This window comes from Chroicocephalus ridibundus, unplaced genomic scaffold, assembly GCF_963924245.1.
Source record: "Chroicocephalus ridibundus unplaced genomic scaffold, bChrRid1.1 SCAFFOLD_92, whole genome shotgun sequence".
NCBI classification, from domain to species: Eukaryota; Metazoa; Chordata; class Aves; order Charadriiformes; family Laridae; genus Chroicocephalus; species Chroicocephalus ridibundus.
Window position 1 is genome coordinate 652,636 of NW_026961708.1, and position 70,030 is coordinate 722,665.

General features: G+C 51.8%; 5 protein-coding genes across 5 annotated transcripts in view; 2 read left to right on the forward strand and 3 right to left on the reverse strand.

The window, feature by feature from the left end:
- Window positions 1-16,500: 16,500 nt before the first annotated feature.
- LOC134509582 (olfactory receptor 14J1-like) lies at window positions 16,501-17,415 on the forward strand (the record flags this gene model as incomplete). Its single annotated transcript, XM_063322141.1, has 1 exon — window positions 16,501-17,415. A coding segment is annotated over one exon (915 nt), but the record flags the coding sequence as incomplete, so codon positions are not given.
- Window positions 17,416-33,078: 15,663 nt separating this feature from the next.
- On the reverse strand, window positions 33,079-34,201 carry LOC134509583 (olfactory receptor 14A16-like; the record flags this gene model as incomplete). The annotated part of the gene is made up of 2 exons (XM_063322142.1): window positions 33,079-33,096; window positions 33,740-34,201. Coding segments are annotated over 2 exons (480 nt in total), but the record flags the coding sequence as incomplete, so codon positions are not given.
- A 7,835-nt stretch (window positions 34,202-42,036) lies between these two features.
- LOC134509584 (olfactory receptor 10AG1-like) lies at window positions 42,037-43,044 on the reverse strand. The gene has a single exon (XM_063322143.1). The coding sequence runs from the start codon at window positions 43,042-43,044 to the stop codon at window positions 42,037-42,039; it is 1,008 nt and encodes a 335-aa protein (XP_063178213.1).
- Window positions 43,045-49,149: 6,105 nt separating this feature from the next.
- Window positions 49,150-50,109, forward strand: LOC134509585 (olfactory receptor 14A16-like). Its single transcript, XM_063322144.1, has one exon. The coding sequence runs from the start codon at window positions 49,150-49,152 to the stop codon at window positions 50,107-50,109; it is 960 nt and encodes a 319-aa protein (XP_063178214.1).
- A 19,104-nt stretch (window positions 50,110-69,213) lies between these two features.
- Window positions 69,214-70,030, reverse strand: part of LOC134509609 (olfactory receptor 14C36-like) — an 891-nt gene continuing 74 nt past the window's right edge. The window contains exon 1 of the mRNA XM_063322180.1: window positions 69,214-70,030. This exon is cut by the window's right edge and continues 74 nt beyond it. Within this exon, the coding sequence (XP_063178250.1) occupies window positions 69,214-69,981 (768 nt within the window). The 5' untranslated portion in view covers window positions 69,982-70,030.

Below are 70,030 nucleotides of genomic sequence, written 5' to 3' on the forward strand. Positions count from 1 at the left end.
GATGAAGCATGGGCATTGTCTTTTATTCCAGTTGCTGTTACTCTTGTGCATCTCTTGCTTGCCTACGAGGAGCATGTGTATCATAGTAAACCCATTTTAACAACACGCCGGCAGAACAGATTTGTTGTATCACATGCCAGAGAAAGCACTTTAACTTGATAGAGCCTTTTTTCAGTGTCCAAAATAGGGTGTTATTAGTTCCTGGCAGTGTAAGCCAAATCAAACTTAGATTAGCTGAACAAGATTTCTAACTATTAAAATGAATAAATGCACTTCTAATATTTACAATAGTATTGTGGAGCATGCGGACTTTGAATTTATACATACTGCAGTATAAAGAAAAAGGCTTGGGTCCATTTTCTCATTGGACGTTGCTCTTCTACAGCACGCCCTTGTCCACAGTGCCTCTTGGACATAGTCTCTGACTCACACCAGACCCAAAAGCGTGGTGCTTGGTGTGTACGACAGCACAAAGTACCAGGCGCCGATGCTCTGGGGGTGGGAACTGCACTACAAGCAGTACGGACACTCACAGGAAGGGCACTCAAGCTCTTGCCTTGGTCCTCTGTGATTAGTTCGGCTCAACATGCCCAGATACGACAGGCTACCTTATCCTGGGGGAATTTCAGGAACGCAAGGTGTTTGCTTCTGACTAGTGGTCTTTCTGGGCTTCTCTTACAACATCTGTCTACAGCTCTGGAGATAAGGCCCAGGAACAGCTCTGGTTTAGTCCACTTGTTCATGCGTCTATGACAAGTCATGCTGACTTGCTCTCACTCTGGCTTCCGCCCGATTTCTGACATGTGTCTTGGTTCCCTGCCCTGGACTCTTACCCTGTCCCAGGTCGGACTCTTGGTAAACAAGAGCTCCTCTTAGAAAGGACTGAGGAAAAAAACCCAATTTGTAACATGGTGGGTTTTTCCATAAATACTCTGATTTTCAGATATCGTACTGCCTTGTACGCTGTTACTCTACTTAATAGCTTGCATCCAATGTTCTAGCCTGAAAACTGTATTCAAAACGATGAACTGGAAATACACCTGCACACACAGCACTGTAATCTGATGTTTCCTACACAAGGGGGGGTCTCATCCACCTAACATGTTGTGCTCTATCAACAATATCTGTTGATAGAGCCCTACCAACCTCCTCCCCGCTCCACACACGCTACTTTTCATTTCTCTGAAATGGTTACCTGCCTGCTCACCACTTTTGACTACTGGAGAGATGTAATCTAGCAAATACCCAGGTAAAGCACCACTTTTGCTCTGCGGATCTTAGCAACCTAAATTGCCATTTGTGACTTTATCTTTCATGTCACTGATAGTAAAGATGATCTGTAACATGAACGCTAAAAAAAATTCATATGGCAACCCTATTCAAATGCCAGTACAGTTCCTTTCTTTGCCTTCAACTTGCTGGGATAGCAGATCATACCTGGTGGATTTGCCATGCTACATTTCTTGACCTTGATGCATACGAGGTAAGCGTGGGCAGTAAGCATCAGAAGGACATTTTCCTGTATTTACTTACTCTCACGAACAACTTGTTGAGAAAATATTTTTACTCACTGTTACTAGGTGGCAAAAAAAGTCCATTAATATAACAAGGATTGTTATGATGGAAGGCACAACTGATCCTCACGCAGCCTAAAGGTTGTCTCTCCCAGAAACAGGAGATGTTGCTATACTTTTACTGCAGGAGAAAACAGTTTTCAGATATTGCAAGTACAACAATAAAAACAGACTAAATGGTGACATGGACAGGGGGACTGAGTGCACCCTCAGCCAATTGGTCGATGACACCAAGCTGTGTGGCACGGTTAACATGCTGGAGGGAAGGGACGCCATCTAGAGGGAGCTGGACAGGCTGGAGAGGTGGGCCCGTGCAAACCTCATTGAAGTTCAACCAGGCCAAGTGCAAGGTCCTGCAGCTGGGTCACAGCCATCCCAAGCACAAATCCAGACTGGGTGGAGAATGGCTGAAGAGCAGCCCTGAGGAGAAGGACTTGGGGATGCTGGTGGACAATAAGCTCAATATGAGCCAGCAATGTGAGCTCGCAGCCCAGAAAGCCAACTGCATCCTGGGCGGCATCAAAAGAAAAGTGTCCAGCGGGTTGAAGGAGGTAATTCTTCCCCTCTACTCCACTCTGCTGAGGCCCCATCTGGAGTACTGCGTCCAACTTTGGAGTCCTCAGTACAGGAAGGACAAGGACCTGTTGGAACAGGTCCAGCGGAGGGCCACCAAAATGATAAGGGGGCTGGAGCACCTCTGCTGTGAGCACAGGCTGAGAGAGTTGGGGGGGTTCAGCCTGGAGAAGAAAAGGCTCTGGGGAGACCTTATAGCAGCCTTCCAGTACCTGAAGGGGCTCCAGGAGAGATGGGGAGGGATTCTTTATGAGGGAGTGTAGCAATAGGACGAGGGGTAATGATTTTAAACTGAAAGAGGGGAAATTTAGATTAGATATTTGGAAGAAATTCCTTACTCTGAGGGCAGTGAGACACCGGCCCAGGTTGCCCAGAGAATCTGTGGCTGCCCCATCCCTGGAGGTGTTCAAAGCCAGGTTGGACGGGGCTTGGAGCAGCCTGGGCTGGTGGGAGGTGTCCCTGCCCAGGGCAGCGGGGTTGGAACTGGATGATCTTTAAGGTCCCTTCCAGTCCAAACCATTCTATGATCCTATGATTAATACATGGTGTACTGCTGTGAACACAGCCAAGAGGTTTCTTCACAGTGACAGAATCTGCACCTGGAACTCCCCTGAGGAAAATGACCTTGTGGGTTAGTCACACTAGATTCCCATGCCCTAGTGGTTGCCTTAAATGAGAATTGCCTCTTTTAAAACTTTTCGGTTTTAATTAATGGGGGAGATGATTCAGTAGTCCAGGTATAACAGTACAGCAACAAATATAAACTGGGGTTTATATCCTGGATATGAAAGACATCCCAGCTGAGAGCTGTAAATGCCAGTTTGCCGGTTATTTCTTAATGAGTTTTGGAGTAATGTTTTAGAGGAAAACAAAGTCACACTTGAAAATATTTGAATAGTTGAAGGCAAGTTTCACCCAGTTCCAGACATTATCAGACGGGTCGAGGAGCAGCATCTGAAAAACACGCTGCTTTTGGACCATACTCAGTATGACTGGGCCATCCTCTGAGACATGGTGGGGTCTGGAGCCAAAGCCCATCGCCCAGGCATTAACACCTAAATCCCTAGTGCTGAGATGGAGGCAATAACAAAAAGCCCTACACTCACCCCTGGATCTTCACCAGGTGGAATATAAATATTTCTTTGAAGAATAAACCCATTTTGAAGGGCTCTGTTTTAGATAACTGATTTTACAGAAAGTCAGGTAGTCGCTGTAAGCAGAAATTACAAACATGGTCTATTTATTCAGAATCAATATAATGTCAGTTGAATAAGAAAGTCATGAGTGATCTTTATGCACGGTTTTTAACTTGTGTGTTCCTTAATATCTGAGCCCAGTTCATGGGAGAAATTTTGCATAGTTTAGATGACTGTTAGCTCTTCTCACTGCTTCCAAAAATCAGATATTTGACCTACAGATGCTGCCATAACCAGGCAGCATGACATACCAACTTCTAACTTTATATAATAAACCTCCCTTTCAATACGGATATATCAAGTACATCAAGGATACAAACCACTCTAAAATCTACAGCACTTAGCTTTGCGTCGGGGGGATAAAAATGGAAATAGTGGTCATTCCCAGTTGCAGCCATTTTCAGCTCTTGTGCCTCACCTCTTGCTTCCAACCTCCACTCGCTTAATACCAACAGAACATACATTAGAATGTTAAAGCTATCAACATTGAGGCAAATTGTATTCTTATCCAGTAGTTTTCTTTCAAAAAGTACACCTTCAGAACCTTAGCTCTGCTTCTTTTTTCAAACAAAACTCCAACTGGCAGTGAAATACACTCAAACGAAGGAGGTGGTACCTGCTCCGGGCTTGTTGAACCGACGAGGGCAGTTGCCAGCCACTATAGGTTCCATGGTTGCCAGCCGCTCCTCCAGCTTGTGAGATCAGCGACATGGTGCTTTGGGACCTGTCCGGCTTGAATATCTTCCTTTGTCTCCATCGCTTCAGAATGTAGTACGGAAATTCTGACCTTTTCAAAGAATCTCCCATTCTGCCGCTTCCTTGATGTAAAATGGAAAAAACCAAATGGCGGGGCTTAGATAGTACCCAGCTTCTTTCCATGGGAACTGTGGTCTTTGATAACACAAAGACAGGCCTTGTTCTTTGACTGTTTTTTAACCAAAATCCTTGTGCCCAGTGTGTTTCTTACTGTACTTCTGTCTTTGGATGGAGAAACGTGCTGCTTCCTGTTAGTACACTGTTAGCTGTTAACTGCTCACATTTCCTCGTTACACGGGTTTCCTTGCTTTTTCTTGCTTCCATGATGTCCACTGCCACAGCTCAAGCAGAAAGAACAGTCTACACTTGTGTCCCTAATTAACACCTCCCTTCTCATTCAAGTCCCAGGCTGCCCTGAACAAAAATAGGGGGGAAATTAAGTTTCAGTCCTGGAAAACAGTCAAGCATACTGTTATCCCCGGGACATGGGGTCGCGGGTACAACACTGAGTGACATCAGTGACTTGGAGATGAACACTTCGGAGCACTGATAGACCAAAACCTGGGAACTTAGGAGTAAAGCAGAAAAGGAAGCACAGAAAGGAAAAGGAGAAGCGACCTTAAAATAGAAGGATGCCATCCCTCAAAGAGTACTAAGGGTACAGATGAAGCCAAAGAGAAGGGAGGCAGATACAAGGCAGAATTCAAGAGAGAGGACTAGAAGGTCATGTGACTGGTGGTTCCTTGGGGAAAAAAAAGAACAAAACCCACAACCACTGGACTGGATGGACTAATCACCTGTACTGTACGCCATGGCTCTGCCAGTGGGAAGGGTGGCAGACGTGTACATGAAAAGCAGGTGCCAGCGACTCCATGGGCACAAACAGTACGAGGCTGGCTCAGCGGTGGTGACACCCAAGCTGGGGAAGAAGTATGAAGGCATTGAAATGACTCGAAGTCTTCTCGTCTCACTAGGAGCCAATCAGCTTGCTTGTAACTCGTGTATCAGCGGATGGCCTGAAGACTAACTGCAAAGGAAAATACCGCATGCCTGACCACTTGGACTTTGGCACTCGAATAAAGTGATTTCAACAGGGATGACTTCAACTAAGTGCAGAATGAAACTGCTCACTGGGATCAAGGTGGGGAGCACTGGCAAGAGCTGTGAACAGACAAACGATGTGAAAAGGCTCCCACAGTTGCGTAAGCCCAACAACTGACTGGGGCACACAGGGGAGGGAAAGCTCAGGAAAGCGTGGGTAACGACTGCCAGTGGGCACGAGCAGCCGGAGTAGGAAAGTGCTAACACTGCCAAGAGCTATGCAAACAAGGGCTCTTTGTAGCTGTACAGCTGTGCCTAAATGAGGTAGGTATGGTCAGGAAGAATGAATTCTGTATTTGGTTTGCGTGGCAAGGTTTTGGTAGTGTGGGGGCTACAGGAGTGGCTTCTGTGAGAAGCTGCTTAAGCTTCCCCCATGTCTGATAGAGCTCCAGGACGGACCCACTGCTGGCCAAGGCTGAGCCCATCAGCAACAGTGGTAGTGCTGCTGTGACATTATATTTAAGAAGGGGAAAAAACTGTTAGGCCACAGCAGCTGGAGAGAAGATTGAGAAAACGTGAGAGAAGCAGCCCTGCAGACAGTAAGGGACCCCACGCTGGAGCAGGGGAAGGCTGTGAGGATGAAGGAGTGGCAGAGACGAGGTGTGACGAACTGCACTTTAGTGCATCAGGCTGGTTTACCCCTGCAGAGCTGCAACTGTCTGTAAGCAAGTTTGTCATTAGAGAATTTGCTGTAGGTAAAATAAAGGCTAAGGATGCTTGGAGAAAAGTAGAGATGCCCTCACTGGAGAGCTTACTTTCACTGTGGAAAAGTCATCCATTCCCTCTAATGTTCATGACTCAGTTACTGGACTGTATTAGTTTCAGTTTAGGTGGTTGTTCAGGATGGGATTATGAGATGTAAATGTATGCATGAATGCTGTTCCAACCACTTTCCCTTGACACTGTGAATTGATATTGCAGGCATCATGAGGTGGTTTGTACTCTAATGGGTAGAGAGCTGCGTTAATAAAAATACACTTAATACACAGCCTTCACGTTAGCCTTTTTCAGCTCATTTATGATTGTCTTTAGGCCATTTGATTCTCTGAAGAAGATTCCAAAACATCCATTGCCTTTTCAGCTGATGCAGGAACCTTCTATAAATCAGGTCTCTAAGAAGGAAGAACGACGCCGAGGTAATTATTTCATTCTATAGTTACCCAGCCATACCAAGCCTGTCTCTAAATTTCAGCAGACGTCGGCTGAAAGGTCAGTGCTGAAGGGACATAAACCATTAAGGCCAGTAATCTCCCCCTTCAGAAAGGAAAGGTGAGCAGCACTGATGGTGCTAAAGGATCGGGCTACAATTTACGACTCAGAATTTTTAGCTGATTCATGATGGGCTTAGTGTAGGTTTTGTGTGTGTTATTTAAGACTGGTGGTCAGAAAAACAAGAGTATGTGTGATCTCTAGAGAGCGAAAATCACAGCAATTACACGACCGGGCCGCGGCGGGAGCAGAGGCTGCAGCCCCCGACACAAGATGGCCGCCAGGAGCCCGGTGCCGGGACTACAGCTCCCAGCGTGCCCTGGGGCGCCCTTTCCCGCCCTCTGACCCCCGCAGGAACCAGGGCCGCCTCCCCGGGGCTGCCCCGGCCCAGGGCCAGGCCCCGGAGCCCCGGTGGAGCCGGGAGGAGGAGGGAGGAGAGGGAGAGAGCGGCGGAGAGGGGTGGGAAGGGACAGAGAGACTACGGGGAGAGCAGGGGGGAGCTGGGCAGGGAGTGGAGGGAGGAGAAATCCCGGTGAGGAGCAGGGGGAGAGCGGGAAAGAGATGGAGGGCAGGGGACAGGGTCAGGACGAGGAGGCGGAGAAGGACAGAACAGCGACGGCCTCCAGGGCTGAGGTGGGGGAAGAGCAAAAGGGGACAGGGAGCGGGATGGAGGCCCAGAGGGAAGAGGGTGAGCTGGTTCTCTTGGAGGCCACCACAGCAGCCTTCCTCTGTCCCTGGTTTCGGTGAGATATGGAGCAGTGCAGAGATGTTTCTCGGGCATCCAGGCCTGAGGAGGGTTTCCCAGTGCCCCCATGAGAGATCTTGCTCCCAGGAAGCACCTCGCCATAATGCCGAGGCCGTATCCGCCCCCCTGGAGCTGGGTACAGCTGCTCTGAGGGGTCTCACAGGGAGGACAGGGTCATCTGACACAGAAGTGATGAGCTGAAGCCCGGTGGCCATGGCTGGCCAGTTCAAAGTCTCCGAGAGCCTCAGCCTTTCTCCCCAGGAGTGTTTAACCCAGGTTTTACTGTTATGTACAGGGTCGGGGTGTGTTGGCCCTGGCTTCCAGGGGTTATGTTATTTTTACGTTATCTCATGTTCTGCATGGTCTTTTTTTGTGGAGAGTCCTCTTTTTCAGCTTGTTTACCATTTTAGGGCTTAGACAGGGGTCTTTGTTTTGTGTACAATGTTTTGTCTGTTGGGTTTTTTTTCCGTTTTGGTGGATTGTGTTGTGTTTTCCATCTTGAAACCATCATTTCTGGTCCAGTGTGTCCACTGCAGGTGGGGCAGTGCCACTTCTGGTGCAGTCCGACTCGTTTCTGACTTCTGGCCCATAAGCACTAGATTTTACACAGTTGATTTCCATGCTCTACAGGGTATGATTACCTCAGTAAACTGCTGATTTTATCCCCCTGGAAGCTCTGGGGCCATCCTGTCTATGGGCCAGGCTGGATTGAAAACCCAACAAACAACCTGAAAAAAAGGTTTAAACGATTCCTGTATTCACTGGAAGATTGCAAAGTTTAGTGAAGATTTCTTCCCTTCCTTTTGGCGATGTAAGTTATCCAGTTGGAAGAATGCCTCTAATCTAACACAGTATATGTCAGTGATCCTTCTCCAATTTTTTTGATGTCACTCTTAACTTTACTTTGAGAGAGCTTTAAACCAGAATCAGTGCTGGATGGGGATACCAACAGGATTGCAGTAGGTAAGCCGAGGGCTGTCAGGGATCGTGGGAGGGTGGCAGTGCTAGTGGGAACATTTATGCTGTTCCTGGGAGCACAGAGGGCTCAGGAGCGTATCTGAAATGCTTGTACACCAACGCACGCAGTATGAGAAACAAGCAGGGTGAACTGGAAGTATTTGTCGGCTCCCAGAGCTATGATATTTGTTTTAGTGAGACTTGGTGGAATGAGTTCCACAACTGGGGTGCTGCGACAGAGGGCTACAGGCTGTTCAGGAAGGCTGGAAAGGGCAGGCGAGGTGGAGGTGTGGCAGTGGACGTAAGGGAGAGGTTTGGTCGTACAGCCCTTACAGTCAGTGATGATGTAGTTGACAGCCTCTGGATAAGGATTTGAGGAATGGAAAACAAAAGAGATGTTGTAATGGGTGTCTACTACTGATCACCCAGCCAGGATGTAAGCACTGATGAGTTATTCTGTTGGCAATGAGGAGAAATTTCTGGATCAGTAGCCCTTGTCCTTACGGGAGATTTCAACTTTCCAGATATCAACTGGGAATATCATACTGCTGTGACAATCAAGTCTTGGAAATTCTTCAAGTTTGTAGGAGATACCTTGTCACAGGTACTCAGTGAGCCAACTAGGAAAGATGCCCTCCTAGACTTGCTAGTTGTGAATGGAGAAGGACTCATGGGGGATGTGGTGGTAAGTGGTTGCCTTGTCCACAGTGATCGTGAAATGGTTGAATTTAAAATTTTCAGCGTAATAAGACTGGACTTCAGGAGAGCAAACTTTAAGCTATTCAGGGAGCTGGAAATCTGCTTCTGAGGGCTTAGGAGTCCGTGAGTGTTGGTCAGTCTTTGACAGCTACCTTTTAGAAGCACAGGAACAGGCAATTCCACTGTGCCGTTAAGTCAAGCAATCGGGGCAGAAGACCAGCTCGGCTGAACAGAGAACTCATGGAGCTCAAGAAGAAAAAGAAACTTGGTCTCTGTAAGCAAGGTCAGGTCTCGTGGGAAGATTACCAAGCTGTGGTTCGTATATGCAGGGAGAAGACATGAAAAGCCAAAGCTCAATTAGAGTTGAAAGTGGCCACTGTTGTTTCAGATAACAAGGAGGTCTTTCTTAAGTATGTTAATAGCAAGAGGAGGTCTAAAGGAAATATTGGACTGATACTTGTTGAAGATGGTCTAACAGGGATGAAGAAAAAGCAGAGGCATTCAATACATTTTTTGCCTCAGTCTTTAATAGCACTTGATAGACCTCGGGCTGCCCAGTCCCGTGAGTCGGAGGGACAGGAGTTGTGGGAACAGTGACTTTCCATTTGTGGATGCTGAAATTGTCAGGGATCAGCTGTATCAGATTAATGTTCACAAGTCCATGGGGCCTGATGGGATTCATCCCAAGAGCACTGAAGGAGTTAGTGGATCTCATGGCAGGACCCCTCTCAATCATCTACCAACAGTCCGGGGAGTCTGGGGAGGTCCCCGCTGACTGGAAGCTAGCCGCTGTTATTTCGGTCTGCAAAAAGGGCATGAGAGAAGACCCAGAGAACTACGTACCTGTGAGCCTAACCTCAGTCCCTGGAAAAATTATGGAGAAGATTATACTGGATACTAGTGAAAGGCATTTAAAGAATAATGCAATCATCAGGCACAGTCAACATGGGTTCACAAAGAGAAAGTGCTGCCTAAGTAATTTGATATCCTTCTATGATAAGGTCACCCACCTCATGGATGAAGGGAAGGCGGTGGATGTAGTTTTTCTGGATTTTAGTAAGGCTTTTGGTACTGTTCCTCACAGCATCCTTCTGGACAAGTTGTCCAGCTGCAGGATGAGTGGGTTCATGGTGTGCTGGGTGAAGAACTGGCTGGGCGGCAGAGCTCAAAGGGTTGTAAAATTCGTTATATAACGAGAGATCTGCCATCCAGAGCAGAGCTCTAGCTTCCAGCGTGTTTGTTTTCAGTTCTGAAAATTCCTTAACTTTTGAACTAATTTCTGGGAACTGTTATAATTAAGTGTAGAATGTTGTCTAACACTGGCTGGTCCTAATAGCTTATCTAATTAATGCAATCAACTTTAAAAGTCCCATAGGTTGCACTTCTATAAATATGATTATTATGACACTGTTGCAGGTAGGATTCAGATTTAGGATCTAGTTGTTTCTTGACAATAAAGGACATATTTCAGGTGGGACCGGAATTGATCCTGAGATTTGATGCTTTTTTTAAAAGTTGTAACGGTTTCTTTTGGGGGAAAACTTTTCACTGTGTTAAGTGGTAAGCTGCAGCATTATCCTATTACTTGAAAACCTAATTAAGCCATATCCTACAGGTACTTCCACTATTTTGGGACAAAAAGAGTAAATAATCGAAAGTATACTAGTTCTGTTTTGGAGATCCTTCGTAATTAGAGAGAGACGTGACTCGGCTTAGTAATACCCATTTTCAGACTTCATTTCAATTAGGACACTTCATCAAGGGCATGTTAAGTAAGATGACACATAAATAATAAAGGTGAGAATGCATGATCATAGGAGTTAGCTTTATTTCATCTGTGCTATAAAAGTATACACCCAGCTATATAAAATTATACAAAATGAAAAATCATTTATCTCCAAAAATACCATTAGTTTGGCTGAAATGCTATAACTTTATTTTCATTTCTTTGTCCTTGGATTTTCTCAAATTGAGGTAAAAATAACTAGGGATGTAAGAACAGACATCCAGCACACTGGCCCCAAGCCCATAATTAAGAAGTATGATAGCACGAGATAGCAAGAACAAATTACACGTTCTTATTGATCTGGAACTTTGCATACTTAGCACATTTTAAGAGTTTCTCAACTCTTAGGATAAGTCCAAGGTTTCGACTTCACCTGACACCCGTGTATTACCTTAATTACTGTTCTGAACTAAAATATAACATTGCAAAGCAGTTGAGAGAGGTAAAACTCAATTTTATTTTGGCTGGCGTATATAAATACTGACCATAATGTGTTGACTAATCCAGTTCTGCTCTTTTAGGTATGTGCTGAACTCTTACAACTTTAGTAGACTTGTATCGTTCTGAGATAAAAACAGAAAAATAAATCAGTATTATGTAACTGCCCCAGAATTTATTTTTGTATCAATACTGACGATACTAAACACTAGCCCAATCAACAGAAATGTTGCCTGGACTGTCCACTTGAACACTAAACCTTTCAGAAAACTGCTTTAATCTCTCTTCTAAGACAGTATTTTTTTTTCACTTTTTCACTGTAATTATATTTCAGATCCTCAGTTTCTTCAAAAAAGTTTTGAAGAAAAGAAAGCAAAGTTTTCTAGTTCCCAGCTTTTTTGTTTCTTCATAATAAAAAGAATGAAGGAGTACCACCTTTATCCAGAACTTAGGAAATACACACCAACAACAGCTTTTTTTGCATTTTTCTTAAGAGGCTGAATGATGAGAGAATAAGCATGTTCTCTAGAGACACAAAAATTAAAAAATTTAGCCATGAACAGCATATTCACTAACAACAAAATAGACTTCATGAACATAATGTTTAGAAATTTACTTTGTCATTAAGTATTAGTTTAGATGTTGAAAAGCTTGCTCTAGCTAACCATAATTGTTCTCATTATCTTGCCTAGGATGATTCATGCAACTCACCTTTAATTGCTGTTTTTCCAACTCTGAGGCTTTCAGCTGTGTCTGGAGGTCAGTGACTTCTGTCATCAACTTGTCTTTTTCATCCTTTCAGTATGTCCTGCAAAAATGATGATAATTTGTTATGAAATTTAAGGTAATGAAAATCAATGATGTGAATAATCTTCTTGCAGCAAATCTGCATCTCCTGAAAGCTAGAACAGTTAAAGTGTCTAAACCCAATTGGGATCAACAACCAGCAAAAGTTCAAGTCATCTGGGCTTTTCTTTAGTTCTTGTACAAATTAGGTGGTGGTGTCTAGTTCCTGTGATTGAATGCAGTACTCCGATGGCCAGTCTGAGAAATACAACATGTACAGTTTCTCTGAATTAAACGCAGGGAATTTGGATATAACACAATACGAGGATCTTGTTAATTATATGAATAATTTCAAGAGGGTTAGTTTCTTCTCTGCCCCAGGGAGAACTGGGCAGAGAAGAACCTCATGAGGTTCAACAAGGACAAGTGTAGGGTCCTGCACCTGGGGAGGAAGAATGTCAGGCACCAGTATAGGTTAGGGGTGGACCTGCTGGAAAGCAGCTCTGAAGAAAAGGATCTGGGGGTCTTGGTAGACAGTAAATTATCCATGAGCCAGCAATGTGCCCTTGTCGCCAAGAAGGCCAGTGGAATTGTGGGCTGCACAGGGAAGAGTGTGGCCAGCAGGTCAAGGGAGGTCATTCTCCCCCTCTGCTCTGCACTGGTGAGGCCACAACTGGAATACCGTGTCCAGTTCTGGGCTCCCCAGTTCAAGAGAGACAGGGAACTACTGGAGAGAGTCCAGTGTAGGGCAACAAAGATGACTGAGGGATTGGAGCATCTCCCTTAGGAGAAAAGGCTGAGAGAGCTGGGACTCTTTAGCCTGGAGAAGAGAAGGCTGAGGGGAGACCTTATTAATGTTCACAAGTGTGTAGAGGGTGGGTTTAAGGAGGACGGAGCCAGACACTTTTCAGTGGTTCCCAGTAACAGGACGAGGGGTAACAGGCACAGGCTGGAACGTAGGAAGTTCCGATCAAATATGAGAATTCTTTACGGTGAGAGTGACAGTGCACTGGAACAGGCTGCCCAGGGAGGTTCTGGAGTCCCCTTCTCTGTAGATTTTCAAGACTTGCTTGGATGCAGTCCTGAGTAACATGCTCCAGGCAATCCTGCTTTGGCAGGATTAGTTGGCTGGACTAGATGATCTCTAGAGGTCCCTTCCGACTCTGAAAATTCCGTGATTCCGTGATTCCAAGACATTAGTGAAAAAAGACAGCCTGGCTGAACAGAGAGATACGGTTACAACTCAGGGAAAAAAGGAGAGTTTATGGTCTTTGGTAGAAGGCCACTCAGGAAGGCTACAAGGATGTTGTAAGGCTATGTAGGGAGAAAATTAGCAGGGCCAAAGCCCAACTAGAACTTAAGCTGAATTTGGATGTTAAGAACAATAAGAAAAGTTCCTATAAACACACTAGTAACAAAAGGAGGACTCGGGAGAATCTCCATCCTTTATCCGATGAAGGCAGTAACGTAGCGACAAAGGATGAGGAAAAGGCTGAGGTATTTAGTGCCTTCTTTGACTCCTCCTTTAGTAGTAGAGTGGGTTGTTCCCTGAGTACCCAGACCCCTGAGCTTGTAGATAAGGGCAGGGAGCAGAATGAAGCCCCCATAATCCAAAGGGAGATGGTGAGGGACCTGCTCCAACAGCTAGACATACACAGGTCTATGGGGCTAGGTGGCCTCCACACGAGGGTACTGAAGGAGCTGGCAGAAGTACTCACCGAGCCACTTTCCATCATTTACCAGCAGTCCTGGTGAACCGGGGAGGTCCCAGTTGACTGGAGGTTAGAAAATGTGATGCCCATCCACAAGAAAGGACGGAAGGAAGATTTGGGGAAGTACAGGCCTGTCGGTCTGACCTCAGTGCCTGGGAAGGTCATGGAACAGATCATGCTGAGTGCCATTATGTGGCACATGAAGGACAACCAGGTGATCAGGCCCAGTCAGCATGGGTTCATGAAAGGCAGGTCCTGCCTGACAAACCTGATCTCCTTCTATGTCAGGGTGACCCGCTTGGTGGATGAAGGAAAGGCTGTGGATGTTGTTTCCCTGGAGGCTAGTAAAGCCTTTGACACTGTTTCCCACAGCATTCTCCTGGAGAAACTGGCTGCCCATGGCTTGGACAGGTGTACGCTTTGCTGGGTAAAAACCAGGGCGATGGCCAGGCCCAACGAGTGGTGGTGAATGGAATTCAATCCAGTTGGCAGCTGGTCACAAGTGGTGTTCCCCAGGGCTCGGTATCGGGCCAGTTCTCTTTAATGTCTTTATCAATGATTTGGACGAGGGGATTGAGTGCACCCTCAGTAAGTGTGCAGACGACACCAGGTTGGGTGGGATTGTCGACCTGCTTGAGGGTAGGATGGCTCCAGAGGCAGATCTGGGCAGGCTGTACCGATGGGCCGAGGCCAATGGTACGAGGTTCCTCAAGGCCAAGTGCCAGGTCCCACACCTGGGTCACAACAACCCCATGCAGCGATACAGGCTGGGGGAAGAGTGTCTGGAGAGCTGCCTGGCAAAAAAGGACCTGGGGGTGTCAGTTGACAGCTGGCTGGATGTGAGCCAGCAGCATGCCCAGCGTGGCTGAGAAGGACAATAGCATCCTGGCCTGTATCAGGAATAACGTGGCCGGCAGGACTCGAGAGGCTGAGGGCCCTGGGGCTCCGTGGTGCAGAGACTGAGGACAGTACAGGAGTAGCCTGAGTGTGCTTGAGGGCTGCTGGTGGAGCCGGTGGAGCTTTCCTTTGTAGTGGAAAACAGCATGAGAAAGAAATAATGCCCCAATATACAGCTGGGGAGGTGCAGACTGGACACCAGGAGAAAGAAATGTCACTCCAAGGGCAGTGCTGTGGTGCAACACGCCACCCAGAAAGAGTCTGGATCAGCCCAAGGCTTTTTGTTTGAGGGAAGAGCCAGGGAGGATGGAGAGATCTCAGCAAAGGAAGGTGGCAGCAAGGTGGGGCAGCCGGGTGGATGACTGCAGCCTGCAGGGAAAGAGGCAGAGGTGATGGGACACCATAGGACAGCCTGTGGTGGAGATGACACAGGGATGCAGCAAAGCTGAAAGGCCCCTAACAGAGTCAACCTCTTCATGTCTTGGGCTATGGCTGTTGTCTCTGCCACTGATGCCTACGAGGAGTCAAGTTATCCTTCCAGCACTGGGGTCTCATTGCCTCCTCGTCCATACTTCAGAGCCTGGGAGGTGTCATACCATAGTGCTGGCCTTGGCATTGCACATCTCCACACCACACTGTGCCAGGAAGAGCCCTGAGGAAGGAGTGAGGGACAGGATCTCCCTTCCTGGGGGCTGGGGGTCAGGCCTTGGCCCTTTGGGTGATGGGGTCAGGCCTTTGCCCTTTGCACTAATGAAACACATCCAGGGTTACTCAGCATCAGAGCCACCTTCACCTTGCTTTTCTTGACCTGTCATCACTGCCTCCAGTTTCTGCTCTAACCGGACCCTGGGGACAACATCTCAGTGGTGTCCCTCAGTGGGACCCATTAACACTCCAAGAAACTTTGGAGTTTGAACCTGACTTTGACTTCTTGAGAGGTTTTTTCAGCTTCCTCTCAGTGTCTGAGGTTCATGGACTCAGCATCAATCCCACCAGAGGGGTCATTAAAACTCCTTGGGCTGGTGCTCTGCGTCTGAGCTGGGCTGGGCTCCTGGGATGGAGGGAGCTCATGGCAAGCGGGCAGCGCCTCAGAGAGACAGCTCTGCCCAGGAGCAGCTCCTCTGCCAAGCGCAGCAGGGCTGGGGGCAGTGCCTGGGTGTCTCAGGGAGATGAGTGAGGCAGAGAGAGAGCTTAAAGGTGTCAGGATTGGGAGGACGACTGAGAGCTCACTGGAGGAGAAATCCTTGCAGCCCTTGGCACGGTAAGCCTCTGGGTGCAGGGCACTGCAGGTGGAGTTCCTGGAGGCATCTCCTAAAGCTGGCACAGCCACAGCTTATGGGATCTGTAAGGAGGCGGAGGGGGAGGAAGGGTCTTGTTATGAAATGTGAATAGCCGTGAAGCCAGGGTGTGCAGGCAGGGGTGCCCAGGGCTGTCCTTGAGCAGGGTCCCTGCACCCCGTGGGTCTGTGTGCCAGGGCAGGGACTCTGCCGGCTGCCAGGGTCAGCTCTCAGCCTGCCCCGGGAGACCCCCACGGGCATGTGGGGAGAAGCTTTGGAGAAAGAGCAACCGCTGGCAGGGGAGGGTCCTGCTGTTGAGAGGGTGCTGCGTGGGTGAGGGCTGCTCACAGCTGCAGATCACTGCAGGACGTTCCCTGGAGATTTTTCAAGAAGCACAGCACGGCAGGGGCTACCTGCAAGGGAAGGATCCTGTTCTTCCAATCTTCTACTCCGGGTTGTCTGGGTGGGCGATGGGACAGAGAAATTCATCTCTCAGTTGAGGAGGGGGCACTGAAATTCCAAATCTGTTTCTCTTAGAAGTGAATAATCCAGGGAGGATTGGAAATCAACAACTGAATCTCTGCCCCTGCAACGATACTGCCCTCGGCAGCACAAAGCTGATCTCACAAAAAGATATGAATGAAATTATTCTGAGGAAAGAGAAGTCATTTGGGGGAAAATTTTGGGAAATGGAATAGGATGGGCCCAAAGAAGTCTGCCTTAACTTGCCACGGTCTTCTCCTCTTTCAACAGTCCCTCATGCCCAGAGTGAACAAATGTCCAATGGCAGCTCCATCACCCAGTTCCTCCTCCTGCCATTGGCAGACACACGAGAGCTGCAGCTCTTGCACTTCGGGCTCTTCCTGGGCACCTACCTGGCTGCCCTCCTGGCCAACGGCCTCATCATCACCACCATCGCCTGTGACCACCACCTCCACACCCCCATGTACTTCTTCCTCCTCAACCTCGCCCTCCTTGACCTGGGCTCCATCTCCACCACTGTCCCCAAAGCCATGGCCAATTCCTTCTGGGACACCAGGGCCATCTCCTATGCAGGATGTGTTGCACAGGTCTTTTTCTTTGTTTTCTGTGCTGCAACAGAGGTTTATCTTCTCACTGTCATGGCCTATGACCGCTACGTTGCCATCTGCAAACCCCTGCACTACGGGACCCTCCTGGGCAGCAGAGCTTGTGTCCACATGGCAGCAGCTGCCTGGGGCACTGGGTTTCTCAATGCTCTCCTGCACACGGCCAATACATTTTCCCTACCCCTCTGCCAGGGCAATGCTGTGGGCCAGTTCTTCTGTGAAATCCCCCAAATCCTCAAGCTCTCCTGTTCAGACTACTACTTCGGGGAAGCTGGGCTTCTTGTGGTTGGTGCCTGTTTAGGCTTTGGATGTTTTGTTTTCATTGTGCTGTCCTATGTGCAGATCTTCAGGACCGTGCTGAGGATCCCCTCTGAGCAGGGACGGCACAAAGCCTTTTCCACGTGCCTCCCTCACCTGGCCGTGGTCTCCCTGTTTGTCAGCACAGGCATTTTTGCTTACCTGAAGCCCCCCTCCATCTCCTCCACAGTTCTAAATCTGGTGGTGGCAGTGCTGTACTCAGTGGTGCCTCCAGCAGTGAACCCCGTCATCTACAGCATGAGGAACCAGGAGCTCAAGGATGCCCTAAGGAAACTGGCTCAATGGAAGTTTTTTTTCCAATAATAACCTGTCTCCCTTCTCCGCAAGTTTCCTAGACTTCATGTTAGGCAATAAGCTTGCTTTTTTCTCTTGCAATAATCCTGCTTATATATAATTTTCCGGGTTTGTACTACTTGTCTTGAGGTTTGATCCAGTTGTTTCTGACCCTTGCACAACACTGTGTCAAAGGTGACCTGTCTAATAGCAGCTCTTCAGTAAAAAGGCATCTCCCAGGTGCAGTGCCTGGAGGCTAGGTGCTTCCTCCAAAGGTGCTGCCAATAAAACGTCCAAGGAACGGGTCTTTCAAAGAGTCTCTTCTCCCTGTGTTCTCCCTGTGTTTGGGGTTAAGCTCACTGTACTATTGGGTTCCGTTGGACCAAATGTTCTGGTGTTAAAGGCTCTCTTCTTGTGTCCACTGGTAGTGGAGATGGCGCATGAACTCCTGATTAACTCCTCAGACTGCTTCATATGTGTCAGGACCTGCAGCATACAGCAGATTCTATGGAAATGAATTTGGATGTGTGAGGAGAGGATGGGGACTCGCCACGTGCCCTGAGCTGTGGGTGAATGAAGACACAGGAGGTGAAACGCCCACAGAGGTGAAGTCGCCCACAAGCAAAACACTAAATTGAGGTATGCACAAACAAGAACTCTGCAGTCCCCTGAAAGTCAGTGGGGACCCAGTAGGCATGGGAAAGGGAGAGGTGTGGGAGCTGCCCGAGGACCCCCAGGGCCAGGAGTGTCGTGCTGTCCTGGGGAGTGGGGCTGATGGGAGCAGAGGAGGGGGCAAATTCAGTCAGGGTTGTGGGTTCACCTAAATAGGATAGCAGGAGGGGCAGAGAGTGACTAGCCTGTTTAAATTGTTCCCTTGGGGCCAGCACTGGCCTGGGGCTGATGGGGAGGCTGAGCTCCTTGTCTGCCCCACAGGAGCTGCTGTGCCCTTCAGAGGAGCTGGGGCTGGGGATGAGCGCCAAGAGCTCTGCAGCAGCTGTGGTGGGCACTGCCATGGGACCAGCCCAGAGCGGGCAGCTGTGCTTGGCTGGGCAGAGGAGGGGGCAAGGGGTCTGGGGAGAGCCGAGGAACAGCTGGGATGGGCTGGTAAAAGCCTGGGAGAGGAAAACATCAGTGTAGAGCTAAGTTGTGCAGGGCGTGGGCGCTCCAGGTGTGGCCTCACCAGAGCCGAGTAGAGGGGAAGGGTCACCTCCCTCCATCTGCCAGCAATGCTTTTCCTAAACAGCCCAGGAGGCTGTTGGCCTTTGCCACGGGGGTGCACTGCTGGCTCATGCTCAGCTGCTTGTCCTCCAGGACCCCAGGGTCCTTCTCTGCAGAGCCACTATCTAGCCAGTCAGCGCCCAGGACGATGTCCACTGTGTGGCTAGATCACAAGCTGTCCTCCCCCAGGGACTTTCTCAGCAGCACCTTGGCCTTCTTGGAGATGAGCTCCACCTCTGTCACAGGTCCCACAGAGCTTCAGAGAAACCTGGGACAGCAAACCCCTCTCCTGCCAGGGCTGCGCAGCCAAGGCCTGTTTCTCTCTGGCCTCAGGGACTGCAGCTTCTACTCTAGTTATGGGAACCCCATTCATCACTTTGTGTCCACCTGACATCCACTCCAGCATGCCTCTCCAGGTTTTCTGGTAGGACGTGCGGCTTGTGGGGGACCCACACTGGAGCAGTCCGTGCCTGAAGGACTGTACCCCATGGAAAGGATCCATGCGGGAGCAGTTTGTGGAGAACTGCAGTCAGTGGGAAGGAGCCACATTTGGGGAAGCTCAGAAACGAAGTGTTATGAACTGACTGCAGCTCCCATTCCACAAACCCCTGTGCCACTTGGGGCAAAGGCAGAAGAGTTAGGAATGAAGTTGAGCCTGGGAAGAAGGGAGGGAGGGGGGAACGTGGTTTTAATTGTGTGTTATTTCTCACTGTCACTTTTAATTAATTTCCCCAAGTTGGGTCTGTTTTGCACATGACAGCAACCGGTAAATTAAGAACATGGTGAGAGTTCCCCTCACACAAAAGTGCAGTTATTTCATCATGAAGGCAATTAGATTGGCAAGGCATGATTTCATAAAATCATAGAATGGTTTTAGTTGGAAGGGACCTTAAAGATCATCTAGTTCACACGCCCCTGCCCTGGGCAGGGACACCTCCCACCAGCCCAGGCTGCTCCAAGCCCCGTCCAGCCTGGCCTTGAACCCCTCCAGGGATGGGGCAGCCACAGCTTCTCTGGGCAACTGGGCCAGGGTCTCACCACCCTCAGAGTGAAGTTTCTTCCTGATATCTGATCTAAATCTACCCTCTTCCAGTTTGAAACCATTACCCCTCGTCCTATCAATTCATGCCCTTGTAAAAAGTCCCTCTCCAGCTTTCGTGTAGGCCCACTTCAGATACTGGAAGGCTGCTATAAGGTCTCCACATAGCCTTCTCTTCTCCAGGCTGAACAACCCCAGTTCCAACAGGTCCATGTCCTTCCTATGTTGAGGACTCCAGAGCTGGACGCAGTACTTCAGGTGGGGTCTCACCAGAGCACAGCAGAGGGGCAGAATCCCCCCCCTCCCCCTGCTGGGCACGCTTTTGATGCAGCCCAGGATGCGGATGGCTCTCAGGGCTGCGAGTGCACATCACTGGCTCATGTTGAGCTTCTCATCCACCAGCACCCCCAAGTCTTTCTCCTCAGGGCTGCTCTCAAGCCATTCTCCACACAACCTGTATTTGTGCTTGGGATTGTCCCGACCCGTGTGCAGGACCTTGCACTTGGCCTGGTTGAACCTGATGAGATTTACACAGGTCCACCTCTCAAGCCTGTCAAGGTCCCCCTGGATGGCATCCCTTCCCTCCGGCTTGTCAACTGCTCCACACAGCTTGGTGTCATCGGCGACCTTGCTGAGGGTGCACTCAATCCCAATGTTCATGTCGCCAACAAAGATGTTAAATAGCACTGGTTCCAGTACTAACCCCTGAGGAACACCACTGGTCACTGCTCACCACTTGGACATCGAGCCATTGACTGCAACCCTTTGAGTGCAACCATCTAGCCAGATTTTTGTCCAACAAGTGGTTCATTGGTCAAACCCATGTTTTTCCAATTTAGAGACCAGGATGTCATGCGGGACAATGTCAAATGTTTTGCACAAGTCCAGGCAGATGATGTTAGTTGCTCTTCCCTTATCCACCAATGCTATATCCCGGTCATTGAAGGCCATCAAATTTGCCAGACACAATTTGTTCTTGGTGAAGCCATGTTGGCTGTAACCAATCACCTCCTTATTTTGCAGGTGCCTTAGCATAGTTTCCAAGATGATCTGCTCCGTGATTTGCCAGGCACAGAGGTGAGACTGACTGGCCTGTAGTTGGCTGGATCTTCCTTTTTTCCCTTTTTGAAAATCAGCTTTCTTGTTGCCCTTGATGCCTCTGGCCAGATTTGACTTTATCTGGGCTTTAGCTTTTCTAACGTGATCCATGGCTGCTTAGACACTTTCTCTGTATTCCTCCCAGGCTACCTGTCCTTGCTTCCACCTTCTGTAGGCTTCCTTTTTCTTTGATTTACCCATGGTAAGTCCATGCTGATGGTTCTTAGCACAGCTGCCAAATGGGCCACACAGTCTGAGGCACAAGTGGAGCTGGTACTCCCAAAAGAGGAAGAGCTGGTCAGAGATGTGAAGACCAGTCTCAGCCTTGGCTGTAGTGACCATAAAATTGTGGTCTCCTAGATCTTCAGGGAAACAGGGAAGGAGAGCAGCAGAGCACAGACCCTGGACAGTAGGGAAGGAGGCCTACTGAGGGCACTGGCAGGTGGGCTCCCATGGAAACAGTGACAGGGCCCTGAAAACATCCACAGGCCTTCATGGCCCTGACCAGCTTCACATGGGGCCTCCACCCCCACCTCTGTCCATCAGCCCAGGAGTCCCTTTAAGCCCAGGCCTGAGGTTCAGCCCCAGCTTGATCTATGCTGTAGGTGTAAAGGTCTCCAGACACAGCCTTGCCTGTCCATGGACCTTGTTGGTTTGGTCTTGCAGGCTGACTTCCCAGCTTGATTCTTTACCTGGTGTACCATGAAATAACTGACATTCACTGAACGGCCCTCTGAGTGCCAGACCCCAGCTAATTCACAGAGGCCTAGGGCCTTTCTGCTTGCTTTCTCCATATCACTTGGTCAGGTTTTGGGAGGAGAGGAAGAAAAGCACTTGAGGTTTCTGGGTGCCAATGATTGAAAGTGGGAAGCAGAACCATCCCGTGTGAAATGATTTAAAGGCTAGGCTAGTTCAACACTCTTATTTTCAACTCCTTTCTTGGCCCTGAAAACCTCCCTGTGGGGACAGACCGGCTGGTATGAGGTCCCCGAGACCTTCCCTTCTCCAGGCTAAACAAGGCCCTTCCCCTTCAGCCCCTAAGCATCTTGGTGGCCAACCGCTGAACTTGCTCCCAGCTATCAGAAACTTCCTTGCTGTGGTGGGTTGACTCTGGCCAATAGCCAATAGCCCAGCAGCCACACAGTCACTCACACTTTCTTTTTTTTTTTTTTTTTTTTTTTTTTTTTTTTTTTGAGGTTGGAAGGGACCTTTAAGATCATCGAGTCCAACCTTTAGCCTACCCTGACAAGAGCCACTTCTAAACCATGTCCCTCAGTGCCCCATCTACCCTTTTTTTAAACACCTCCAGAGATGGTGAATCCACCACCTCCCTGGGCAGCCTATTCCAATGTTTAATAACCCTTTCAGTGTAAAAATGTCTCCTAATATCTAATCTAAACCTCCCCTGACGTAACTTGAACCCGTTTCCCCTCGTCCTATCACTTGTCACCAGGGAGAAGAGGTCAGCCCCCATCTCTCTACAACCTCCTTTCAGGTAGTTGTAGAGGCTGATAAGGTCTCCCCTCAGCCTCCTCTTCTCCAGGCTAAACAACCCCAGCTCCCTCAGTCGTTCCTCATAAGGTTTGTCCTCCAGACCCCTCACCAGCTTTGTAGCCCTTCTCTGGACACGCTCCAACACCTCAATGTCCCTCCTGTAGCGAGGGGCCCAAAACTGAACGCAGTACTCGAGGTGGGGCCTCACCAGTGCCGAGTACAGGGGGATGATCACTTCCCTAGTCCGGCTCACCACACTATTCCTGATACAGGCTAGGATGCTGTTGGCCTTCTTGGCCACCTGGGCACACTGCTGGCTCATATTCAGCCGGCTGTCAACCAACACTCCCAAGTCCTTTTCTGTCGAGCTGCTTTCAAGCCATTCTGCCCCAATCCTGTAGCACTGCATGGGGTTGTTGTGACCCAAGTGCAGGACCCGGCACTTGGCCTTGTTGAACCTCATACCATTGGTCTCAGCCTATCGGTCCAGCCTGTCCAGATCCCTCTGCAGAGCTAACCTACCCTCAAGCAGATCAACACGCCCGCCCAGTTTAGTGTCATCTGCGAACTTACTGAGGGTGCATTCAATCCCTTCATCCAGATCATTGATAAAGATATTAAAGAGAACCGGCCCCAGCACCGAACCCTGGGGGACACCACTTGTGATTGGACACCAACTGGATTTCACTCCATTTACCACCACTCTCTGGGCACGGCCATCCAGCCAGTTTTTTACCCAGCGCAGAGTACACCTGTCCAGGCCATGAGCAGCCAGTTTCTCCAGGAGAATGCTGTGGGAAACAGTGTCAAAAGCTTTGCAAAAATCCAAGTAGATAACATCCACAGCTTTTCCCTCATCCACTAAGTGGGTCACCTTATCATAGAAGGATATTAGGTTTGATAGGCATGACCTGCCCTTCACAAACCCATGCTGACTGGGCCTGATCACCCTGTTCTCCTGCATGTGCCGTGTAATGGCACTGAGGAGGATCTGTTCCATGACCTTCCCAGGCACCGAGGTCAGACTGACTGGCCTGTAGTTCCCCGGATCCTCCTTCCGGCCCTTCTTGTGGATGGGTGTCACATTTGCTAACCTCCAGTCAGCTGGGACCTCTCTGGTTGTCCAGGACTGCTCATAAATGATACCAAGTGGCCTGGCGAGCACTTCCGCCAGCTCTTTCAATACCCTTGGGTGGATCCCATCCGGCCCCATAGATTTGTGCACCTCCAGGTGCTGAAGCAGGTCCCCCACCATTTCCCTTTGGATTAGAGGGGCTTCAGTCTGCTCCCCATCCCTGTCTTCTAGTTCAGGGGTCTGGGTGCTCAGGGAACAACTGGTCCTACTGCTGAAGACTGAGGCAAAGACTTCATTAAGTACCTCAGCCTTTTCCTCATCCTTGGTCACTATGTTGGCGGCCCCATCTACTAGAGGACAGAGATAATCCTTAGTCCTCTTCCTATTGCTAATATATTTATAGAAGCTTTTTTTGTTGTCCTTGACAACAGAAGCCAGGTTTAGCTCCAGCTGGGCTTTAGCCCTCCTGATTTTTTCCCTACATAGCTTCACTACCTCTTTGTAGTCGTCTTGAGTGGCCTGCCCTTCCTTCCAGAGGCCATAGATCCTCTTTTTTTCCCGAAGTTGTAACACTAGCTCCCTGTTTAGCCAGGCCGGCCTTTTTCCCCGACGGCTTGTCTTCTGGCACATGGGGACAGCCTGCTCCTGTGCCTTTAAGACTTCCTTCTTGAAAATCACCCAGGCTTCCTGGGCTCCTTTGCCCCGGAGGACTGCCTCCCAGGGGACTTTGTCAACCAGGCTCCTGAAAAGCCCAAAGTCCGCCCTCCGGAAGTCCAAGGTAGCAGTTCTGCTGACCCCTCTCCTTGCTTCTCGCAGAATTGAAAACTCTATCATTTCATGGTCACTGTTGCCAAGACAGCCTCCAACCGTCACATCCCCCACAAGACCTTCCCTGTTCACAAACAACAGATCCAGCAGGGCACCTTCCCTAGTTGGCTCTCTCACTAGCTGTGTCAGGAAGTTATCCCCAGCACATTCCAGGAACCTTCTAGACTGTTCCCTCCCTGCTGTATTGTATTCCCAGCAGATGTCCGGCAAATTGAAGTCCCCCACGAGGACAAGAGCTCGCGATCTTGAGAATTCTCCCAGCCGTTTATAGAATATTTCATCTGCCTCCTCATCCTGATTGGGCGGTCTATAACAGACTCCTACTACGATATCCACCTTGTTAGCCCTGCCCCTGATTCTTACCCATAAACACTCAACCCCATTATCACCATCATTAAGTTCAAAGCATTCGTAACACTCCTTAACATACAGGGCCACACCCCCGCCTCTCCTTGCTTGCCTATCCTTCCTGAAGAGCCTATAGGCATCCATGGCAGCACTATAGCTATGTGAGTCATCCCACCACGTTTCTGTGATGGCGACTACATCATAGTTTCCCTGCTGGATGGCCTCCAGCTCGTCCTGCTTATTCCCCATGCTGCGTGCATTAGTGTAGATGCACTTCAGTTGGGTTAATTGTCCTGCCACTTTCTTGGGGGGACAGGCCCTGATTTGCACCTGGTCATTCTCGGACACTACTGTAGTTACCAAATTATCACTACTCCTTGCGTCTATGCTGCCACACAATTCACTATCCCCCACCCTCGCTGAGGCAGGCTGCAAGACCTTGCTATCACTTATACCCATGAGCACTGCTATGTTGCTCCCAGGCACCACTTTTGTGATCCTGGTTTCGTCCCCATCCCCCATCAAACCTAGTTTAAAGCCTTGTGGATAAGCCCTGCTAATTCTTGTCCCAGTCTCTTTCTTCCCCTTCGGGTTAGGCTTCCCCCGCCTGATGCCAGCATGCCTGGTTTCCTGTAGATCAGCCCATGTTCAAAAAAGCCAAAGTCCTGCCGGACGCACCAGTCGCGGAGCCAGGAGTTAATTTGCTGGCTCCTCCTATTTATCCCCTCGTCTACCCCTGCAAATGATGGGATAGAGGAGAACACTATTTGTGCTCCCGATCCCTTAACCAGCCGTCCCAGGGCCCTAAAGTCATTCTTCATTGCCCTCAGACTTCTGGTACCTACTTCGTCACTGCCTACCTGAAATATCAGTAGCGGATAGTAATCTGATGACTGGACCAGGGAAGGGAGTTTCCTCCGTATGTCCTTAATTCTGGCCCCAGGGAGGCAGCTGACTTCCCTGTGGGATGGGTCCGGTCTACAGATAGGACCCTCTGTTCCTCTCAGAAGGGAGTCACCTACTACAATAACCCTTCTTTCTTTCTTTGTTGAGGACGTCCTGAGGCGTGGGGGTGAGTGACGAGCACTGTGCATTTCACTGGATGGATCAGCTCCTCCATCCTCAATCGCCTGGTCCTCAATTTCCAGAGCCCCATACCTATTACGTAAGGGCAGTTGGGATGGTGAGGGGGGCCGTGAGAGGTTTCGCTTACCTCTCCGAGGAGGGATCTGACACCACTCCCCCTTATCCCTTGAGTCCTCTATCCTCTTCTTCCCCCTTCCCAAGTGGGACAAGGAAGAAATGAAGTCTGAAAAGTTTGGGGTTGACACAATAAGAGTTTAATAAGTGAAGAGAAGAGATTAAGAAAACCTCAACAAGTGAAACACAGGCCATCACTCACCACCTCCCACAAGTAAACTGATGGCCAGCCAGTCTCCAAGCAGCAGACTCCTTGAACAACAAAAACTTCACCGTCTTCTTCCTCTGTCTCAAGCCTTTATTGCTGAGCATGAGGTCATATGGTATGGAATATGCCTCTGGTCAGTTTGGATCGGCGGTCCTGGCTGGGTCCCCTTTCAACTTCTTTCTCACCTCCCACCTACTCACTGGAGGGAGCAGAGTGAGAACTAGAGAAGGCCTTGACACCGTGCAAGCTCTGTTCAGCAATACCCAAAACACTGGAGTATTATCAACACTGAGTTTTCTCAAGTCCCATGGGCGTAGGAAACAGCCGTCCTCCGGGACTTCTTGTGGTCTGGTCCAGAAGAGAAGCCGTGCTGGGCTGGCCTTTTTCCTTTAGGAGAGTTAGACCTGCAGCCCATGGAGGACCCCGGTGGAGCAGGCTCCTGGCAGGACCTGCTGCCCAAGGAGAGGAGCCCATGCTGGAGCAGGTTTTGCAGCAGGACCTGTGGCCTGTGGGGGACCCACACTGCAGCAGTCCATGCCTGAAGGACTGTACCCCATGGAAAGGATCCACGCGGGAGCAGTTTGTGGAGAACTGCAGTCAGTGGGAAGGAGCCACATTTGGGGAAGCTCAGAAACGAAGTGTTATGAACTGACTGCAACTCCCATTCCACAACCCCCCTGTGCCACTCGGGGCAAAGGTAGAAGAGTTAGGAATGAAGTTGAGCCTGGGAAGAAGGGAGGGAGGGGGGAAGGTGTTTTTAGTTGTGTTTTCTTTCTCACTGTCCTATTCTGTTACAATCAATTGGAAATAAATTTAATGAATTTTCCCAAGTTGGGCCTGTTTTGCCTGTGTTGAGAATTGGTAAATTAACTGGTAAACAAACGATCCTCCCAATTTATTGCTATTGACAAACGTGGCGAGAGTTGCCCTCATGCACAAAAGCAGTTACTTCATCGTGAAGTCAATCAGGTTGGCGAGGCATGATTTATCCTTGGTAAGTCCATGCTGATGGGTTTTGGACACATTCTGTTGTTGGTGCCCAGAAATATCACCCAAAAGGACTCGAACGGATGGCCCTCTCCTCACCGATGTGAGCCTGTGCAGCCTGGGGTTCCCTGGGTTGCACTTTTGGATTCTTCCAAAGACGGGTGCACCACTTGCTTGTCCTCTCTCACAAGAGACCTCTGCCAATCCCATGACCTCTCAGAAAGGACATTCCGAAGAAATATTGATCTTCCCTGTGACGCCGTTACAACTATTCTCCCTGTTACACAGTGCAGTCAGTTTCTCTGATTGTTCATATACTTGTCCTGATACAGTGACCATTTCTAAAGTCACCTTTTCAGATCCAGACTGTCTAGGCAAAGGCCCTTTCCATAATTCTTCAGTTTTCTTCTCCATTTACTCTTTGTTCATTCAGATACCTCTCACCTATGCTGCTGCTTTCACCTTCAGAGACTGAACAGCTTGACTATCTTTCAACAGTCTAATTGTCTCCTTATCCAGATCTTTAATTATGTTTATATCTATCTTTTTTTATCTAACTACCTAAAATATTTCTCCTAAGATTATCCCTTGTAGAAAAGCAACCTCATTAGTGGTAGCTTGTACTTAGCGTGTGATTACAGAATACGATTTATTATTTATGAAAACCGATTGTGCTTTACTTCTCTGAAGAATGGGAAAAACTCTCCTGTGCCTGAGTGCAGCCATGTCTCTAAGGAGCTCAGGTGGGAGATGGTGCAATGGAGCTGTAACCTCCAGCTGCAGAGATCAGTGGAGAAGTCTGGTGCAAGGAGCAGTGATGTAAGTCCCAGGTGGCCAATGTCAGAAATGGGGAGGTTGGGGAGGTGAGGAGCAAGGCTGTCCATGCAGCGATGGACGTCAAGGGACTGCTTTTCCTTTCTGCCCAGACTTCCTGAGCAAACACTCTGCATCAGTATCAATCAGAGAATGCTTCTATCACCTCTTCTTTAAAGTGAAAAGTAATAAAATATATCCTTCAACATAAAAGATGCATCTTTGAAATCCTCCTACTTAATTACTCTATGAAACCTCTCTAATTAGCTGTACAAGTCTTGAAGACTTGAAGAAAATTACAAAAGGAGAAATACCTTGTTAAGGCTTTCTGTCTTTTAATGAGCCCCATGGTGTATTTGCTGCTGAGTCCATAGACCTCAGATAAGGAGAGAAGGTTGAACAGAGTGCTCAAGAAATCAGAAGCCAAACTCAAAGTACCTGGAAGCATTAATGAGCCCCACTGAGGGCCATTCCTGACAAAGCCTCCCCAGGGACTCGTTAGAGCAGATAGCTGGAGGCTGTGATTGCAGGTGGGCAAAGGCAGAGTGCAGGTGGCTGGAAAGCTGAAGAAACCCTTGGTTTGTTTGATGCAGCAGAAAGGCCAAGCCCTCAGCCCCAGGCCCTGGCAAGGCAGATCCTGTCCCTCACTTGTGGCCCAGGGCTCTTCCTGGGACAGAGGGATGTGAGGGGGAGCAATGACAGGTGTAGGAAAATTCTGTGACACCTCCTGGCCTCCCAAAGAAGGGGCGAGGATGAAACAGAGTCCTGAGGCTCAAAAGAACCACAGACGCATAGAATCAATTATGTTGGAAAGGATCTTTAACATCATTGAGTCCAACTGTAAACCTAACACTGCCAGGTCCACCACTAAACCACACCCCTGCATGCCACATCTTGTGGTGCTCTGCTCTCCCCCTTCCCAGCCCCTCTGGCTCCTGCTCAAGCCATAACCATCAGTGGGAGTTGTGATGAGTTGCACCTGGACTTTGGGGGATGGCTGGTAACAGTCAAAACACTGTCTGGAGTGGGGGCCTAGATATTTTGCTCCCATGCAAATATGACGATAGGTCAATTCTCTTACTCTATAAACAGTGGGCAGAGCAAGAGCCCTTGGAGCTCTCCTGCACGGCAGCGGCTGCATGACAGGATCTCCTCTTGAGTGGGGATGCTCACTTGAGGTTTGTCTCCTCGAGGCTGAGAGATTCCTTGCCGCAACAGATTCTCGGCAAGTGACTAATAGAGTGCTAAACTTTGAAATCTTAGCTAAGTGATGTAAAGGATTAATTGCGCATATATAATCCTTGAGACATAAACCATTAACCAAAGCTGGGACTAGGATTGGATCCAGCCGCACCCAGACTCCTCTCTGAGAAGGAGTTTAGAAAGCAAGTTGAGCCTCATGACTCAACGGGAGGGTCTCCCTGAGAGCTTGTCTGACCCCGGCCTCTATGCAGTAAATAATCAGGTGTACCTTGTCATCGAATCTCGTAAAACACTGTCGCATTCACTGCTAACTTTGTTAAATCACTGTTTTCTATTAATAAATATTTCACTATTCATGACCAGGCACCTTGGCTCTGTCGGATGCCTTACCAGTGAGCCCAGAAACCTCAAGCCAGGGAAGAGAAATGCTGAGACATTTCACTGCTGAGAAAGTAAAAGCTGGCAGAAGCCTTGGGACCATTAGTGTGGACGTCCCACCACCTACAGAAGAGTCCAGAAAGTTTCCAGGAAGAAGAGACCTCCGAGGCACCTAACACAGCCACAGGCCTCATCCTGCCCCAAAAAGGTATGCAGAAGGAAATGACTTCACACACACAGACCCCAGTTGTGAGCCTGCTGATGGACAATCATGTGCCCAGGCCGCAGTGATCCCACAAGCAACCTCTAGCTGCTGGCATGTTCCATAGGTGCTGGCGTGTTCCATACTGTGTGTTGCATTCATACTCACGCTGCTGGCATGTCCCGTACTTGGGACCTCACAAGAACCAAGGCCGGTCATCACCCCTCTGCTGGCCTAAGGGGTGCTCTGGAACACAGGGCTTCAAACACCTCTGACCTTGCTCATGGTCTCCGAGGTCCTCAGGCAGCAGCACCCTCACAACTGGCATTCAGGCCATACGCCTGCTGCGGGGCTATCAAGGACTCAGGCAGAAGTGACCTCCCAAGCACCGAGCTCATCCATGAGGCTGGTGCTGGCCTATCGGGCACTCAGACAGCAGTGACCTCCAAAGCAGTATCAGAGAGATCTGCCTGTTTCTGGTCTATCAGAGATTCTGGCAGCACTGACCTCATAACCAACATCCACACCATGTGCCTGCTGCTGGCCTGTCAGGTACTCATGGAGAAAGGACCTCGTAGGCACCGAACCCAGCCTTGAGCCTGGGGTTGGCCTGCCACCTGCAGAGACAGGGGTGACCCCAAAATGAGCATCCAAAGCAGATGCCCGCTGTTATAGCAGCAGTGACCTCACAATCAACATGCCAGACCTTGGCCTGCTGCTGGACTGGGGTTCTCAGGCAGAAGGGACCTCACAAGCATCTACTCTAATCATAAAGCCTTTTGCTGGACTGCCATGTCCTCACAGAATCATGTAGATTGAAAGGGATCTTTGGAGATCATCTAGATCAATCCCCCTGCCCTAAAGGGAGTCAGCCAGAGCAGGTCACGTAAGAAGATGTCCAGGCTGGTTTTTTTAAGTATCTCCACGAATGGACACTCCACAGCCTCTCAGGGCAGCCTGTGCCAGGGTCATGCGCCCTTGATGCCGAAACATGTTTTCTTGAGTTCAGTTGGAATTTCTTGGTTTTGAGGATTGGGGCCTAGCACATAAGCCCTGTGTGGGGACGGTGAGGGACATGGGCTTCTTCTTCAACCTGGTGAACCTCCTCCAGTGAGGGTCATCATCCAAAAGGGATAACCTCACTCGAAGTATGGGGGAGAGATGGGTGGGACAGGATAGATATAAACACATGGAAGGATTTTGCTGAAGAGATTATTAGCCTGCTGAAAGACCAGGGCATTCTTCCAACTGCCTGAAGCTCAAAGCAGCACCTGCGTAGTTTAGAGGGATGTGACTGAGCGAGGAGTAAGTGACGGGGAAACTGGAGAGCAATGGGGAGGCTGGCCCTGTTGCCCCAGTAATGGTTCGATGGGCCCACCATGCTGGAACCGCATGGGACAGGTGTGCTCGAGGGTGGGGAGACATCCCCCCGGCAAAGTGCCCTGGCAGCCCTCAGGGCTCTGTCCCCCTCAGCCCGCCTGTTTTGGTGGCCTCCCCCAGTGCCTGGGCCACAGATGGTCTGTGTCCCCTCAGTGCCAGCCCCTCTCCCCAGGCCAGCACAGGAGTCCTGGTCCAGGCACAGAGCAGCCTGCCCAGAGTGGGGGCCTGCAGGAAGAGGTTTCTCCTTCTCAAGGATTCCTCCCTGCAAGCACAGAAATGCTCCCTTGCTCTTCTCCAGGGACACCCCTTCTCCCCAGAGAGCCTTTCCCCAGGTGAGCGTGTCCAGGCTGGCCTGGCTGGACATTCCTGGTTCCCACTGCGTGCTCCCTGCAGGGCCCTGAGCTGGTGTTTCTGCTCTGCAGAGGGAGGGGGCTGTGGTGCCCTGAGGCCATGGGGTGACCCTGCACTGGCCATGCTGGTCGGGGTGAGGAGCAGAACTTGCCAGAAAGGGATCACTGCTGCTAAGCCCCCTTCCATCTTCCCTCATTGCTCAGTAGCCAAGGACAGGGCTTGGCAGGACCAAGGGGTGTCTTCAGTTTCACAAAGGGCAGGGAAGGGCTGCACTAGATCAATCCCGCAGGGTTTCCAGGACAGTGGACTGAACCATTGTTTAGTCTTATGTCCCTTTGGCCTGCTGCCTCCTGGCATTGCAGGGGCCTCGTTAGCCCATGGGCTCTTCAGGTTCACCTTTCCTTCAAGGACACTCCACCTTGGATGGTCAGTCATTTTATGAGGTGCCACTCGTTGCTCACCCAGACTCACATACTTTTCTGGGAGATCCCCTGAGCTCTGCTGGCAACTCCAAGTTCCTCTCTAGGATAGCATTGGCCATCAGCTGCACCACAAGTGGGACAGTACCAGGAAGGACAATCAAAAGCCATTTGCACTCTTCTTGGACATGTGCCACCAATATCTTTATCAAAGATCTGAATGAGGGGATTGAGTGCACCCTCAGTAAGTTTGCGGATGACACCAAGCTAGGTGGGAGTGTTGATCTGCTGGAGGGTAGGAAGGCTCTACAGAGGGACCTGGACAGGCTGGATCCATGGGCCAAGGCCAACTGTACGAGGTTTAATAAGGCCAAGTGCCAGGTCCTGCATTTTGGTCACAACAATCCCAAGCAACACTACAGGCTTGGGGCAGAGTGGCTGGAAAGCTGCTCGGCAGAAAAGGACCTGGGGGTGCTGGTGGAGCCAGCTTAACATGAGCCAGCAGTGTGCCCAGGTGGCCAAGAAGGCCAACAGCATTCTGGCTTGTATCAGGAACAGCGTGGCCAGCAGGAGCAGGGAAGTGATGGTGCCTCTGTACTCTGGTGAGGCCTCACCTCGAGTGCTGTGTTCAGTTCTGGGCCCCTCTGTACAAGAGGGACATTGAGGTGCTGGAGCGTGTCCAGAGGAGAGCGACCAGGCTGGTGAGGGGTCTGGAGACCAGGGCATATGAGGAGAGGCTGAGGGAGCTGGGCATGTTTAGCTTGGAGAAGAGGAGGCTGAGGGGAGACCTCATTGCCCTCTACAACTACCTGAAAGGAGGGTGTAGAGAGGTGGGTGTTGGCCTCTTCTCCCGGGTGAATAATGACAGGACCAGAGGAAATGGTCTGAAGCTGCGGCAGGGGAGGTTTAGATTAGATATCAGGAAGAATGACTTTACTGAAAGAGTGGTCAGGCACTGGAACAGCCTGCCCAGGGAGGTGGTTGAGTCCCCATCCCTAGAGGTATTTAAGGAATGTCTACATTTGGCACTTCAGGGCATGCTCTGAAGGGCAGAGATTGTAGGTTGTTTGTTTGCGGGTTGGTTTTTTTTTGGTGTGTGTATGGTGGACTGGATGATCTCAAAGGTCCTTTCCAACCATGAAGATTCTATGATTACATGATTCTATAATTCTAGGCCCAGCCCTTGGTCCCTAACAGATTCCCCTGCAACTCTGACCCTGTCCCCCTGAGTCTGTGGAGAGCCCCAGAACACCAAGAGGGCTTTTCATGGAACAGTTCCTTGGGTGCGTTCCTGATACCAGCTTTGGAAGAGCCATCCAACCTCTACCGCTGCCTTGAGGAGTCCCGTTAGTGACAGTGGTGCCAGTAGGAAGGCCCCCTCTGACACAGTGGTTCACATGGCCTGTTGCTGCCTGCAGCCACAGGGATGCCGCTGTAGAGACATCAGGACGGTCACAAGGTGCATGAGACCTTAGGGGGAACACAAAGGCAAGGGCACAGCAGGACAGTGGGGGTGTGAGGAGAAACCAGCACTGGAAAGGCCACGTCCTGCTGCTGTCCTTGGCCATGGCTCCAGGGAAGCAGCAGCCCCGACTCGCAGACAGCAGAGGCAGAGTGCCCAGCGAGGCAGCCGGGGCAGCCCCAAGGGCCCCCAGGGCAGATCCTCCATGGAGCAGATGGGCATTTTCCTCCTGAACCCCTCCTGCATGCTGGGGCTGCTCGGCCAGCTCCGGAGGAGAAGTGAAGAGATGGAAGCAGAGACTAATAATTTTCTGCTGGCTTCTTTATTGAGTTTATCTAACCAGGGAGCCCAGATCCGTACATACCTTAGGTATTTGGGTCAAGAGAAAAACATGTAGGAGACCAAGAAGAAAATCACAGGTATAAAGCAAACAAACAAACAAAACAACAACAACAAAACATTAAAAAAACACAACGAAATAAGAAAGACAAACATGAAGAATAGTTAGTCCTGCTTTTTCCTGATGTACAGTTGGAGCCGTAGTGGTATAATGGCCACCTTATTAATCTGAAGTAGACACCATTAAAATAGTTTCAAAACTCCATCCTTGACTTCCTGGTTCCTCATGCTGTAGATGAGGGGGTTCACTGCTGCAGGCACCACTGAGTACAGCACTGTGATCACCAGATCCAGGGATGGGAAAGAGACGGAGCGGGGCTTCAGGTAAGCAAAAATGCCTGTGCTGACAAACAGGGAGACCACGGCCAGGTGAGGGAGGCACATGGAAAAGGCTTTGTGCCGTCCCTGCTCAGAGGGAATCCTCAGCACAGCCCTGAAGATCTGCACATAGGACAGCACGATGAACACAAAACACACAAAAGCTGAAAAGCAACTTAATATGAGAAGCCCAGCTTCCCTGAGGTAGGCATCTGAGCAGGAGAGCTTGAGGATCTGGGGGATTTCACAGAAGAACTGGCCCACAGCATTGCCCTGGCAGAGGGGTAGGGAAAATGTATTGGCCGTGTGCAGGAGAGCATTGAGAAACCCAGTGCCCCAGGCAGCTGCTGCCATGTGGACACAAGCTCTGCTGCCCAGGAGGGTCCCGTAGTGCAGGGGTTTGCAGATGGCAACGTAGCGGTCATAGGCCATGACAGTGAGAAGATAAACCTCTGTTGCAGCACAGAAAACAAAGAAAAAGACCTGTGCAACACATCCCAAGTAGGAAATATCACTGATGTCCCAGAGAGAATTGGCCATGGCTTTGGGGACAGTGGTGGAGATGGAGCCCAGGTCAAGGAGGGTGAGGTTGAGGAGGAAGAAGTACATGGGGGTGTGGAGATGGTGGTCACAGGCGATGGTGGTGATGATGAGGCCGTTGGCCAGGAGGGCAGCCAGGTAGGTGCCCAGGAAGAGCCCGAAGTGCAAGAGCTGCAGCTCCCGTGTGTCTGCCAATGGCAGGAGGAGGAACTGGGTGATGGAGCTGCCATTGGACATTTGTTCACTCTGGGCATGAGGGACTGTTGAAAGAGGAGAAGACCTTGGCAAGTTAAGGCAGACTTCTTTGGGCCCATCCTATTCCATTTCCCAAAGTTTTCCCCCAAATGACTTCTCTTTCCTCAGAATAATTTCATTCATATCTTTTTGCGAGATCAGCTTTGTGCTGCCGAGGGCAGTATCGTTGCAGGGGCAGAGATTCAGTTGTTGATTTCCAATCCTCCCTGGATTATTCACTTCTAAGAGAAACAGATTTGGAATTTCAGTGCCCCCTCCTCAACCGAGAGATGAATTTCTCTGTCCCATCGCCCACCCAGACAACCCGGAGTACAAGACTGGAAGAACAGGATCCTTCCCTTGCAGGTAGCCCCTGCCGTGCTGTGCTTCTTGAAAAATCTCCAGGGAACGTCCTGCAGTGATCTGCAGCTGTGAGCAGCCCTCACCCACGCAGCACCCTCTCAACAGCAGGACCCTCCCCTGCCAGCGGTTGCTCTTTCTCCAAAGCTTCTCCCCACATGCCCGTGGGGGTCTCCCGGGGCAGGCTGAGAGCTGACCCTGGCAGCCGGCAGAGTCCCTGCCCCGGCACACAGACCCACGGGGTGCAGGGACCCTGCTCAAGGACAGCCCTGGGCACCCCTGCCTGCACACCCTGGCTTCACGGCTATTCACATTTCATAACAAGACCCTTCCTCCCCCTCCGCCTCCTTACAGATCCCATAAGCTGTGGCTGTGCCAGCTTTAGGAGATGCCTCCAGGAACTCCACCTGCAGTGCCCTGCACCCAGAGGCTTACCGTGCCAAGGGCTGCAAGGATTTCTCCTCCAGTGAGCTCTCAGTCGTCCTCCCAATCCTGACACCTTTAAGCTCTCTCTCTGCCTCGCTCATCTCCCTGAGACACCCAGGCACCGCCCTCAGCCCTGCTGCGCTTGGCAGAGGAGCTGCTCCTGGGCAGAGCTGTCTCTCTGAGGCGCTGCCCGCTTGCCATGAGCTCCCTCCATCCCAGGAGCCCAGCCCAGCTCAGACGCAGAGCACCAGCCCAAGGAGTTTTAATGACCCCTCTGGTGGGATTGATGCTGAGTCCATGAACCTCAGACACTGAGAGGAAGCTGAAAAAACCTCTCAAGAAGTCAAAGTCAGGTTCAAACTCCAAAGTTTCTTGGAGTGTTAATGGGTCCCACTGAGGGACACCACTGAGATGTTGTCCCCAGGGTCCGGTTAGAGCAGAAACTGGAGGCAGTGATGACAGGTCAAGAAAAGCAAGGTGAAGGTGGCTCTGATGCTGAGTAACCCTGGATGTGTTTCATTAGTGCAAAGGGCAAAGGCCTGACCCCATCACCCAAAGGGCCAAGGCCTGACCCCCAGCCCCCAGGAAGGGAGATCCTGTCCCTCACTCCTTCCTCAGGGCTCTTCCTGGCACAGTGTGGTGTGGAGATGTGCAATGCCAAGGCCAGCACTATGGTATGACACCTCCCAGGCTCTGAAGTATGGACGAGGAGGCAATGAGACCCCAGTGCTGGAAGGATAACTTGACTCCTCGTGGGCATCAGTGGCAGAGACAACAGCCATAGCCCAAGACATGAAGAGGTTGACTCTGTTAGGGGCCTTTCAGCTTTGCTGCATCCCTGTGTCATCTCCACCACAGGCTGTCCTATGGTGTCCCATCACCTCTGCCTCTTTCCCTGCAGGATGCAGTCATCCACCCGGCTGCCCCACCTTGCTGCCACCTTCCTTTGCTGAGATCTCTCCATCCTCCCTGGCTCTTCCCTGAAACACAAAGCCTTGGGCTGATCCAGACTCTTTCTGGGTGGCGTGTTGCACCACAGCACTGCCCTTGGAGTGACATTTCTTTCTCCTGGTGTCCAGTCTGCACCTCCCCAGCTGTATATTGGGGCATTATTTCTTTCTCATGCTGTTTTCCACTACAAAGGAAAGCTCCACCGGCTCCACCAGCAGCCCTCAAGCACACTCAGGCTACTCCTGTACTGTCCTCAGTCTCTGCACCACTGAGCCCAGGGCCCTCAGCCTCTCGAGTCCTGCCGGCCACGTTATTCCTGATACAGGCCAGGATGCTATTGTCCTTCTCAGCCACGCTGGGCATGCTGCTGGCTCACATCCAGCCAGCTGTCAACTGACACCCCCAGGTCCTTTTTTGCCAGGCAGCTCTCCAGACACTCTTCCCCCAGCCTGTATCGCTGCATGGGGTTGTTGTGACCCAGGTGCGGGACCTGGCACTTGGCCTTGAGGAACCTCGTACCATTGGCCTCGGCCCATCGGTACAGCCTGCCCAGATCTGCCTCTGGAGCCATCCTACCCTCAAGCAGGTCGACAATCCCACCCAACTTGGTGTCGTCTGCACACTTACTGAGGGTGCACTCAATCCCCTCGTCCAAATCATTGATAAAGACATTAAGGAGAACTGGCCCGATACCGAGCCCTGGGGAACACCACTTGTGACCAGCTGCCAACTGGATTGAATTCCATTCACCACCACTCGTTGGGCCTGGCCATCGCCCTGGTTTTTACCCAGCAAAGCGTACACCTGTCCAAGCCATGGGCAGCCAGTTTCTCCAGGAGAATGCTGTGGGAAACAGTGTCAAAGGCTTTACTAGCCTCCAGGGAAACAACATCCACAGCCTTTCCTGCATCCACCAAGCGGGTCACCCTGACATAGAAGGAGATCAGGTTTGTCAGGCAGGACCTGCCTTTCATGAACCCATGCTGACTGGGCCTGATCACCTGGTTGTCCTTCATGTGCCACATAATGGCACTCAGCATGATCTGCTCCATGACCTTCCCAGGCACTGAGGTCAGACCGACAGGCCTGTACTTCCCCAAATCTTCCTTCCGTCCTTTCTTGTGGATGGGCATCACATTTTCTAACCTCCAGTCAACTGGGACCTCCCCGGTTCACCAGGACTGCTGGTAAATGATGGAAAGTGGCTCGGTGAGTACTTCTGCCAGCTCCTTCAGTACCCTCGCGTGGAGGTCACCTAGCCCCATAGACTTGTGTATGTCTAGCTGTTGGAGCAGGTCCCTCACCATCTCCCTTTGGATTATGGCGGCTTCATTCTGCTCCCTGCCGTTATCTACAAGCTCAGGGGTCTGGGTACTCAGGGAACAACCCACTCTACTACTAAAGAAGGAGTCAAAGAAGGCACTAAGTACCTCAGCCTTTTCCTCATCCTTTGTCACTATGTTACTGCCTTCATCGGATAAAGGATGGAGATTCTCCCGAGTCCTCCTTTTGTTACTAGTGTGTTTATAGGAACTTTTCTTATTGTTCTTAACATCCAAATTCAGCTTAAGTTCTAGTTGGGCTTTAGCCTGTCTAATTTTCTCCCTACATAGCCTTACAACATCCTTGTAGCCTTCCTGAGTGGCCTTCTTCCAAAGACCATAAACTCTCCTTTTTTCCCTGAGTTGTAACCGTATCTCTCTGTTCAGCCAGGCTGTCTTTTTTCCCTGATGTCTCATTTTACATCACATGGGGACAGCCTGCTCCTGCACTTTTAAGACTTTTGTCTTGAAAAATGTCCAGCCTTCCTGGACTCCTTTGCCCTTCAGGACTGCCTGCCTAGTGGCTCTGTCAAGCAGCCTCCTGGAAAGACCAAAGTCTGCCCTCTGGAAGTCCATGGTGGCAGTTCTGCTGACCACCCTCCTTGCTCCTCTGAGAATTGAAAATAATTTCATGGTCACTGTGCCCAAGATGGCCTCCAGCTGTCACATCCCCCACAAGTCTTTCTCCATTTACAAACAACAGGTCCAGCAGGGCTCTTTCCCTTGTCAGCTCCCTCACCAGCTGTGTCAGGAAGCTCTCCGCAACACACTCCAGGGACTTCCTAGGCTGTTCCCTCTCAGCCGTATTGTGCTCCCAGCTGATATCGGGTAGGTTGAAGTCTCCCACCAGGGCAAGGGCCAGCGATCATGAGATTTCTCCCAGCTGCTTGTACGGTATTTCATCCACCTCTGCATCCTGGTTGGGCAGTGTATAACAGACTCCCACCATGATATCTGTCTTATTGGCCCTCCCCCTGATTCTCTCCCATAAACACTCAACCCTATTGTCACCATCATTAAGCTCCAGACATTCCTAACACTCCCTCACATACAAAGCCACCCCACCTCCTCTCCTTCCTTGCCTGTCCCTTCTGAAGAGTCTGTAGCCATCTAATGCAGCACTCTGGTTGTGCGACTCATCCCACCACGTTTCTGTGATGGCGACTACATCATAGTTTTCCTGCTGCACAATGGCTTCCAGCTCCTCCTGTTTGTTGCCCATGCTGCGTGCATTAGTGTAGACGTGTTATGTTTTCAGAAAACCCAGAACAATTTCTTGTCATTTAGACAACTATTCTATCACCCAGTGACCCCTCCCCACACAGAAAGGGGAATCAGGGAAAGCAAGGAAACATGAGGGTTGAAATATAAATAGATTTGATAGGATAAGACTAAATAATTAACAATAATGTTAAAGCACCGGTATTCATCCCAATACTAATATAAGATGTACAAGAATTATACTCAGCCAATTCTATCAGTAGGAAGCTGTGCACTCCCAGCAGGGGAGAGTAAATGTCGGACACTGCAAAAGCAACGGCTTCAGGAGGGAGGGAAGGGCTCAGGGGTCCGGCACCAGGGCAAGGACTTTCTCTAGACCACAGCCATCAAGGGAGAGAGAAACGACGCAGCAAACTTTCTCATTTGTATCGAATGTGACGTTCATGGTATGAAATAATCCTGTTGGCCAGCCTGGGTCAAATGCCCAGGCCTCGCTCCTCCTCGTACCTGCACCTGCCAAGGCTTGAAAACACCGAGGCCTTGAATCCCACGTAGCCTAGCTGACTATAAAGCAAATATTTTCACGAATTCAGACACTAGAATCTTCTAAGAGTGACGTTTTCCCAGACATTAGAAGATAACTTAGTCCTGTGTTGCTCAACCCAGGACAAGAAGCACTTCAGCTGGGCTACTGGTCCTGCCACCTTTTTGCTGGAAGAAGGCTTGACTTCTACCTGACCATTCCCCGGCGCAGCCATAGTTTCTAAGCCATCAAAGACCCTTGCCTCTCTGGTGCTGGATTCATCCCCTTTCCCCTTCAAATCTAGTTTAAAGCCCATTTGATGAGCCCTGCCAACTCCTGTGCAAGGATCCTTTTCCCCTTTTGAGACAGGCGTACCCCATCTGTCTCGAGCAGGCCTGGTGTCGTGTAAACCATCCCGTGATCAAAAAAAACAAAGTCCTGCCGCTGGCACCAGGCTCAGAGCCAAGTATTGATCTTCCAGCTCTTCCTGTTGCTTTCCTCATCCTTCCCTGTGACTGGGAGGACCGAGGAGAACATGACTTGCAGTCCTGACCCTTTAACCAGTCATCCCAAGGCCCAGAAGTCTCTCTTGATCGCACTTGTGTTTCTTGTTAACAGATCATCTCTGCCTGTCTGAAAAATTAGTAGTAGGTAATAATCTGAGGGTCTTACCAGGGAGGGAAGTTTTCTTTTTATATCTTTAACCTGGGCCCCAGGGAGGCAGCAGACTTCCCTGAGAAGTGGGTCAGTTCTGCATATTGGGCCTTCCGTTCCCTTCCTTGTAGGGAGTCACCTACAACAATGACCGGTCTTTTTTCCTTAACTGAAGATGTTTTGATGGGAGGTGTAGTCTGATTTAACTTTGGTGACACCTCTGTGGACACTGAATTATCTTCCTCGTCATGATTGAGTTCCCCTTGCAGAGCCTCATACTTATCTTTAAGGGTACCTGGGAAGGTGGGGGAGTTAGTGGGGAGACACGCCTGCTTCGCTGGGCAGAAACATGTTCCTACAGCCCCCTCTCCTCTAAGTTACCTTGTTCGGCTAGGCGGAGAGAGGACAGGGAATTGTCTGTCCACCATGTGGACTTGTGTACATTCAGGTTCCTCAGGTGGCGGAATGCTCGGTGTTAATCTGCCTTTGACCCCGATCTGTGCGTTCTTGGCTCCAGACCTGGAATCCTGTTCCTGTCCGTCATTGAGTCCAGTCTGGGCCCTCCCCAGTGCCTGACAGTGACATCATCCTGGGAGCTTGATACAGTTTTCTATATATTGTATCTATTTCATTATTTCCTTTTTATTTTATTACGAGTATTTCATTAAAGTAGATTAGTTCCTTCTAAACTCATAAATCTCTTTCTTTCCTTCCTCTCCTCAGAGTGAGAGCTGGGGGAGAGCATCTGTCGTCCGTCATTGGCCAACTCGGCCTAAACCAGGACAATACGGAAACACACTTCAGTGCTGCGTATGCATTTGGGCTAAAAACCCCCACTGGGCTAGTTTTTCAGAGACAGTTTCAGAGTGGCAAAGCAGATTCAGCACATAAATGCTTATTTTTGCTGGGGTAGAGTTGATTTTCTTCACAGTAGCTGGTATGGGGCTGTGTTTTGGATTTGTGCTGGAAACAGCGTTGATAAGACAGGGATGTTTCCATTATTGCTGAGCAGGGCTTACACAGCACCATAGCCTTTTCTGCTCCTCACACCACCCCACCAGCAAGTAGGCTGGGAGTGCATGAGAAGTTGGGAGGGGACACAGCTGGGACAGTGGACCCCGATCAAAGGGATATCCCGTACCACGTAGCATCATGCTCAACCATATAAATCTGGGGGAAGAAGAAGGAAGGGAGGGATGTTTGGAGTTACGGCGTTTTGTCTTCCCAAGTAACCATTACGTGGTATGGAGCCCTGCCTTCCTGGAGGTGGCCGAACACCTGCCTGCCGATGGGAAGTACTGAATTAATTCCTTGTTTTGCTTCGCTTAAGTGTGCGGCTTTTGCTTTACCAATTAAATTGCTTGATCTCAGCCCCGGAGTTTGCTCACTTTTACCCTTCTGATTCTCTCTCCCATCCCACTGGCGGGAAGTGAGTGAGTGACTGTGTAGTGCTTAGTTGCTGGCTGGTGTTAAACCACAACAAACAGAAACTCCACCATTCTCTGGGACCCCGTTCCGGTGCTGGACTGTCCTCCTGGTGACCTTTTTATCTTTTATTTTTATGTCAGGTTAGTCAAGAATTACACAACTCAGAGCAAGACATCATAGCAGGGGGAGATGCTTTGAAGCCCTTCATATCTTTGAACACTTTTAAGGTGATTCCATGCAGGGATGCTGTAGAAGATAGCCCATGGGGTCTTGCAAGCGATTTCTCAAACGTGAGGCTGGTCGTCTCTTCACCACTTGTCTCACTTTCTGGGCATCAGTGGCTACTGACCATGCTTTGACTATTTCCCTTTAACATTATTTGGTCAGACACAGCTTGAAGTAGCTGTTTGAATTAAATTACTCAGAGGCGCTGAAGATGCTTTAGAGTACAAAGATATCAAGGTGGGACGCGACATAGGAGGAATGCCTCAGGACACCTTTCCCCTTCTTGAGGAGGATGAAAGCCAGGCCGGACACATGGTTTTGTTTCAGCAGATATGAGATGCCTTTCTTCAGGCAACCATGTACCCCAGTGGGACTTCTTTGGGACTATTTGAGAGGATTTTACGTACTCTGTCGTACCACTTTGTCCGTAGGAGTCTCTTCAAGGCAATTCTCACTTCCTTATTCCTCAGGCTATAGATGACAGGGTTAAACACTGGGGTAAAAATTGTGTAAAACAGGGCAAGGTATTTGTCGGTGTCTACGGAATCCCTTGACCGTTGCTTTAAGTAGACGACTGTGGCCGAGCCATAGAAGAGTGTCACCACCACGAGGTGTGAGGAACAGGTGGAAAAGGCTTTGTGTCTGCCCAGAACTGAAGGTATTTTCAGAATTGCCCTGATAATTTTAATGTAAGAAATAACTATTAAGGAGAAGGGAAAGATTGCAAATACCAGGATGATGGTGTACAGTGTCACTTGGTTCCAGAATGAGTCTGCACAGGCCAGCTCCAGCAGAGGGGGGACATCACAAAAAAAGCGATGAAGGTCATGGGATGCACAGGGGGGCAAAGTGAACACCTGGTAGGTCTGTCCTACTTGCACTGGTACGACAGCCACCCATGACCCCACCACCGGTCTGATGCAGAGACCCCTCCTCATGATGAGGGGGTAGTGCAGGGGGTCACAGATGGCTATGTAGCGGTCATAGGCCATGACAGCCAGAAGAAGGCACTTGATGCTGCCCAGCAACACCAGGAAATACAGCTGGGCAGCACAGCCAAGGAAGGAGGTCCTGCCATCCTCCAGCAGGAAAACCACCAGCATTTTTGGCAGAGTGACTGATGTGTAGCAGATCTCCAGGAAGGACAAGTTCCTCGGGAAGAAATACATGGGGCTGTGGAGGCTTGAGTCCACCACTGTGATGAGTGCAATCAGGCTGTTCTCTGTGAGGACCATGAGGTAGATGACCAGGAATGCTGTGAAGCACAAGCCCTGCAGGCTGGAGTGGTCAGAAAATCCCAGAAGAATGAATCCAGATCCACCGGTGTGATTCTCCAGGCCTTTTCTTTGGGGCATTTTTCCTGCACAGAGCAATTCAAACAACAGGCTCTCAGAGGATGCTGGTGGCCTGTCCACCATCACAGACACTTCAAGCCTAGAGAAAGACTACAAACATCAGCATACACGCCATTGCAGGATTAGGAGAGCTCGACCAAGATAGGCATGAATGTTTGGAAATCTAACGTGGGTCGCTTGCGGAGGGGAGGTTTGTAAAGAGAGAGAACAGAGTCCTTGAGCCTGAATAACTGGGGGTTTTATTGTCATATGGGTAAAAGAAACTTGACTTTCTCTTTTAGAGGTGATTTTATTAAATAGAGTACCTATTGAAAGATGAGAGAAAAGGAAGAAAAGAGACAAATACTAGTGCCTTTAAGGACAGCCTTACTTACGTTCCTTGTCCAGATCTCATCAGAGGTGCATTTAATGTAAGAACATTAAGAAGGAATAGGGTTAAAAGGGGGGAAGGATGAAAAAGGGGAAGACAAAGCAAGGCAAGGCTAGGCAAGGAGAGGCAAACAAACCAAAGCAAGGCAAGGTATGACTTGATGCTTAGACCTTAGTGAGAGAGATTAATCCCAGCTCCCCTCACATGGGAGAGCTCATCCCCTGACGCTGCATCCACACACAAAGATCTGGGAGACTATCTTAGATCTGAATCATCAGTTTTTGCCTAGCGAAGGGTGAATCCCATCAGAAGTAACACAGGCTTCTCTCTGCCAAAGAATCCAGTGACACTGATGCATCCATGGCACATTTAAACAAGACAGAGAAGCAGCAGGTTATGCTTAAATTACCAGTTTTCAGGGTGCTAAAAGACATTTCTGTGCAAGCAAGAAAACTGCTTTATGCAGGTTTCAATCATACGGAGAAGAAAGTGATTAAAAGCGTGTGATATCCCCATGACACCCAGTTTTCCCGCACAGGTCAGGCATCTATAACTTTTGAATAAGTCCCGAATCATTCAGCGTTCCCAAACCTGCTGCTCTGTCGCTTGGATTTCTGACAGCTTACAAATGCAGCCGAGGGCCCATTCGCTCTGATCCCAACCCTGCAAGCCCTCACAGAAGCAGAGCAGTGCTCTTGCTGCCTGGGGAGCTCAGCCTTCCCTTCACATTGCCCCCCTTCCCAGAGCAGAAGGGCTTCTTGCTGGGCACACCTGAAGGGTGTCAGCTACAATCAAGCAGCACCACAACAGCAGGTGGCTTCTTATGGAGAAGGGACTCAGCTGAGAGATGTTTAAGAATCTCAGTTTGAGGTGGGGTCAAGTGGTCATTGCATGAGGAATATGCCATCTGCAGCCTGGATATCTAGGTAACTCAGCTCTTGTCAGGGTCAATGGAGAAACAAGGAACACAGTATATGAGAGAACTGAAAAACAGTTCATCTGACCCAAGGGTCTGACTTGGGTGACACACAGTGGTGCCTCCAGCCTCCAGATCATGAGGAAGCGAAAGGCGACTGCTCAGGCCTTGAGACAGCACTGACAAGGTGATACCAGCTTGTCTGTCCATCCCAGTTGTGCTCCCACTATGCTCAAGTTTGTTTCTTTTGTGACAAACTTACTATGGTAATCATTGCCTGATAGGATGATACAGATTTCATTACACACGTGCTGTTGGGTTAAGATAAGTGTTAGGTCAGGGTTAGTTAAGGTTCATGTTCAGGCTTAAATTAGAGCTAGAGTTCATGTGGTTTAGGGTTAGATTTCAAATAGGTTGAGGTTGGGGTTTGGTTAGGGTTAGGGTAAGGTTGGGGTGCGGGTTACAGTTAGAGTTGAGGGTTATGACCTGGGGTTGGGGTAGAGCTAGGGTCAGGCAGTGATTAGGGTTAGGATTAAGATAAGGTCAGGGTTATGTTCAGAGCAGGGTTAGGTTACGGTTCGGGCAGGGTGGCGTTAGGGTTAGACACCTGCTGGACAGTGTGTGTCTTGCTGTGCTCCCCTTCCAGTGCGTGCCACGGTCATTAAAATCCCCAATAAGACCTGGCAATTCTTTGGGTTTCTTGAATAAGCCTTTCTCCGCTTCCTTATCCTGATTGCGGGTGCTTTGTCTCCCACACTAAGAGGCCTCTCCTCTGATCCTCACCCACAAAGGACTCACCCAACCTCTTGCACATCCCATAGAGGAGCTCCATAAGAAAAGACAGCAGGAAAAGATGAAGAGTTCACCAATCCCAGTTTCAGCATTGAGCCAGCCAAAACTCAGGGGAGGTCTTGTAGGAGCAACCTCCTGTAAATCCACCCCCATCATACTCGTCTCCCTCCCCTTTTATGTTTGCCGAATTAGCATGGCCCACCCCACTCGTTATGGGGCAGTTCCATCTCAGACGTCTCCCCCTCCCGGCTGATGTGTAGCATCATTTGGGTGGGGAGAGAACTATAGTCATACATGTTTAGCATGATCTCTATAATCTTCATTAGCATATGCAGGGTGTGCGCTTTCATATGTATTTCATGGATAATGAAGCAAAGGTCACGTCTCAGACACAATGGCCTTGAGAACTGAGAACTAGCAAGCTCACCAAACGAGTGGCAGAGCTACCTTGTCTTCGCAAGACGGTTCTCCCACACTTTCCGGTGCCAGAACTGTGAGCCTTATCAGTTCTTTGAAGGCCAGGCCTGCATTATTTATTTCCTTGCGAGTGTTGGAGGCCTTCCATTGAAGGCTTGGAGGGCCTTCTGCCCCTTGTCAGGGAATTTACAGTCCGTCTCTTACAACTAGCAGCCGGAGCTTTCCCAGCACTCCTCGCCATTTCTTCCACCAGTATCAAAACTCTGTGGTAGTACATGGGACTCCAGCTCCTCCGTTCTGTGCCCCAGGCTGAGGGTGTTGGTGCACTTTTGGTGCACTGCATCACTTCGGCTGGAGCACTGGGGCCACGCTCAGCCTTGTCACTAAGTACCAAGTCCCCAAGCCCCAGTATGTGCAATGCTTTGCTTGAGACCAGAGACATGCTGGAGTGGACGAAGGGCAGCAATGCGAAAGCACCAAAAGTGAAAATCCTGTTCACCCAGAGGCCAGAAAAGCCGGTCTGGGCTCCATAGCCCTGCCAGGAAAAGGCTTTGCTGCTCCCAAAGGGCTGTGCTGGAGGGGAAGTTGATCTCCAGGAGGACAAGGTGCTGCTGAAAATCATAGAATCATAGAATTGTTGAGGTTGGAAGGGACCTTCAAGATCATCGAGTCCAACCTTTAGCCTACCCTGACAAGAGCCACTTCTAAACCGTCCTTGGTTGTGGAGATGCTGTGATCGAGGAGCACTGTGACAATCAGTCGCCTCTTCCTTGGTTATATCACCGAGGGGCTCAGCAAAGGATTGTTGGAAGAAGACCCAGCAGAGTCCGGGAGCAGCCAAATGAGTTGAGCCCTCAGTGTGGTGGGCTTCTTGTTCATGACCTGCTCTGCATCAACTGGGTGGAGATGGGTCAGACTGGGCCTCACTGCAGTGGTGGGTTTCGGTTGCTGATGGACAGAAACCAAACCTGCCTGGGCTGCCACATAGGCTTGCCCAAAGGAACCAAATCTGTCTGCAATGCTCTCTGGGGTCTCTGTCATGCACCTGCTCTGATCAGGAACGGCTTTCCCGTAGGTGCTCTGCTGTCCCTGCCAGCAACCTGCAGTTGTTCTGGGGGGCGCTGGCATCTCAGGTGGCACAACAAGCCGTATATGGCCACTGAGGAGCTGTCCTGAATTAGGTTGAGCAACGGGGGAATGTCCATGAGACACCTGCCACTACAGTCAGCAGAGATCTAGGAAATACAGCTGGTGGAGAAGAGAAAGAGAGGGACTTAGCTGCATTTGGTCAGATGACCACCTCTGTAGGTGCTGTGGATGTAAGGAATATTGAAGGTTTTATCTGTCCAAAATGTAACATCTACTTTCATTTCCATCTACCAAAGAAATTCCTCACCAGGCTCCATGATGTTGCCCCCAGATGCTGCCTTGTGTCTCAGCATTGCTGCATTAGAGCTTGCAGTCACCTGCACACATCCTGGGCAAACTCTGGTGTCACCTCAAATGTCACCAGGTGTTCCCACCTGAACAACTCCCTCACTCTCCATTAATGAGCAAGGGAGTGGACACAAACAGCTCACTTTCAGGTGCTCATCTTGTGCACACCTGAACGGAGGCAAGAAGAATCCCACCTCCTGTGGGTTTGTAGCAGGCATGGGAGGGAGCTGAGTCCCCTTCTGGCCCCAGGGCTACAGAGCCGGGATGAGATGCCTTGAGATGCCTTGATTGACTCAGCTGAATTCCTTCCCTCAGCAGGAGGGACAAAGGCAATTACTCCCTATCCCTGTCTGGGTGTCCTGACAAACGATGGGATGAGAAAATATGATTCTTGAGACTCACTGTTTTCCTGATACATGAAATGACAGTGCAGGAAGGAAGAGCCTCTCCCCAGCTTAGTGATTGCTTCATCCTGTTTCCCAGCAGGTTCCCTGGAGCCCCAGGGACACCTGGAGGGAGCCCCGAGGGGCAGAGAAAGGGCTGCCTTGGGCTGGTCCTCTGTGCCTGAGCTGGGCTGGGCTCCTGGCATGGAGGGAGCTCGCGGCAAGTGGGCAGCGCTGCAGAGAGACAGCTCTGCCCAGGAGCAGGGCTGCGGGCGCTGCCTGCGGGCACCAAAGGGGAGTGAGGCAGAGCGAGGTTAAAGGCAGTCAGCAGCGGGAGGGTGCTGAGAGTTCGCTGGCGGTGGATTCTTCCCAGCCCTTGACACGGTAAGTCTCAAGCTGCAGGGAAGTAAAGATGCAGTTCCTGGAGGGACCTCCTAGAGCTGGTTCCTCCCTCTTAGGATCTGTCAGAGTAACTCGCACAGTTTCCATAGCATAGAGGAGGAGGACGTGCTCCTGAGCAGGGATTCTCTGCTGCACTGTCAGAGGGAGAGGGCATGACGGCTGCCTTTCTTCCAGGGACGTCTGCAGGGTGTAAAGCCGGCTGTGCAGCCAGGGGTGCCCAGGGCTGTCCTTCCGAGCTGGGTCCCTGCACCCAGGGGCTGCGTGCTGGGGCAGGGACATATCTCCTGCCAGGGCCAGCTCTCGTCCAGCGCAGGGACCTCTCCATGAAGATTCTGAAGGGAAAAGCTGCGGGTGGAAGGAGCAACTGCTGTCAGGGAAGGGTCCTACTGCATTCAAGAGGGTGCTGCATGGGTCAGGGCTGCCGACCGCTCCAGATCACCCCCAAAACACTGGCAGAGGCAGCATTTATAGAGGAAGCCCAGGGCAGGTCTACCTTAAAGATGAAGACCTTTCCATTGTCTGTGCTACAGCATTCTCTGAAGGGAAAAGGGAAAGCAGCTGTCTAGTTTTAATAAATCACTAAACTCTTACACTAAAGGATCAGCAGATCTGCCAGAAACCGCACAAAGTGCCTTCGCCCACCCCTCTCCCTACACACAGCACCAGCAGCACCTTTGCTTCCAGCATCGGGCTTGCTCTCCTCTCCTCCTTAGGAGCCACAAAGAGGGAGGTGCCCCTGGGCAGTGCCCAGCTACCAGGAGGGGTCTGCAGGGCAGAGCTGAGCCCCCAGCGCGTGGGATGGGCTCTGGGAGCAGGGACAGGGAGGAGACCTGGGCACAGAGAAGCAGCTCCTGGCAGGGGCAGCTCCAGGCAGCAGAGAGCCACTCCACCCGGCTGCATCCCTCTCTGCTCCGCTGCACAGGGAAAGAGAAAGCAGATGGGAGAAACCGACTTTGAAACTGGACCCTTCCCCAAACAGTAACAATAGTCCATTTTCTTCTTCAAGGACATTGTCAGGGGGACCATTGTCCAATGGAGAGAGGTGTAAGCACAGGAGACCTGGGTGGTGCCCAGCAGGTCACTGGTGTGCAGAGCAGCTCTCCTGACTCTGCACTAGGGCACAGAGAGCACTTTTGTCCCTCGGGGCTCAGCAGTGTTCAGGCGAAAGGCAATGGGAAAGAGAAGGATTTCTGCCCCTGCAAGGAAAGTGCCCTCAGTAGCACAAAGCTGATCTCACAAAAAGGAGCCGAATTAAATTATACCAAAGGAAGAGAAGTCCCTTTGGGGAGATCTTTTCGGAAACAGAATGAGGTGGGGTCAAAGAAGTCTGCCTTAACTTGCCAAGCTCTTTCCCTCTTTCAACAGTCCCCCATGCCCAGAGTGAACAAATGTCCAACAGCAGCTCCATCACCCAGTTCCTCCTCCTGCCATTGGCAGACACACGGGAGCTGCAGCTCTTGCACTTCGGGCTCTTCCTGGGCATCTACGTGGCTGCCCTCCTGGCCAACGGCCTCATCATCAGCGCTATAGCCTGTGACCACCACCTCCACACCCCCATGTACTTCTTCCTCCTCAACCTCGCCCTCTTTGACCTGGGCTCCATCTCCACCACTGTCCCCAAAGCCATGGCCAATTCCTTCTGGGACACCAGGGCCATCTCCTATGCAGAATGTGCTGCACAGGTCTTTTTCTTATTTTTCTGTGCTGCAACAGAGGTTTATCTTCTCACTGTCATGTCCTATGACCGCTACGTTGCCATCTGCAAACCCCTGCACTACGGGACCCTCCTGGGCAGCAGAGCTTGTGTCCACATGGCAACAGCTGCCTGGGGCAGTGGGCTTCTCTATGCTCTCCTGCACACGGCCAATACATTTTCCCTACCCCTCTGCCAGGGCAATGCTGTGGGCCAGTTCTTCTGTGAAATCCCCCAGATCCTCAAGCTCTCCTGCTCAGATGCCTACCTCAGGGAACTTGGGCTTCTTATATTAAGTGCTTTGTTAGTTTTTGGATGTTTTGTTTTTATTGTCCTGTCCTACGTGCAGATCTTCAGGGTCGTGCTGAGGATCCCCTCTGAGCAGGGACGGCACAAAGCCTTTTCCACGTGCCTCCCTCACCTGGCCGTGGTCTCCCTCTTTATCAGTACTGGCGTATTTTCTCACCTGAAGCCCCCCTCCATCTCCTCCCCATCGCTGGATCTGGTGATGGCAGTGCTGTACTCAGTGGTACCTCCAGCAGTGAACCCCCTCATCTACAGCATGAGGAACCAGGAGCTCAAGGAGTCCATTAGGAAAGTCATTTCTTGGATGTTTGTCAATGTTGATAAATTTTCCATCACTGTCCACAAATGACATCTACAGTATCCCAATGCAGGCCTGTACTCTGTTTATTGTTTTTTCTTCTTTTTTTTTGTGTTTTTTTTTTTTATTTGCTAGCATTTCCTGTAGTGTTGTTTATGGTTATTACATTCCTAAATAATTGTTTGTATTTAGCTCATTCTCCTGAGACATGAGCCCATCTCCCTCTGTCACCTGAAACCTGTATAAATGTTTTTCTAGCGCAATTTGAAAGCTGACTCTTTTGTAGCCTCTCTCTAATACAGTGACATCTTCCCTGTGCAGTTCCTCAAGTTTTGGCTGTTCTCCCAAAGCTGATGTCAACAACAGGCCCCAATATTTCACCCCCAAAGGGCCCGAGTAAAAAGCTCTTTGTCACAGTGGAAGCTGTTAGAGAATAAGGGTTGGACTTAGGACTCATCTGTTGTTGTCTCTTGACGGTGGAGATGGTGAATGGTCACTGAGATACTGTCATAGTGCACTGTCACAGCGTGTGACAGGGCAGAGGACATACTCCAGGAGAAGGATCTGGAGCTGCCTGGAGAGCCTGTGAGATAGGCACGGACTGTGTGCGCCTTGGGTGGTCAGTGACTGGAGCCTCACAAGGTGAGCAATTGCCCAAAGTGGAGGCACCCAAAGGGAAAGCACTAAATCCAGGTACCTGCAAGGAAAGAAGATGGACACAGCCAACCCGACACAAACCAACTCCAAAAGGCACCAGCACCTTTACAGCCAACCCACCAAGAGCAGCACTTACACGACCATGAGCAACACAACTGGCCCCATCCTTTCCCCACTCTGTGGCTGATCTGATGGGAAGGTTGCATGAGTGGTCCATACATTCCCAGCCCTGCGTCTCTCCATTGCCCCGTGTCCTCCTCCTCCTCCTTCCAAGCCCACTTTGAATTGACCAGCAAAGCATGTACATACAGTCATACCAAAACCACACAAACAACAGTGAGCCCACTCACACAGCAAATAGCCAGGAGCAGAGTTGAGTAAATGGTGTGGTTTAACCCCAGTCAGCAGCTAAGCACCACACAGTCGCCCACTCACTCCCCCACAGTACAATGAGGGAGAGGATCAGAAAGGTAAAAGTGAGACAACGCATGGGTTGAGATAAAGACAGTTTGACAGGTAAAGCAAATGCTGTGCGTGCAAGCAAAGGAAAATAAGGAATTCATCCCCTGCTTCCCATTGGCAGCCAGATATTTAGCACTTTCCAGGAAAGAAGGGCTCCATGATGCGTAACGGTGACTTAGGAAGATGGCAACGGCCCCCTGGGCAACGGCCTCATCATCACCGCCATCACCCGTGACCACTGCCTCCACACCCCCATGTACTTCTTCCTCCTCAACCTCTCTGTTCTTGACCTGGGCACACAGCTGGCTAATAACAACCACAGGCATGAGCATGATGTGCATGTGGTGAGATTAACCTGAGTGAGCACAAACACCATCAGCTGTTGCTGGGGCCTCCATGAAGGCCTGTGGGACAGACAGTGGCTGGAGGTGACTTCACTCAGAGAGTAACGTCCCCTGGGAAACCCCCTGAATGCAGCCCTGGGGTGGGCTTCCTTGACCCCAGGTCCCTGTGTCCATTCCTCACGCCGTGGGGCACCTCAGAGAGGTGCCGAGCAGGGAGACACAGCGCGGGGCTGAGGTGCTGCCGGCCTCCGGGAGTGGCAAGAGGAGGCCATGGAGTCTGCTGCAGGGCCTCTGCCCGTGCCAGGGAAGGACTCGTGTCTCTGAACAGCCCTGCCAGAGCCCTGACAGTGCTGGCTGTGTCTCCAGGAGCAGCCTGTGTGCTACCTCACCCTCCCCTCTCTTCATGGCCTGTCCCTTTTATTACACGGTGTGACAGAAGCGCCTCTGTGGGGCATCTCACCTGTGCAGTCAGAAAGGGTTCTGCAGGCGTGAGCGGCATTGCCCTCTAGAAGATGGCATTTCTCACCTCTCACAAAGCACAGAGAGCGTCTAGGGAGTAGGAATGTAGCCGGAGACACACCCCCCTCCATGTTTCACCTCTCTGAATGTCGATCACAGGTTTTTTTAAGCACCTAACAGGGAAGCAAGTACCCTAAGTAATAGGTGTCCTCAACCTTCAGAAAAAGTCTCTTCCTCCTCTCTTTCTCATGACCTACCCCGTGACTGGGGTTGGGAACACCCTCCTCGTCATGTTGATGCTGCTGGAAAACTTGGAAACCTGCTCCAGCTCCAGCACCCTGACTGTCCCCCGACTGCGGACAGCACAATCTCTGCTCACAGCAATGGTAGTGCTCTTTCCTGCACCTTTGGCATGTACGCAGTGTTTCCTGCTGGTGGCCACATCCTACGAGGAGTACTGGGCTGTATGCCACCCCCTGCTCTCTGCAAGGCTTGGGAACTGGAAGGGTTGTCTCCAGAAGAAGGCTGCACCTTGGCTAGGGGGATTCTGTCATCTACAGCAATCATTTCCTTCTTGTCCCAGATACATGTTGTGTTCCCCACAGACTGGACCACTTCTTCTTGTGCGGCTGAAACACTGAAACAGGTCTCCTGGAGAGGTTGTATGTACCCAGTCTCTGGAGACATTCAAGGTCAGCTTGGACAGGGCTCTGAGCAACCTGTCTCATTGGAGATGTCCCTGCTCACTGCAAGGGGGGTTGGACAAGATGATCTTTAAAGGTCCCTTAAAACCCAAGCCTGTTTATGATTCTATGATTCGGTGGGTTTGCACCAATGCTGAAACTCTCCTGACGTGAAACCATGACACTCATGGACTTTGTTTTCATAACCTGCTTTTTAGACCCATTCTTGCCCTTCCTGTTCATGCTGGTATCCTGTGAGTGCATCAGAGCGGCACTTGGGGGCAGCTCTCCTGCCCAGCAGGGGCAGGCAGAAGGCCTTCTCCACCGGCTCCTCTCATCTCCCTGGAGCCACTCCTTTCTGCGGCACCCTCCTCACCGTCAGTGGGATGCCCAGAACAGCCCTCCGGAGAGAGTTTAACAAAGCCCTCTTTCAACACGCACCTCACCCCTGCTCAATCCTCTCATCTCCAGCCTGAGGAGAAGAAAGGATTGGGGGTCGGGAGGAACTGACAAAAACAGCTTAGGAAAGCTGTCAGCTGCAGAGAGATGCCGTTGGAGTTGTGGGCTTGTTGGAAGAAATCCCTTATGGTTCTCTTTTGAAGTGGCCCCAAGGGCCTGGACAGGTTAGAATTGTGTCCTGGGCACTCCTCTGGCAGCGTGTCATAGTGAGAAGGCTGTTGGTGTCAGGGAGATGGAGAAGGCTGGCCAGTGTCCTTGTGACACCTCTCTCCAACACCTTGGAAAGGCCAGAGCTGTCAGAGAGGTTCCTGGGGCCTTGGAGAAGGCAGACAGTTTTCAAAAAGGCAGGAAGGAGGATGGGGACGATTACAGACTGGTCAGCCTCACCAGGGAAGGTGATACGACAAGCCCTCCTGCAGCCATCTGCAGGCATTTGAAGGACAAGAAAGGGGTCGCAGAAGACAAGTGGGAGGGAAAAGAAGGGGATGTTGTGTATCCGGACTTTAGCAAGGCCTTTGACGTGGTCTTCTGTAGTCTCCTTAGAGCCAGCTTGTTGCCAGCCGGGCTGAAGAAGTGGACGGTGTGGTGGGTGGGAAGCTGGCTGATTGCTGAGGGAGAGATGTCATCTGTGCTACAAAGTCCTCCTGGCGGCCAATTGCTAGTGGCATCCTTCAAAGACCAGCCCTTGACAAGAAGTAGGGAACATTTTTATTATCCCTCTGGATGATGGGAGAAAATGCACTTTCCCCTCCTTTGTGGGTGATGCCAAGTTGTGGGGAGCCCTTGCAGAATCTCACCTAGTTAGCATTCTTGGTAGCAGGAGAGTTGGGCAAGATGACTGTGGTGGGTTACACATGGCTGGCCATCAGGTGCACACCAAGCCATGGGAGGTTCTCCCCGCTCCTCCTCAGCATGACAAAGGGAGAAAAGAAGGTGAAAATACTCATGGGTAAAGATAAAAGTAGCTTGACAGAGGGGGGCAGTCTGTGTGTGTGAGGACAAAAAAAAAAAAAGAAGCAAGTGAAAAGCAAAGGCCACATGCAGAAGGAAAGGAAAACCAGATGAGATTGTTTCCTCTACTTCCCGTCAGGAGACAATATCAGCTACCTCCTGGGAGGCAACATATAGCAATCTCTTTGGAAGACAATTGTGTTAATAACGAATATCATCTCCTTCCCCCTCCTTTCTCTCAGCTTTTCTTGCTGAGCATGATGTCATATGGCACGGAATATCCCTTTGGTCAATTCAGGGCCCAGCCCAACCACTTGCCCACCCCGAGTGTACTACCTTCAGAGGGGGTGGGAGAGACAGCCTTCACGTGGCGCGAGCACTGCTCAGCAATAGCCAAAACATTGGTGCAGGACCAACACCCTTCTAGGCACGAGTAGGAAGCGCAGCAGTCTGGGGGCTGCTATGGGGAAAGTTAACTCCCTCCCAGCCAGACCCAGGACAACGCAGTTCAGGGGTCTCTTCCAACCTGCGCCGTCCTAGGATTCGAGGAATCTTTTCCTTGGAGAGCTCTTTGAAGACAGAACAGACGGAGGAAGAAGAAGAAACAGGCAGAAGGTGAGATACAAAATGCACCAGTATAAATACAGCAGCTCCTCTGAGGAACGTTTCTCCCCTCAAACCGTTGGCAGGAAATCTGTGAGATAAATTTGATGAGAGAAGCTCCCTTTTATCTGCTCAGGGACTGGGCCACAAGGAGGGTGATGGGTGGGTACGGGGTCATGGGGTCAATTGTGTCTCAGGAACTCATCCAGGAGGAAGGCAATGGCGGTGAAGGGGCTGTGAGGTCACTTCTGCCTCTGGAGGGGACAGGCTACAGCAGGAATGTGGCTGGGAAAGGGACCGTGAGGTCCCTTCTTTCTGAGAGAGCTGACAAGTCAGCCCTTGGCTCATGGCTGGGCTCTGTGCTTTTAAGCTCACATCTGCCAGTGTCTCTGACAGGCCGGCAGAAGGCCCCTGGGTGGCACATTGACTGGGAGATGCCCTCTGCCGAAGGACCCAGGCTCACTCCAGCAAGGGGACTTATATTTTGGGTCTCATGTCTCTTCTACATTAGTACGTGAAGGGACAGCAGCAGGCACGCAGCTTGGTCATGTCTATACAAGAAGCTGAAAGGCTGGCAGCCTTGGGACATCATGGTGAGCCTGCTTCTGTCTGGTCTGGTGAAAGGCCACCAGAAGGCTGATGGGCTGGGATGGCTGCTTGAAGGTTGTTGTCTCTTGCAGGCTTGAAAGCTGGTGGAGCTTTCCTTGGAGGTTGGGAACTGCAGGAGAGGGAAACACTGCCACACAGTGCAGCTTGGAAGGTGGAGAGTGGCCATGAGGAAGCAGAAATATCACTCCAAGGGTAGGGCTGTGGTACGAGAAGTCATGCAGAAGGAGTCTGAGATGAGTCCATGTCTTTGTGTGTCATGGAACAAAGTGTGAGGGTGGACAGACGTCGGTGAGTGTCTGGAACTGCCAGGGTGAGAGCAAGGTGGGGAAGCGACATGGGTGTCTCCAGCCGGCAGGGAAAAAGAAGCAGCTGTGGGAGAGCGTAGGACACACTGTGGTGGAGATGGCAAAGGGCGCTGGCAAGGCTGGAAGTCACCAAGAGAACCCAAGTCTTTGTCCCCTTGGGCACAGCAATGACACCTCTGCCACCAAGGCCTGTGAGGAGACATGTTGTCCTGAGGCACTGGGGGGGCCTCCTGGCCTCCTTGCACACCCCCAGCGCTGCTGGAATGGTGACTTCAGACATGGTCGGTTTAGTTAGGAGATGTGGAAATTCATGAAAGATGAGGGAGATTAAATGCACAGCCTGAGAGGGAGCACTGAAAAAATGCAAATCGAGTTCTGCTGGTTTGGAAGGTCAATAGCTCTCCGCTTGCTATTCATGCACGTCCAGAAATCTCTTTGTTTTCATCGCATGGGAAAACACTGATGACGTCCCCCAGGGATGTCGTTGGCTGCCTGCAGCTGAGGCTGCAGTTGAAGGATCAGGAAAAGGTAAAGCGGCTGGAGAAGGACAGAAAGGGCATCCATCTGGAAGCTGCCCCCAGCCGGAGACAAGAGGCCGCCGGCCCCTGCGGGTGAGGAAGGGTCCCTGCGAGCAGTCCTCAGCAGGCCAGCTGGCCACCACGCACCGCAGGGTCTGTATGTGGAACCAAAGGTGCGGCACAGCCGTGCAGTGTGTGTGCGGGCGTGTGAGGCTGTGTGTCTGGGAAGCTTGACCATCGTAAGAGCTGAGAGAGGCAGAGACAGAAGCGTCTGAACTGTAACATTCTCCTGGCGGCACCAAGAGTGGGAACTGCGTTGAGTCCTGGGGCCTGGGGGCCGTGTCACCCCTCTGCTGCGTGCGGGCCCCTCCCCGTGCCTGTGCCCCCACAGCCTTTGCCTCACTGGTCTCGCTTTTTTGCTTGCCTGTGCCTCTCTTCGGGCTGTTCTTGTATCCTGCTCCCTGCCCCTGCTCTAGTTTCCAAGCCCCTCTCTTTCTCTGCCGTTCTTCCTGTCCCTTTTGTGTTTCCCCTTGCTCTCCCTCTGTCCCGCTCCCTGCTCCTCTTTTTCTCTTCCTCTGTCTCTGTCCTGAAGCACATTGCTGGTTTTCCCTCTGGAATCTTGGGGGGGTTCCTCATATCCTGGGGTGAAGAGGTGGAGGGGCAGCTCTACGTGTGGGGCAGGGGCTGCGTTAACCCCCCCACCTCCCGCTGCACGAATGGCCGCAGGTAGAAGCAATGTGAAACAAACACCAAACCTTTAATGACTTAAGAAGGAAAGCGAGACGTGGTAGAGGGCTGGGGCTGGAGTGGCTGGGTGCGGGTCGCATGCCACAGGGATTTGTGCTCCCCACCTTCCCTATCAACCCATCAACAGTGGTCGGGGGGGTGTGGGGCACTTCGCTTATCCCCCAGGGTTCGGGATCGCCTGGTGGGCACGTTGTTGCCGTGGCATGCCTTCCTCTTGCTGCTGCCCACGTGCTGCCTGCTGCTACCAGCTGCAGCACCGTCCCCCATCAGCTTTCCCTCGGCCAGGGTTTTTGAGTGTTTGAGCACCTGGCACACCACCATCTTCTTTCTCTTCTTGGGTGGGATATTGTCCCGTGAGGAGGTCTCTTCCATTCTTGGGGTGCCCTCTGGCACGGGGCGCTTCGCCTGCTTTCTGCCCGCCTTCCCTGATCTGGGCACTACCCAGTGGGGGACGATGCCCGGCGGCAGCGGCAAGCGGCTCAAAAGCACGCGGGGCTGCCTGTGCAGTGCCTCCTCCACCAGCTGGGCCTTGCGGGGCGGATGGTGCTGGGGGGCTGCTACGGAGTTCAGCAGAGGACTCTCTGGAGGACCCTCTGGACGATCCTTCACGGGACTCTCCATGGGACTGTCCCCACAAGTCTCTACAGGACAAAGCGGCAGCCAGGCGGGGAGGACCGCTCCCACCCCGCCCTGTGTCCCCTTGGGGTCCATCAAGGGGGACGTTGCCACCCCTAAGAAGGGGTAGGCCTCTCCCAGCATCGCCACCACCACTTGCTCCTCAGGGCAGTCACCCTCTGCCCCGTACTCGGAGAATTGGCAGGGCTGGTTGGGGAAGGCAGTGCTGGTGAGACCGGTGGAGATGTCGAGGGCATCGGGGACGGTGTCCTCGCCCTCCAGGGTGTCGAGCCAGGCGAGCATGTCGGTGATGTCCACGTTGAACTCCTGAAAGTGCTTGTGCTCATCCTGAAAGTGCAGGTTGTCCCCTGCCAGCTCGGGAAAGGCCTCGGCAAAGCTGTGTGGCCCCAGCTCGGGCAGGACCAGGGGCTTCTGCGGGGTGTCCAGGATGGTCACCCCTGCTGACAGAGCGATCAAAACCAGCCAGACCCCATGGCGATGCAAGATTTCCCGGGCATGGGATGCCCGCCCACGGGCTCTGCCACCCCCCAAAACTCACCTTTGGGCTTTGTTCTGGTGTCGGGGCCACTGCCCTTGATGACCACCACATCATTCTCAGAGGCCTCCAGCGGCTTCTCGATGCTGCTGCTCAGGGTGTGGGCCACAGGAAGGCCCTGCCCCCAATGCTGAGCCATGGTGGACAGGGGCTCCTGGTGGGCCACGGCCCATGGCCCCAACCCCATGGGCTGGTGGGGCACCAGCATCCCTGTCACCACCTGCTGTCCCCAGCTGCAGGCACGAGGACAGGGAGCAGCCACAGGGGGAAGTGGCACCCCGTGGGGGATGTGCCCCAGCTGCCCTAGGACACCCAGGGGCCCGCGCACCCCCTGCCAGACGCTGGCCCGCGCCAGCTGGTGGGTGCTGGGCTGGGCCTGGGCAGGCTCGGAGTGCCCCGGCAGCACGCTGGCAGTGACCGGTGACGGCGTGGCGGGGGCGGTGAAGCTCACGCTGGGCACTTGCGATGCCATCAGCAGCCGCAGAGGCAACCTCTCTGCTGGGGGAAGCCAAGAGGGGTGATGGGGGGGATACTGGCGGGCAGAGCCGGCTGGGGGGTTACCCGCAGGGTAGGAGCACCAGGAGGAGCGGGAGCTGCTGCCGTACCTCGATGGCAGGCAGAAACCCGGCAAGACAGGGTGTGGTGCCAGCTGCCAGCTGGCCTTGGAGAGACCACAGGGTCGTCGTGGAAACGCACAATGACATCCTAGAGGCCGTGGGAGCCTGGGGGATGGAATCTGTGCTGTTGCGTCACCGGGCTGATCTGGAGCTGGGCATGTCCCGCAGGGCTGTCAGGATATTGGCACCTGGAAAGAAGAGGATGTAGAGTGGATAGTGGAGATTGCACCTCTAACTGAAAGAATTTTCTTGAAGGTTTTCCACAGCTCTGTAGAAGTGACTTTTATGAGAGCCTTGCATCTTCCTGTTTCTTCACACCATCATGAAACTGATGCTTTTTCTTTATTTTTACCTTTTTGTTTGTTTGTTTCTTTTTTTCTTTCCTTGCCATACCCTTGAATCACCCAGCATTTGGAAAATTGTCCATTTGTTTCTAAGCAAGTAATTTTTTCTTTTCGATGAAATATTTGGAAGGCTTTGAGAAGTGCAGACGTTAGCTCACAGGAGAATTCTGTTCCTGCTGTTGTCTACCCTGGAGGTGGTGAACCTTCCTAGCTATGAAGTTGTCAACTGAAATAACTCCTATGACCAGCAGTCAAAAGCCACGTCCCGTATGCAGTGGGGAGCTGCAGTGCGGAGGAGCTCTGGACAGTCATTTTGGGTGGGGTGAGAGGCAACCCCAGCTTCCTCAAGGTCCTGGTGTTCCTGCTGGAACAACGCTAATTCTTCATTCTCTCCACTTCCTAGCTATCGACAGGAATTGTCCTGAGGATGTAAAGTGCCGCATGGCAGCATTGATCTGTATTTCTCTCTGAGAGCAGCTGTTTCCCTGGTTTCCACCTATGTCCTGCCTTTCAGGGGACCATGTATCAAACCTGTAATGAAGAGTTTTGTTTCCAAGGCTTTCAGATGGTTGTGTCTGTCCAGGACACCTCAGCCTGTGAAGACAAAGTGCTGTCAAGTGTCTTTGTGCTGGAGACAAACTCTTGGCTTCTTTGGGATTTTGATCCCATGCAGCTTCTAGTGCTGAGGACTGAGCACCTTTTTCCAGTGTTTCCAGCCTTTTCTATTGCAGCCAAAAGCTGAGGGAGGGTTTCCAGGGCTTAGTTTGGAGTGACAAGACAAATTGTCCTATGCAAGTAAACATCGCTCACGGAGTGTAGGCATGTGCGAGCCATGAAAACTTGTGTGAAGAGCACAGTGTGCTCGGAGAGCATCCCTCTGTCCTCACTGACAGGAGACACCAGAGCAGATCTGTCGGGGGCGGCTAGCAGAAAAGTACAAGTATGCAAGAAATTCGAGGGCATGCCGACCTTGCAGACCTGAGACAAATAACTCTGAGGAGCCAGGGAACAACTGGCCTTGCAGGTCTGAGATAAATAACCTTGAAGAAGTAGGGAGTAGGCAACAAGTTATCACTGTAGCTTTTAGCACATTCCAAAACTGTAGCTTCTAGCATGTAGCGAAACCGCAAGTAGGAGGGATTATTGTAATGAAACATTTAGAGCTAAGCCAATTAGAAATGATAGAATTTGTGTAATTTATGTAACTGTTAAGTAGCTGTATAAAAAGCTTTCCGACGCGTCTAATAAACCGACATCTTGCTTGCATCAAGCAGCGTCCCGTCTCTCAATCGCGGCACAGATCCAACATATGGGGCCCTGAGACCACAGCGCAGCCTAGAGCAGAGGAAACACCAGCTCCCTCAGCTCCACGGTGCCGTGCCTGACCCCCACGCCACCGCTCCCCGACTCCCTGCTCTCCAAGGAGCACAGCGGCAGCCGTGAGTGGGGAGGGCTGGCTCGGTGGGCGGCAGGGCCGGGGGGCCATGCCGGTGGTGAGGAGGGACGAGGAGCACCCGCCTGTCCTGCTGCCAGTGCCGCACTCAGCACCTCTGCAGGGGGCCCTGCCGAGGGCTGTGTGGGTGTCAGGATGCGCCTTCCTTGTTCCCTCCTGCCCCTTTCTCCATGGAGAGGTCGTTCCTGCATACGGCTCGCTTTTCCGGGCTGTAGCAGTGTTCCTGAGCTCTGCGTCCTTGTGTGTGGGGAGGCTTTGACTCTGCTGGGTGTAGGCAGGACTAACATGGGGCCATGGGGGTTTGCTGGCTTGCTGGGGGCTGAGCTGGGGGTCCCAAAGAGCCCCTGTCTGTGGGGACTGCCTGAGGGCAGGGCAGAAGGCTGCGTACAGGCAGGTGGTGCTGTTGATGGGTGGCTTTGAAAGGGGTCTGGTGGGCACTGCTCCAAGCTGTGATCAAGGGGAGCATGCGGGACTTGCAGCGGCGTCTGTAGCGCTCCGGTGGGATGTGCCCCTCAGGGCCAAGCTGTGGGCTCCTCCAGCGAGTGCTGGTGACACGGTTTCCATCCCCGTGGATGCTGTCTCCTCTGGGGAGGTTGCAGTGGCTGGGACTGCGACGGCGGTGAGTGGCGTGTGCTGGTCCCTGGGTACCCGGGATGCCCCAGAGCTCTACGGTAGCACAGAGCTCGTAGGGAAAACTGAGCGTGGCTGAGCTGTGTGGGACCAGAGATCCCCTGGCCCCTGTACTGCCTCCATCTCTCCTGGGCGTCCTGGTTGGAGGACGACACTGGGTTTGTTCCCAACATCCTAGCTTCTCCTCTCCTGCTCCCGGTCACCAAGGAGGCTTTTGCATGTTGTGCATTATTCAGAACGACACGATCCAGGATTTTGCCACCAGCGGCAACATGATGAAGCCAGTGGCCTTCATGCAAGACCTCAAGAGTAAGGATGGCTGCCCTCCCCTCCCCTCCTGTAGCCGTGCAAGAGAGCTCGTAGGGAAAACTGAGCATGAGGTACGGATGGCCCAACTCTCTACCCCTCTGTGACACAGCTCTGGGCTGCTGTTGTCTGCTTTCTCCCTTCTCCTGACACCTCCAGCCCAGCATAGCTGTGGTCCTCTGGTCCTGTCCCCAAATCCTGAGGCAGCTATGGCTTTGGATGGGGTTCCCCGCCATCCCGGGAAGCCTGCATTGCCTCTGTCTGCAGTGTCCCGCTCTGAGCTCCGGGTAGGAGTTTCTGCTCTTTCTGGAGGAAGGTGCACATCAGAGCCTGGTGCCCCCCCTTGAGCTCTGGCACTGGCAGAGCCGACTGGCAGAGGCTGCGACTTCCCGCTGCTCCTGGAGCACACGCTAATGGAGACTGGCAGGGAACAGTGGATCAGAATTTTCCTACTACGGACCCGGGCTGGGACCCAAATCAACCGGGACCCCGGGGACTCTTAACCACGTATCAGAGATGCTTGTTATTTGAAATGAGACATGCTATGCCAAAAGCCATTATTTGAGGTTAAACAAGAACCAAATGAATCACCACCTGCATTTATGGAACAATTAAAGAATACTGCTAGGAAGTACACGAACTTGGACCCCAAGAAGTCGGAGGAGGCTGTGCGATTGGCCTCTATTTTTATGGGACAATCTGCCCCAGATATACGAATGAAACACCAAAATTTAGAAGGAGCAGATTCGAGGGACTTGGGAACACTGCTGTAAGTAGCTTGGACCATCTAGAATAACAGAGAAAAGGAGAGGGAGAATCAAAGAGAAGGGAGATTAATTGCCGCGTAGACCGGAGCTGCTGCGGGAAGAATGAACGGTGCCCGGGGAAGTAGAGGAGGCTACAGAGGAATTGGGAGGGAACTCGTTTAGCAGAAGATCAGGGCGCGATCTGCAAAGAGCGAGGACATTGGAAAAACGCGTGCCCTAGAGTCAGGAACCAAGGCTCGATCCTGCAGCCTGTCAAGGTGATGGGTTTAGGTGATGGTTTAGGCAAGTGCTGCCAAACGGGTAGTAATAAGTCACCTATGTAAACAAATCAGTAGCAGGCATGCATCGAGGATTGCTAAAGAGGAAAGTTCATCGGGAGGGCAACTGACAAAGAGGAAGATACGACCACCAGATGAAGTATATGGCCACCAGAGTGACTGCAATTCCTGAAAATGGATACTAGGTGGAAGCAAAGACCGCGGAATAACTTGCCTCATGCTTGTGCAATTGGTTCTGGGAGTGGGCGTGCTTATGTTAATGCTTTAGGGAAAACGAATGACTAGGTAACAGTTTTGTAAATCTAAACCGCTCAGAATAAGATCGTTGTGGGAGCACTTACGGTGGAGAATCCCCAGTGGGACCCCAGCGCTGCTAATAAAGACTACCTGCTCTACAGGACACTCAGCGTGAAGAACTTCCTCCTCACGGCTAATCCAGACCTGCCCCGCTCTAGTTTAAAGCCATCGTCCCTCGTCCTATGGCTCCGTGCCCTCGAAAACAGCCCCCCCCAGCTCTCCTGGAGCCCCTTTAGGGACTGGAAGGGGCTCGAAGGTCTCCCCAGGGCCTTCTCTTCTCCAGGCCGAACACCCCCAGCTCTCTCAGCCTGTCTTCCTAGGAGAGGGGCTCCCGCCCTCGGATCACCTCCGTGGCCCATCTCGTAAAGCACTGCCACATTCACCGCTGACTTTGATAAATCGCTGGGTTACGTTCATAAAACATGCCCCCAGCCCCCACAGGACCCTTCACCCACCCAAAACGCTGGGGTACCCCCCAAGTAGGGCCACCCTTCGATCTATGGGACACCCCCCTCATGTACGGCTGCCCCCAATTGTGCCCCCCCCCTAAATTTTGGGATCCCCCAAATTTGTCCCTCACCCCCCAATTGCAATCCCCAAATCAATGGGACTCTCCCCATAGGCCCCCCCATCTATGCCCCCCTCCAAATGTGGGGACGCCCCCCCTCTTGCTGTGCTCGCTCTGCTGCCCTGCGCCGCCTCCCACCCCTCCCCCACCCCTTCAGGGGACCCAGGCGTCCGGGTGCCCCCACCCAGGGAGGGGGGAGTGTGGATGGAGGGGGTGCCCGGACGCCTGGGTCCCTCCAGGACACACACCCCCACCCCACCCCCAGGGCTTGTGTGTGCCTCAGTTTCCCTTGGGGGGAGGGGAGGAGTCACTCCCCGGATGCCTGGGTCCCCTCTGGACGCCTGGGTCCCCTCCTCCTCATGCCCCCCTGGGTACCATCACATCCCCGGGCACCCACAGCCCCCACAGTGTCCCCCCACGTCCTCTCAACCCCCCTGGGTCCCCCTCAGCACCCCAGTGTCCCCTCAGCCCTCCAGAGCCCCCCACTAATGTGCCCTCAGCCCCCACCGTGTCCCATTAAACTCATTCTGGGTCCCCTCAGCCCCCCACAATGTCCCCTTCAGCCCCCACATGCTCCTTCAGTCCCCCCAAATGTCACCTCAGCCCCTGCTGGGTTCCCTTAGACCCCCCTCAATGCCTCCTCAGTCCCCCCATAGCCCCCCCAAAGGGCCTCTGAGACCCATATGTCCCCTTACACCTCACCAATGTCCCTTCAGCCCCATGGTGGGGATTAGCCCCCCCACCTGGGTCCCCCCAGGACACACACCCCCCACCTCCCCTACACAGCAGGACCCCCAGGAGGTATTGGGGGGGGCACTCCTATTGACACACACATCCCCCCCCAAGTAATTAACAGCTGCTTTCAACTGGGGGGGCAGAGGAGTATGGTCAAGCTTGGTGGAGGGAGCCCAGGTGTCTGGGCCCTCCCCTTCCCCAGCAGCTGGAGAGGACCCCGGCGTCTGGAGGGGGGAGGACGGCGACCCCCACCCCGCCTTTGCGTTTGCGCTCACTTGGGTTCATCTCCCCCCGTGCACACCGTGTCCGTGCTTAAGTCTCCTCTTTACGAGGCAAAGACGGACTTCTGAGCCAGGCATTTGGTGGCCCTTCTCGGGGGCACAAACTGCCTCTCTGAGCCGGGGGGAGCCCCACGCTGCCAACGGTGGCTGCAAGGGGCTGGGCTGTGACCACCACCATGGGGCACCTTCCCCGCTGTGGCCAGCCAACAAAGGCACAGACCAGACCCTGCTCTGCCGCTCCTTCACCCCTCTCCCCGGAGGTGTGGGTGTGCGAGGACACTGCTCTGTGCCTACACCCTTCACACACACGCACACACTTTGGCTCTTCCCTGGTGTTTTCCTCGCCGGGGCACTTTCTAGAGCATGTTCTGGAGAGCAACTCTGGCAGAAGGCGGAAGCCTTCAGGCGCTGAGCAAAGGAAATCCCATTTCATGATGGAAATTCTCTTCTGGAGTCCAGCTCTGTCACAGAAGGACCCAGCGCCTGTTGCTGCCGTGCAGCAGGACTGTCGGCAAGCTAAAAGAGCGCTCAAGCCTTAAACTAACAGAAGGGCTCAGACGGAGAGCGTGGAGGAGGAAAGAGCAAATTTGGAAAGAGCAAGGGGCATCCTCCTTGGCCACGGGGCTGTGCTTGGGACTCTTTTCCTGTCCTCCTCTGGAGACAGGCACTGCCCCTGCAGCTCCGTAGAAGGCCTCAGAGGAAGCATTTTGGACAGACAAGTCAGTGCAGGGTAATTTATTTTACTGAAATGCACAAAGATTATGGCTTCTCAAAGTTTCTGGGTCATACAAGACTGGTAGGGACCGATGTAGAAGTGGTACGACTAATGACGTTTGGGTTTGGAAATCATTATCACAAGTAGAAAAAAAATGGAATAAAAACAAGACAGGATTAAAGCAAACAACAAAAATATCCCAGGAAAAATGGCAGGAAATAGGCTGTGCCAATAAGGAGTTACATTAGGAGTAATTTGCAGAAGAAGATAGACGGTTTATTTCTTCCGAAAAAAGTCAGAAGAGCCCCATCTCTAGGGCAGGTGGGTAAGCCATCCTGCTTGGGGAAGCACATCAGGGCACATCAGATCACATCAGTGATCTCCACATTTACATTTCCTCCTGTACCAAGTGTCTCCAAGTTCCTGCTTCTCCAGCCCCCGGGGACAGGACCCTTGACAGCTCGTTCCCTCCGTGGTCCCTCCAGTGAGGGACTTCAGCAGGGCCTGCTAAACACCCTCAGAAAGCTGGAGGTTTGCTTCTGACTTGGACTTCTCTCAAGGCTGGCTCAGTCTTTAGAGATCTGCGGTTCGGGAATTTGGCACCTGAGGGCTCATTACCACAAAAACAGCAGAGGTGGTGTGGTTTAACCCCAGCCGGCAGCCAGGGCCATGCAGCTGCTGGTGCAATTCGGTACCTTTCCGAGCAGCGATAGTGGGTACCCACCCCCCGGCTAACCCCATTTCTACCCTGAGCATGACATCTGTGGTACGGGATTTTCCATTGGCCATTCCATCGTTCTGTCTAGGCTCCTTTCAGCTTCTATGGGAAGAGTGTCAGGCACCAGTATAGGTTAGGGGTGGACCTGCTGGAAAGCAGCTGAAGAAAAGGATCTGGGGGTCTTGGTAGACGGTAAATTATCCATGAGCCAGCAATGTGCCCTTGTCGCCAAGAAGGCCAATGGAATTGTGGGCTGCACAGGGAAGAGTGTGGCCAGCAGGTCAAGGGAGGTCATTCTCCCCAGTGTGGCCTTGTGGCACAGAAGATCAACAGCTTCCTGGGGTGCATTAGGAATAGCATTCCCAGCAGGATGAGGATGGTGAGCCTTCCTCTTTCCTCAGCGCTGGTAACACCACTTCTGCAGTGCCGTGTCCAGTGCTGGACTCCCCAGAACAGGAGGGTCATGGGCTTAGAGGAGTGTGTCCGATGAAGAGCCACAAAGATGGTTAATGGACCGGAGCACCCTTCACGTGAATCGAGGCTGAGCGAGCTGGGACTGTTCAGCCTAGAGAAGAGCTGGCTCCAAGAGGGTTCTTGTCAAAGTCCATCAATATCTGATGGGAGGACATGGAGAAGAGGGAGTCAGGCTCTCAGGGATACCCAGCAACAAGACAAGAGGCCATGGGCACAAACTGAAAGACATGACATTTCATCTGAACGTAAGAAAACACTTCTTGACTGTGGGTGGCTGATCACGGGAACTGGTTGCCCAGAGAGATTGTGGTGTCTCCCTCCGTGGAGATATTCAGTCCCAGTCCTGGACAACCTGCCCCAGGTGGCCAAGCTCGCTTAACAAGAGATTGGACTAGGCTGTCTACGCAGGCCTCTTCCAACACTCCTTACTCTGTGATTCTGGAATGCCCGGCAGTATTTCTGAGAAATTTTCTGTGGTATCCCTGTGCTAGTTGGACTCCTGGTGCCTCGTGCCCATCCTCCTTTTGAGGATGAACTCAGTCACTGTGTAATCCTGAGGACAGGGTTGACCAGGGATTACAAATGTCAGCAAATCCTCAACACGCACCAGTGTTCACTACCCTCGCACCCACCGTCCATTCTCTCCCCCTACAGGGGTATGGCGTGGAAGTGACCTCTGGAGGTCTCGAGCATCATGGTCTGCCCTGAGCAGGGAGAACTTTACGGTTAGGTCAGATTGGGCAGTGCTTTCTCCTGATCTAGCGCTGATCCACTGTCATGGCGATTTCCCCCTTCCCCTCCACCCCTAAAACTCTTTAGAAAAGCTCCTTTCTGCCTCTCTTTGTCTTGTCCTCATTGTCTTTTATCCTTTCCACCCCCCATCCCAGGGGCCATGGGGCTCAAGAGAGAAGACCTCCAGCAGCTCCTCTGCACAACTGGTCAGGGAGTAACACAGCCAGTGGTTCTCCTGAGAGAGGAGGCACCACGAGCTGCAGTGCAGGGCACCGACACGTGGCACTGGGTGCGCAGTTCCCAGCAGGTAGTGCCAGTGGCTGAAGCCTCCAAGGGACACCTGGCTCCACAAGCAGCGTTGAGTCCTTTAGTGACCGTGGAGAGCTGCTCTGGTGGGGAGTGGTGGGGCTGGCACTGCCCAGTCTCAGCTGTGTTCCAGCTGCTGGTTTCCAGTCGCACCTGCTCTGTGGTTTGCAGGGGTCTGGGCATGGACAGGGCAGGGCAGGACAGCCTGTCCTACTGATACAGCCACTGAGCCCAGCAGGAGGATGGAGATGGTCACGTTGAAATGTGATCAGCGCTGCCCACGGCCGTGGTGAAAGGTGAGGGCTGGAAATGGCTGGTATGGGGACATGGGTCTTGAATGAAGCTCCTGTAGAAGGTTTTCCTGTCTGTTCATGCGGGCATCAAGCCAGGCTGTCTTTTTGCATTGAGGGACTTTTCTTGAGGGTCCATGGGCATATAGGGATGGTCTGCAGTTTCCCAGGTTCTCCTCCACATGCTGCCTTTTCCTGTGGGGAACACAAAGGCTTCTAGCCCTGCAGATGACCCGGGAGAGGCCTTGTCCACTCTGTGCTCACAGCTGGACTCCTGTCTTCCAGCTCAGCCCTGGCTGAGTAGCCTTGTTTGGAGGTGACTTTTGGGATAGGGACTGGCAGACTGGGCAAGAGAGGCTGTCTCCAGGTCATGGAGTGGTCCAGCAGGGACTGAAGGACAGCAGTGAAATGAAGTGGCTTCTGGGTGTATTCTTCCTTCAGTGCAAGCCCTGACACAGGGTCACAGCCTCCCTTTTGGTGCCACCCTTCAGGAGGGATGATGGTGAGCGGGGGACACCCATCCTTCAGCTACTCCCCAAGCCTGCTAGTGTACCAGGACAGCGTGCACTGCTGATGCTGCACCACGAGCATGCTTTAGGGTAACCAAACCCTTGGCACTGCCTTGGATTAGCTGAGCACCAGCATTCTTCTCTGTGAGGAAATTCTCAGCCTGGATCCGCTCCTGTCTGACCTCTCCCCATCCCTCCTCTGATCCTCACACCTCCTGCTGCTCCTGCTCTCCTCCCCGTGTTCCCTGCAGGGCCTGGAGCTGGTGGTGCCACTCTGCAGCAAAAGGGGGTTGTGGTGCCCTGGGCCATGGCGTAACTCCATGCTGGTCAGGCTGGGAAGCAGCTCTGGGTAGACGGGAGCACTTCGCAGAGGTCTGCAGCTGTGGAAGGAGCACAAAGCATTCCCTCTGACTCCGGATGTTGGCCAGGGAGCATGTTGACCCACCCATGTTCTTTTACTAAGGAAGACGTTAATCGCCCAGCAGTGTGCTTGTCTTGGTCTTTCTGGCTCCCCACTGCCTCTCCTGGTCTTGGCAGAGACCTTGTCTGCTTGTGGATACTTAAATACAGTGCTTCACCTTTGGATAACATCACTTGGACAGTCTCTTGTTCTGTCAGGCCCACCTCAGGAACATGGCTCCTGTACATGCCCTCTGCTCTCCTGGGGGCTCCGGGTTCCCTTCCAGAAAGCCGGGCAGCTACCGTTCAGCTCTGCTGCAAGTGGAACAGCCCTGAGCAGGCAATTCAGAGCCCGTTCCCCATCCCCAGGGCACTGGGCACCCACGTGACGCAGCTGAGTCCATCCCTCATTCCCTCTGACCCTTCCCATGAGCCCATGGAGAAGCAAGCGCTGCAGCAGCCCATGGAGAGGGAAGTTCCTGGAACCTATTCCTGACTTCAGCCAGAAGAAGAAGCCAACCTCCAGGCGCTGCACTGGGGAGACACCCTTTATTACGGAGCTGCGCCACGGGCAGACAGGTCTGCTACTGCGACGACACATTTACCTAAAGCCTCGGGCTTAAAGGGCAAAGCGGGATCATGGCTCTGGAGATATGGACTGAATTCAAACATTCTGTATGAGTCCGATCATCATAGATGCCAAACCAAATAAAGTACAAGCCTGTCCTGGCCCAAATTCGGAACGCCCTGTGAGGAGAGACGGGCAGCTTACTGCTGCTGAAGGTGAACCCATTGAATCAGTTTGCTCAGGGCATCCTTCAGCTCCTGGTTCCTCATGCTGTAGATGAGGGGGTTCACTGCTGCAGGCACCACCGAGTAGAGAACTGCCACCACCAGGTCCAGAGCTGGGGAAGAGACGGAGGGGGGCTTCAGGTAGGCAATCATACAACTGCTAATGAACAGGGAGACGACGGCCAGGTGAGGGAGGCACATGGAAAAGGCTTTGTGCCGTCCCTGCTCAGAGGGGATCCTCAGCACGGCCCTGAAGATCTGCACGTAGGACAGCACAATGAAAACAAAACATCCAAAAGCAAAGGCAAGACTAAACACAAGAAGCCCAGATTCCCTCAGGTAGTCATCTGAACAGGAGAGCTTGAGGATCTGGGATATTTCGCAGAAGAACTGGTTTATGGCATTGCCTTGGCAGAGGGGTAGGGAAAATGTACTGGCCGTGTGCAGCAGAGCGTGGAGCAAACCACTGCCCCAGGCAGCTGCTGCCATGTGGACACAAGCTCTGCTGCCCAGGAGGGTCCCGTAGCGCAGGGGTCTGCAGATGGCAACGTAGCGGTCATAGGCCATGACGGTGAGAAGGGAATACTCTGCACCATAAAAGAAGAATCGAAAAAAGACCTGGGCAGCACATCCTGAGTAGGAGATTGCCTTGGTGTCCCAGAGGGAGTTGACCATGGATTGAGGGACTGTGGTGGAGATAGAGCCGATATCATGAACAGAGAGGTTGAGGAGGAAGAAGTACATGGGGGTGTGGAGGCGGTGGTCGCAGGCTACAGCTGTGGTGATGAGGATG

Excerpts from the sequence above, each read along its gene's own strand:
- LOC134509584 (XM_063322143.1), bottom strand. The coding sequence starts at position 43,044 with ATGCCCCAAAGAAAAGGCCTGGAGAATCACACCGGTGGATCTGGATTC.
- LOC134509585 (XM_063322144.1), top strand. The coding sequence starts at position 49,150 with ATGTCCAACAGCAGCTCCATCACCCAGTTCCTCCTCCTGCCATTGGCA.